At 37.9% G+C, this 72,089-nt stretch overlaps 3 protein-coding genes across 4 annotated transcripts; 1 reads left to right on the forward strand and 2 right to left on the reverse strand.

The window, feature by feature from the left end:
- Positions 1-11,065: 11,065 nt before the first annotated feature.
- Positions 11,066-12,624, reverse strand: LOC113349600 (divinyl chlorophyllide a 8-vinyl-reductase, chloroplastic-like). The gene has a single exon (XM_026593586.1). It carries the CDS (start codon positions 12,537-12,539, stop codon positions 11,301-11,303), a length of 1,239 nt encoding a protein of 412 aa, XP_026449371.1. The 5' UTR covers positions 12,540-12,624; the 3' UTR covers positions 11,066-11,300.
- Positions 12,625-44,667: 32,043 nt separating this feature from the next.
- LOC113354217 (stress response protein nst1-like) lies at positions 44,668-46,274 on the forward strand. Its single transcript, XM_026597616.1, has 3 exons — positions 44,668-44,939; positions 45,366-45,484; positions 45,685-46,274. The coding sequence occupies exons 1-3, from the start codon at positions 44,804-44,806 to the stop codon at positions 45,964-45,966; spliced, it is 537 nt and encodes a 178-aa protein (XP_026453401.1). The 5' UTR covers positions 44,668-44,803; the 3' UTR covers positions 45,967-46,274.
- Positions 46,275-50,984: 4,710 nt separating this feature from the next.
- On the reverse strand, positions 50,985-54,436 carry LOC113349601 (serine/threonine-protein phosphatase 4 regulatory subunit 2-like). Of its 2 annotated transcripts, none has more exons than XM_026593588.1 (8): positions 54,299-54,436; positions 54,006-54,109; positions 53,318-53,401; positions 53,174-53,222; positions 52,934-53,030; positions 52,574-52,626; positions 52,248-52,310; positions 50,985-51,631 (listed from the first exon to the last, which is right to left on the reverse strand). In XM_026593588.1, exons 2-8 carry the CDS (start codon positions 54,089-54,091, stop codon positions 51,224-51,226), a joined length of 840 nt encoding a protein of 279 aa, XP_026449373.1. In that variant the 5' UTR covers positions 54,092-54,109; positions 54,299-54,436; the 3' UTR covers positions 50,985-51,223. The 2 variants fall into 2 exon arrangements, with proteins under 2 accessions (XP_026449373.1, XP_026449372.1); XM_026593587.1 differs by having other exon boundaries at positions 54,006-54,121.
- Positions 54,437-72,089: the final 17,653 nt, after the last annotated feature.

Here is a 72,089-nt window from a genome sequence, read left to right on the forward strand (position 1 = left end):
CAACAGACCCTGTGCACTTGCATGTATCATTTCTGTGACTCTTTTAGAGAGCCACCACAGAAGGTTAACGAAAAACCACGGGACTCGCTTTTTTGCTTGACATAAACCTATTATGTATGTGGAGTTACTTTCAATAATGACATGTTGTTTGTTGAGGCTGTGAGCGAGGTGAAGTCCTTCCTTGATGGCTCGAAGTTCAGTCATATTGTTCCCTTTGGGTTAGATATGATGGAAATATGCCATAATAAATTTAACATATTCATCTTGAAGAACCCCTCCAATGCTTGCAAATCCAAATTGGTTAGAAGATCCATGAGTATTAACTTTAATATAGTTATCAGGTGGGCACTCCCAGCGAACATGAATCAACTCCTTGTTATGGTCATTGTTAGATGGACTGGAGTGGGCAGTCTGATATTCAAAAATTCTGGCCATAACATTGTTGGTAACCTATTTAGGGGTCAGATGTTTATGCTGGAAGAGTAGCATATTCTGAAAATGCGGGGTCTAACAACCACACCCAACAATTCGTTAGGCAATCTGAGAGGACTTGCTCCAATACACTTTCTAGAGAATCAACTAGACAGTCAGACTCAATCTAGAATAAAGTATATCAAAGAGTTTAATATCTCTAGCTCTTAATTCAATCCGCAATCAGCAAATAGAAATCTGCGAGCCCGATTGAATATAAGAGGAATTACTTGAACGGTACCAAATACCAATGTTCAAGTGTCAATCAATGTAAATCAACAACCAAAGGTTGGATATTCTAATTGATTGATATTAACGCACAACCTGTGATATTTCAATTATATAAAAAAATATAATGCGGAAAAGAAATAACACAGACACCAGAATTTTGTTGACGAGGAAACCGCAAATGCAGAAAAACCCCGGGACCTAGTCAAGTTTGAACATCACACTGTATTAAGCCGCTACAGACACTAGACTACTACCAATTAACTTCGGACTAGACTGTAGTTGAACCCTAATCAATCTCACACTAATTAAAGGTATAGTTGTGCTCCTTACGTATCTGATCCCAGCAGGATACTACTCACTTGATTCTCTTAGTTGATCTCACCCACAACCAAGAGTTGCTACGACCCAAAGTTGAAGACTTGATAGACAAATCTGTCTCACACAGAGAAGTTTATAGGATTGAATAAGTTTGTCTCCCACAGAAATACCCAAGAGTTTTTGTTTCGTCTTTTGATAAATCAAGGTGAACATGAACCAATTGATAACCGCACTTATATTCCTGAAGAACGGCCTAGAATTATCAATCACCTCACAATAAATTTAATCGACTAGCGAAACAAGTTATTGCGGAATCACAAACGATGAGACGAAGGTGTTTGTGATTACTTTACTATCTTTCCTAGGAGATAATAAATCTCGAGCCAATTATTTCAATTTTACTCAACACGATAGAAACGACAAGATCAGATCACGCAACTACGAAGATAATAGTTGGGTCTGGCTTCACAATCCCAATGAAGTCTTCAAGTCGTTAACCTACAGGGTCTCGAGAAGAAACCTAAGGTTAAAGGAGAATCGGCTCTAGTTATGCAACTAGTAACACACAGGAGGTGTGGGGATTAGGTTTCCCTGTTGCTAGAGTTCTCCTTTATATAGTTTTCAAATCAGGGTTTGCAATCCAAGTTACCTTGGTAACAAAGCATTAAATATTCACTGTTAGATGAAAAACCTGATTTAACCAAGCTAATATCTTTCAACCGTTAGATCGAACTTAGCTTGTTACACACAAATGAAATGTATCCACATTTAGGTTTATGTAACCGTACCTAAACGTGTACACCATGTTGGTTCACAAATAGTTAACCGAGGTTAACCATATGATTACTCTCATATCAACCTTATTCATCTCAACTATAACTAGTTCAAATGTCTCAAATGAAACTAGTTAAAGAGTTGTTCAATTTTTATAGAAAACACAATTGAAACCAAATCGGTTTGATTCAGTTGAATCAATCATGAACATTATATCCACGGTTGCAAAGATTGCATTCCTTATGATTTAAATGTTTAAGTCCATGAACTGATCGATTTGAAAAAGTAACCAGCTTAAGTATGCGTACGGGTATGTACTTAAGCAAGCGAATTTGAGTTCGTTAAGTTTCCAAACTCAGCAGAAATTTTCGGTTCGAAAACTTCCGCCAGTATGCATACGGGTACGCATACTTAAGGTGACTAGTTTAGGAGTTTGTAATTCCCAAACTCAGCAGATATTTTCGGTTCGGAAACTTCCGACAGTATGCGTACGGGTACGCATACTTATATTGTCTCCTTCACCAATTTGGTATACACACATATGCATACACTTGGTTCCCGGTTTGTGGATATGTGCACTAATGTGCGAACACACTATATATGCTTATATCCAAACATGGTTACATTCTCAACTCTTTATTTCAATCATTGAAACATTCTTCTATAATGACAATAGCCGTTTTCACACACTATTAGAATCAAAACAATTTTCAAGATATTGAAATAATCATTATCGAAACATTCCAAGCTTACATCAAATGATTGTATCACATAAACCATGTAAGATGTTACTCAGAAATTTTCTCATGATATAAGATGAACTTGGTCGAAGCGAAATCTTACCAACACATATTTCAAGAAATATGTAAGTGAGATATACTCAGCTCGAAATCTCAAATGTGTATAGAGAAAACTATATCTTAACACGAGTTATGTCTCAATATAGGAGATAGTATACATAAACTTTCCAAGTGATAGATGAGTTCAAGTCTCCACATACCTTTTTTCGAAGAAGTTCCACAAGCTCCCCTTAGTAGTTCTTCGTCTTCAAATGATGAAATCTGTGAAATCTAATCTCAACTACACTATCTATGTCCTAGTCCGAGACATCTATAAATAGGCTAGAAATCAAGGCTTATAGTTTTGATCACTAACATTGACAAACATGCTTGAGATATCAACGCGTGCGAGTTCGACCGAGTGATCTAACATATTTCTTGCAAACCAAATTTCCCAAACAAAAAAAAGAAGGAAAAACCAGTTATTGTAACTACCGGAAGGAGGGTGGATATTTATATTGTTGATCACCCAGTTAACATGAATCTCCTTCGTATAAATGTTGAACCCATGATCTCCTTCTTAGAACATTTGTTGAACCCAATTCTGAATTTGCGTCGTCCAAGTACATTATTGGAATAGATGTTTCAAGTATTTCTCTAGCAGTAAGACTGGCATGGCAAGTATAAATAATGTCAAGTCCCTTATTCCATAAATTTTCTCTAACCAATGTTTTATATGACATAAGAGCCATAAAAAATGTTTGAGATGCGAAGGCATTTGTAATTTCCAAAGTTTTTTCTAAATTGGGTTGGCAGCTAGATGACAAAAATTCTGCAAGCAAAAGTAATTGTAAGTGCTTTTAAGTAGGCTCCCCATTCCTAATCTTGTTCCAAACCAATTTATCCTGATTTGGGAAAAAGTTGTTAATAGGGATAGATTTTATATGACATTGTACATGATAGCAATGGTAGAAAGGTCCCATTGAGAGGAGGTATCATCTATAAGTTGAGATACCTTTAACCCCATTAAATCATCTAGAATACCGTCCAAAACTGTAGAAATAGGAATGGTTACAACCCAATTATCATCCCAAAAGTTAATGTTAGCTATGTTCCCTATAGACCTTTTTATACTTGTTTTTAAGATATAAGGGCCTTTGAGAATGCTCTTCTAACACCATGAAGCATGCTTCGGATTTGAACAAGACCAAATGGAGTCAGACATACTTGGATAATGGATAAAAATAACTGGGAGACAACAATATTAGAATTCATAAGTACTCTCCAAGCAGTTTTAGTTAAGAATGCTAAATTATGCAACTCAAGATCTTTCGTACCAGGCCTCTCCATCCAAGTTGGCTTGCACACCGTATCTCAATTAATGGAACGCAGCCTACGATGGCCTTATTGATTTTTCCAAATAAATGGCCTTATTGGCTTGCACACCGTATCTCTTCAAAGTGTGTCCACAACTTTTATAACCCATTTAGGGACTCCAAGGGTAGTCATCAGATGATTCAGAGCAGGGTCAAGAACTTCTTTGATCAACACATCTCTAACAACAAAGTTCAAGGATTTATTTTTCCTACCTTATATATTGTTGGTCATGGAGACTAACAAGTCAGCAAAATTCTCATTTCTAATTCTACCCCGTTGCAGGTAACATCCCAAATATTTCCTAAGATTTTTACTAAGTCTCACTCTCAAACCTCTAGCTAAATTCTTAGCCAATCTTTATGCAGCTTAGGAGAGAAATAACCGATGAAGACCAGCCCAACCACAATAAGTGTCAAGAATATTGTGAATACCCTTAACATTAGATAATATGGCCTTCAGAAAACTTACACTATCATCAACTTAGAAAACATGGTTAACATCTGGAGCATTAGGTACAATTTTGAAGTCAATAACTATCCTTTGAGTAATATCTCTATTGATTATCCTTTATAAAACTTTTGGTCCAGTAATGAAAAGATAGGGAGACAACGGATCTCCCTATTTCAACCCTTTCATAGATGTGAACACTTGACCAGGAGCACCATTTACTAAGACTTGGAAGGAGACGGTGGATATGCATTAGTATATCCACTCCCTCCAACTATCACAAAAACCCAAATCATGTAACACCTTAAGAATGAAACGCAAGTTCCTCTGATCATATGGCATCTCAAAATCAATCTTAATTGACATCCATCCCTTTTTACCTGATTTATTTCTAATAGAATGACAAACCTCACTAATGGTCATAATGGCATCAAAAATAGACCTTCCTTGAACATAAACATGTTGATTTGGGCTAATAAATCTCTCAAGGAAAGGTCTCGTTTTATTTGCTAAATTTTTTGAGACTATCTTGTAACAAAAGTTATATAAGATGATTTTGATCTGAAGCAATTAGATCCGATAAATAATTTTGGTTTGGTTTTATTTTTCTATTTTTTTAATGCCCTAATAATGTTGAGATTCAAGTAGGTTTGATCTGTTATCTGTTTTGAGAATTGGTTTTGACGATGTGGTTGGTTCACACGTTTAGGGGGATACGCATGTAAGTCATTTTCACTTTTTAAAAGGTTTTTAAACATTCGGTTAACTTGTTTCTTCTGATGAACCCTATATTAAGTTATAAGTGAGGATGTGGACTAACCAGCAAATATCCTTTATAGATTACGGTCTAAGAAAAAAAAACATCATAAATAAATACCTACACAATAAAAGTTGTTAGAGCACTGCTCGATCGAACTCACAAGTTTTTCCATATCACACTTGTTGTCAATGTTAGATGAACAAAACTATATCTTGATTTCTAGTCTACTTAATGTAAGTGTCGGACTGGGTATAGAAGTTGGTAGTTGAGTATCAGACATCATTGAATAACCTTCGAAGACTAAAGATCGACGAAGAAATTTGGAGAACTTCATTAACAAAGGTATGTAAAGACTGAACATTCTATTTTCTCACAAGTTTTACCATTAAATTTACTCATAAGCTTTAACATTCTATTATATGAGACTATATCTTACGACTTCTATTATATTTATCGCAAAGAAAAAAAATCAAGTCAAGCTTGTCTTGATAAACATCTCAAAATATGATTTAAGCAATGGATGTTCACTGGTCCTAAGAAATCTTAGTTCTAAACAATTTATTATTCAAGAACTATTTTTGTACATATGTATCATTTGAAAACTTCCCAAGAAATGATATTTATGTCTATGGAAAATGGGAAGGTTTCAAACATCAAAAGAGAGTTTATCATAACTACTATAATGTGGACTCAGTGTAGGTTTGCGAACCACTTCGCAAACCATAGGTATTCGATGTTCGAAATATAAGAAGGTTGGCGAAACCCGTTCGCAAACCGTAAGGTTTTGATTGAGACTTTCACCACCCCAGTTCGCGAACTGTGGTGATATGAAATTGGTGAAAGGTGTTAGAGCATTGCTCGGTCGAACTCAAAAGTGTTTCTATATCAAGCTTGTTATCAAATTTAGTTGTCAAAACTATATCTTGATTTCTAATTTACAATTAGTTAAGTTTCAGATTAGGATAAAAGTGTAGTTGAGAAACGGACATCACGGCTGTCATCATTGCGTTCTACCGTTTGAAGGCGAAAATCAAGCTTTTGGAGAACTTGCTTCAACAAAAGGTAAGTGAAGACTGAACCACCTATTTTTCAAGTTATATCCATCTTTCTATCTATGAGACGTTGTCGCATAACTAATTAAAATATCATAAGCATATCAAGAATTTCGAGTCAAGTTTATCGTGTAATTAGTCCTCAAAATATATATGACTAAGCTTAATGAACATTTGTTCATACTTGATTAGTTTTGGTTAAGAACAATTTATTGTTCATAATCTAAATTATGATTCAAAATTATCATTCGAAAATATCCTGGAACCGTGATATGTGTCATTGATGTTATTTGAGAATGTTTCGAATTGATCTAGAGAGAAATCTAAAACTATTGTAAATCTGGATACAGGACAGTATGCATATCAGTTTCACAAACTGGGAAAATAGTTATAGGTATGGAGTCGTAGTACATGTACCTAGTACACGTACCGGCGTAGCTATAGTTCGACAGTGACTTAGTGGTACGCATACCCGGTATCCATATCACAAAAAATATATAAACTCATGAACCAGGAATGGTACGCATACCGAAAAAGAACTGAAACCGGTGTGGTATCCATACCCGGTACGCAAATCTTAAAAGCTATGTATGTTCCGGAACTTATGTTTGTCTTAAGGGTACACATACCCGTTACATGTACCATGACAAATATAGTCACGAACAAGGCCGAAGTACACGTACCTGGTACACGTACTTGCCCTGTCGAATATTTTCAGATGCACATAAAAATTATTTTTGTGAGTTAACTAGCATTTCAATAAATCTCTAAGAATACTATATAGACATGATTGATCACATTATAAATTATGATTGTAATTCAAGCTTAAAGTCTTAAGTGTTTATGAAAATGATTAAGCTTATAGCTCCATCGACTAGTTTCGGCTAATCATTTATGAACGTTGTCCTTGTACACAGTTCGGTTACGGTTCATCCTAACCAGAATGTATATCTTGATATGTCAATTACATTTCAAAGATTCATCTAACCGTGGATATTGTTTTCTTGGTTCCAAAGTTATTTTAGCTTAAACCTAAAGCAACCTACGCTTTGAAAGTCTATAAAATTGGTAACCTCAAACAATTGGGATCTTTGAATCCCCACACTACTTTTTTGGTGTGTCCTAGTTGTAAACTAGAGTCGTTCTCTTTCTAAAACTCTTTTAAGGTTTAGCGACTATAAAGAATTCACATGGATTCGTCAAGCCAGGTCCACCAATCTTTTATCTTGATAGCTCGAGTATCCTGATCTTGATCGATTTTTGAGCTTGCTCCATCAACCAAGATAGATAGAAATCATCAAAGTTCTCTTCGTCTCAAATTTTGTCGATTCCACAAGTTTAATACTTGTGAGGTGAATAATAATCTAGGATGGTCTTCGGGAAGCATAAGTCCGGATTTTGAGATTAGATAGACTTTGTCTATTGCTATAGATTTCCAGTCTCACCTTGATCTACGATCAAAAAGGAAATCATACATATAGGCTCATCCGTGGGAGGAAGATTGGTTTAAAGTCTTCAACTGAGTTGAAGCAAATCTTAGGTTGTAAAGGACATCAGCTAAGGGAATCAATTGCGCGGATTCCTACTGGGATTCAAGAGGCGTAAGGAGCGCGACTGTAACTGAATTCATGTGAGAGTCTAATCAGGTATAAACTACATTCCAGTACGATGTTAATTGGTAATAGGGTAGTGTCTATAGCGACTTAATACAGTTTGGTGTTCAATTAGGACTAGGTCCCGGGGTTTTTCTGCATTGCGTTTTCCTCGCTAACAAAAGTTTTGGTGTCTGTGTTATTTATTTTCCGCATTATATTGTTTATCTTTATAATTGAAATATCACAGCTCGTATGTTAATTAATCAAAGTAGATACATCCATCCTTGTTTGTTGGATACGACTTGATTGATACTTGAAAATTGATCTTTGGAATCGCCCAAGTACTCTCACATGCAAATAATGTTCACGGACTTGTCTCTGTAAACTTTCTGATTGTGGAAGAAAGAGATATAACTCTGAATATTATTCCTTGATTGAGATTCATTAAATTGAACTCTCGGAATTCTATTTAAGTTTGTCCATACAGGTTGCCTAAGAAAAAGTTGGTGGTATATTTTGGTCCCCACGTTTTCAAAAGGCCAACGGTAGGAGAACCTTCACGAACCGTTGACATATGAGTTCACGAACCATAGCGTCCTAGATTCATGAACTTCCTAACGGTTCACAAACCCTTTCACCAACGGTCCCAGTAAATATTAACAGGTGCTCAAAGACTTTTTTTTTTTAAATATGTTTAATATTGTTAAAGGACAAAAAAAAATAAAGATAAAAAAAAAGTCCATGTCCAATCCTCAAGGTTTTACTTCATAAACATTATTTAAATTTAGAGAAAATAATGATGTGTACTTAAGACCCAAGGCTATGAACAAAGGATTCTAGATTTTCTCCTTTGCCCTCACTTAGCCATGTCATTTTCCTCCGTAACTTTATCCTTGTATTGAAGATGAAAAAGGACTTAAATCATAGATGTCATACTATTTTAAGATCTTTAGCCCTTGTACCAGGGATGCTCTAAATGAACCACAATAAAGAAACCCTTGGCTAGTCTTGGGTTTGGGGAGGCCACTAACTAAATCTGTAAATTCGGGGTATTTTGGTGTTTACTTTTCTCGGTATGTCCAGAATCGCTGGTATTTTTTCTGGCCTGAGCATAATTTGCTTTTTACAGGAAGATACAGTAATCAGAACTCTTTGGGTCTCAAACTTGAAGTCTTGAAGTGTATCCATATTCTGCAGTAAAGTTGATAGAAATCTTTGAATTTGCAAGGGGTTTGAAATTAGATGCTTCAAGGGCGGATCCAGAAACTTATTAGGGGGTGCAAGAAAGTAAAATTGGGCTTGGGAAGCCCGAAACTTTTGAAATTTTCTAGTTGGGACTCTTGCTTTAAACTAGCTCGCACACCCTTGCTTTAAACTACCTCCTCCCCGAGATGCTTGCATATATCTGTCAAGAACCGGCGACCTCATGCCATCTTCGATGATTTTTTCCGTTAATAAAATCATAAGCTTTCTGCCATTCTTGTCTTGGCAGGTAAACTAATTGCAACATACAGTAAAGTGTTCGAATTTACATAGTTCTACTCTGTTTGTTTTCTTTTCATTTCTAGTGATCTAGTCCATCCTACCCAGGTGTATCGGCTGCGAATCTCATTTGGTACTCGTCTAGAAATACATAGAGTTCTCCATGACCCATGAAAAGGAATTTCCAGTCCATGCATACAGTAAAAAGCCAAAGGAATTATATCTTCTAACTGTTCTTTTTATTCTACTACCATTAGTTAGGCTAAAAGAAGTTCTGCTAATCAACGATCAATTAGAATCTGATTCATGTAAAAGTGCCAAACTAATTAAGCAATGCATAACACGTATGATCCTTATCAAAGAAGGTAGGATCATACGGTGAATACTCTTATCAAAGAAGGTAGGAACCCATCATTAAGCAGAATATGATCCTTTCTGAAGTAAATCATCAGAGCTGAGTTGCATTTGGAAAAAAATATCTAGAGAGAATAACTGGTACTATTACTACTTTCCTAAAGCAGAATCTGTTCCTCCCCCACCACTTCTTGTTGGGGGAACTCTGCAGGAATACCTCTACTATAAAATGAGAAGCATTAGCTTACTATATTGTTCAAAAAGAAAGTGAGCTCATAACAGAAAGATTTCTTAGAAGTAACTGAACTAATGGCACAAGAGTATAGGTACGTTAGAAGGGAAGAGTACATGCCACAAGATTTGGTCGAAACACACGTCGATGAATGGACCACAACGGGATTTCCAGACGGCCATGAAGATCATGTTGTTAAACGGTCAGTGGTTGTGCGTGATCCAAATGATGGTCATGTGATGCAAACCCAGACCACGGTTGAAAAAGTAAGCAAACCTCTGATGAATATGTATGGAACTAGCCCACCTGCACTAGGGGTACCTGTGCAAGTTTATAAAGATCACAAATATGGAGGAAGCTATCCTGCGAGTGGGGAGCATATGATGGTTCACAGGGATCATGATTATGGAGGAAGCTATCCTGCAAATGATCAAATGAAAGTTCACAGAGATCACAACTGGGAAGGGCATAGTCCTGTAAGCCCACTTCATCAGCGACATCCAAGAAGTGATGGCCTTGTCAGTGACATCTGGAGCCAAAGACCTCACTCTAACGGACATGGTGGGAACACTGACAACTGGAAGCATGGATCTGATACTAATACCTATAGTGGGCATGGATCCCATCAAAATTTTGAGGGTTATCATGGAAGAAATGAGATGGAAAGACACCCAGTTCGATATGTCACTGAATCAACACAGAGCCGACATGTAGTACAACCTTCGGTCATACAACACGAGACAGTCCCTTCATCTATTAACAGCCAAGAGGCTGCAAAGAGGTATGGAGGGATTTCAGTACCACTTCAGGCAATCAAAGAAGCAAAGGCGTACGCCCCAATTATCAATAGCAATGAGGCTGCCACTAGGTACCATGGTCAGATATTCTGAAAGCTTATGCTCAGTACACTTATATATGATACAATAGATAAATAACTGAAGCTATGTAATCTTAGTTTCAGATGTCAAAGTAAATGTCTTGTATCAGTTTCTTAATTTCCGGCAGATTTTCTGTTTCTGTTCCTTTTCTTAATATGTAATGTGTGGTTATGTTCTCGATTACCAATGATGCAAATATGCAATATGTTTACCTATTAACTTAACCTTAACAGGAGAAGACTTATGCCACTTCAGTATCACTTCTAATCATTAGATACTATTGTACAGATGTATACATAAACACAAGATCATTCATGAAATGAACATAATTAGTAGGAAGACTTCAGATAGTTTACAAGATCAATATGTCATATTATACTTTTACGATAAACAATGATTACTGTAGGGTTTTAATAACAATAACATGTGAAACATAGGGAAAGAGAACCACATACCACGAATCCAGATGTATTCAGAAAATTGGCCTGAAACTTCAATGGAAGTGCAAGTATAACTCTTGAATCACAAATTCTTACAAATCCGGGTAAATTTAGAAAATTGTCTGTTCTCCCAATTCTTGACCAGCCATTCCATCTCTAAGAACCTTAGCAAAAAATTCCTCCAGTGTATCATTTCCATAACTAGGTGTTTTGTCAGCGCTATATTCCCCAGTTTCAGGATCCAATACCAACATACTCTCAGCAGCATAATATCTTCCAATTTTCCCAAACTCTGCAGTATCTTCCAATGAAGGAAATACTTTAACAAGTGCATCAAGAACCCCAATTGCAAAATCCATAATCCCAATTGGAACCTTCAAGAACTTAGGTTCTTTACCGGCAAGTCTATGCAACATTTCTCCTTGTTCTAATGGAGTTAACGCTTTTCCAGGTCCACCAATCGGCAAAACTTGATTAACCTTATCTTCACTCAATACACAATCCGCAATAAATGAAGCTAAATCTTGTTCACTAATAGGTTTACAAGCACACAATTTCCCATCACCAAACATTACATAAGGTTTACCTTGCTTAACTAACTCAACTTGCCCACCTAAACTCTTGAAAAATGCAGTTGGTCTAACAATACTATAAGTTACACCATTCTCATTTTGGGCTTCTTCCATCAATTCAGCTTCGAATTTCAACTTAGCACGTTGAAATTCCAGTAATGGTTTCTGTACACAAATTGCTGAAAGCAAAACAAAATGAGAAGCACCGAATTTCTTACCTGCAAGTAGACTGTTCTTTGTCGCTTCATAATCAATTTTCCATGAATCTTTAATCCCACCGGAACGACTAGCTAGGCATGAAACAACAACATCAATGGATGAACCATAATTCTGTAATGAAGTTTCAAGAACACCCAAGTCAGTAACATCTGAAAAGCATATCTTGGCACCTTGTAATTGTTCTAAGGTTTCTTCTTTACTTGTTTTACCTCTAATTCCACTGTTTTCTCTAGCAACAGAGATAACATTAAATCCTCTATTTATCAACTCTTTGACAACATATTTACCGATGTAACCAGTTGAACCAACAACTAGTACATTAATGTCTTTTGGGTTTTTGTTTCTGAATGAACTTTTGGTTGTTTCAAGAGAAGGAGAAGCTGAAGCTTTAATTGAAAAACAAGAATTTTTCTTGTATATTTTTGTGGGTTCTGATAGATTTAATGGAAGGTTTAATTGGTTTTGAGAAATGGGTTGTTGAAGAACATATGTGCTTTTCAAGTTATGGACTTTTGGTGAATGAATTGTCAAGCCATTGGAGAAGAAACAGAGAGCCATTGTTGAATTGGGAAGAGATAGTACACTAGAGAGTGAGAGGTGGAGGAGAAAGAGACTTCAAAATCAATTCATGGGAATGTGGAGGGCCAATATGGTATTTCGTTTTGTTAGTGGTTATTAGGTTCCTATGGTGTGGGTAACAGGCAAAATTCACTATTAGTCATGTCAGGTGTCCTGGCAAACTTGCCCGGCCACTATGGAAAATAAACTGAGTGACAAAGTCCTGTTGAACAATAGAAGACTCCGCCGTTAGTGACAAAGTCTATCCCGCTGGCAGTGGAGTGTCCATCACCCGGTGGAGACTCTATTTCCAACTGCTCTTTCTCTTCTTCTTGTTCTTTTTTAAGCCTATAGTCTCAAACAAGTTAGGATAGGCTAGAAAGAAAAAACAAGAACTTCCCAAGCAGTCACCTGTCTCGGTACTGGTTTTGCCATTTCCAAGGGAATGGCCGGTTTTCAACCAAATAAAGGTATATGAGGACTTACTAAGCGGTCACCTATACTGGCAATTCTTCTATTGGTCGCTGGCTCACCACACCTATCACGATCCTATTTTTATAGGGAAATGGTTGTGGTTTTACCGTTTGCTCGACACTCCAATTACGAACACTCCTCTTTTATCCTGGCTTGCGACATTTTGTGCAAAAAAAACTACACATGTGGAGTTCCAACAACTTTTTCCCTATTGCCTATAAATTTTTGAATTTCGAATTAAACTTTTACTCCCAAATTTTACAACCCAAGTATCAAATTTTTCCAATGGTAGAAATTACGACCTAATTTAGTTTTTTCGGAGTAATACTTGAAGCTATTAGTAACAAGATATGTCATAGTTATAAAGAAATAGGTAAAAACCAAAGAAGTTGTCAGGTTTGGATATTAATCAAGTCAAATATGTAGTTAAAAGACATATAGAATTCAAGGCAAAGAAAAATTGAAAGTTAACCATAATACAAGTCACAAAAACAAAGGAAAATCTTCTCAAAAGCGCATTAATTGGAAGTTATGTCAAATGAAAAAGATACACAAAATGCCAAAGATTGTCTGGTATTTCATTGAAGACTTTATATTAAGTTTTTGTTATCTAATTTAGATCTTGTAAGAAAAGGTGCAGTAAATTATTCAAAAATTGGAACTATTTAAAACACAAAATATCAGTACTTAAACTTACATCTAATTAAATTGAGAATTAATAAACTAAAAGTTAATTTAATTTAAAACATTTAACAAGTGTAGATCATATTTAGGCGACTCTTTTAAGATATTGTAACAACTTTCGTATTGGAAAAATTTTCCTTTGCTCTGGAGTCAATCAACCTGACACAATTTTTCTTGTAAGGATCACGACTGAAGCGGAGTTGTTCGGAGAATTGATATGGTATCAGCTATATTCCAGTCCGAAGTTTGGTAGTATGCTAGTATTTATAGCGTCTTAATACAATGCATTGTTCAAACTAGACTAGGCCTCGGGGTTATTCTACAAGAATGTAGTTTCTTCATTAACAAAATTTACATTGTCTTGTGTTCTTATTTTTTTGTATTATATTGTTTATCTCTATAATAGAAATATCACAAGTTGTGCGCTAATCAACCGAGACGGTTTTTAACTCAACTATATAAAATCTACAAGAAATGCATCTTCAAATACAGATTATAAGACTTTTTCTTGTTGGAATTCTGTTCGTCTACAGTTTGGATACATACTAGGTTTTTCTTGGATATTGATTTTTGAGATCGTCCAAGGAACCGGTTTTACAATCAGGTACAAGGATCTTTTTGGATCTATTTTTATTGATTGTAACAAGGAATTTTATATACAGGTTCACGCATGAAATATTTGGTAGTGTACTAAGTACCATCTCCTTTTCACACCCTAGTATCTCTGTTCAAATAACTGTTGCAAGTATGGGTCGATAATGGCGTTTGTTTTTATCAATTGCTTAACTGAGTTTTTATGTTAACAAATAAGTGTCCACCCAAGTGACAGGAATTTTGAAAACAAATGGCGACTTATCTTAGTTTCAAGGCTATACTTTTATATTTATATTTCCAATTTGGAGAAGTTGTTTTCAAATTTGAAAAACGGGTTCCTTTCGTATAAGCCAATACCCATATTTTCCTATTATCTATATACCCATTCTATGAGACCCATTGAAATATACCCTTACCAACTTAAATTATATCCCTGGGATTTTACAAGCCCAATATTCGGATTGTCAGATTACTAAAAAGTTCCTACATAGATTTTCATAATAGTTACGACACCTGATTAATACATCAGATTTTTTTCATTTCGGTAGCATTTCTTTCTCTCTCCCTTTATCTCACTCCTAGAAGAAAACCGTAAAAAAAACAGATTTTTTTTTGAAAAACATCGATCAAATCTTCGAAAATCAAACACGGAATCGATCGAAATCAATAGATCTACACTGTTCTTTGATTTAGAAGATCAAATCTAACTGAAAAACAAACGAGAAAAATGAAGTTTCAGAGATATTGTGAATCAACAACAACAACATCGAAGGTAAAACATCGATTTTCTGTTTCGATTGAATTTAAACTCCATCTGAGTTTCTTTTTTAAGGTTTCAAAAACAATTTTACTCAAAAATTTGTTGAATTCATCGATTTATATTTCAGTCGTTATTCATTCATACTAATTTTCTTCGATTTAATATTGCATGTAATTAAAATCAAGAAAATCGACTGATTTTGTTGCTATAAAGAAATCGAAGACTTCCGTTGGTGTTAAGAAAGTTAAGAAAAAAACTTTTCACAGTAATTTTCTTAAACTTATTTTTGATTCATTTAGGGTGTTGAATTAGTAGTATAGTTTGTTTATGATTCATTTAGTGTATGGATTTAGGGTGTTGAATTAGTAGTTATGGATTCAGCTATTGAAGCATAACTGTTTCATATATGATTTTCAAATTTACTACCTCTTCTGTGAGTGTTTGAGGGTTTATGTGTGTTGTAATTCTGCTAGTATGTTACCTGTTTTTTTGGTGGTCTTTCTTCATTGAATTGTTCATTGTTCACTTAATTGTTCATGGTTTTTGGGTAGTTTTTGTTTCATTGTTCAACCATTAAATAATCAATGAATTTCTCAAATTGTACTGGTTCTATTGGAGTGTATGTCAAATATTTCTGCAAACTTAGTGATTATGTTAGTATGAATTTCTCAAATTGCAAACATTCTATAGGAAAAGGTATTTGACTACAGATTTGGAAAACAACATGCACTAGTTGCCTTCATATTTCGAGGCAACTTATGCTAGTTGTTCCCAGTTTTGGAAACAATTGGTACTAGTTGCCTTCATATTTAGAGGAAAAAACTTGTGCTAGTTGTTCCAAGTTTTGGAGGCAACTTGTGCTACTTGACTCTATATCTGTATAAACCTGGGCTAGTTGGCTCCATTTGTTTTAGATACTTGTTTATGTACGATTTTTGATTTACAACTTGTGTTAGTTAGCTATATTTCTGAATAAAAATTGTGATTTGGACAAAAGTGATTCGATACTAACTTTTTTTATTCTTTGAAATGAAATAGGAAAAGATGAAAAGATCATCAACAAGAGCAAAATGCAAGGCACCCCAGTATGTCGATAATGTTCCCGTTGACGAAGTTGAAGCAGTAAAAGGTACGAGTAAAACATAAGGATGGTACCATCCATATAAGTCTTTATATTCTTTCAATACAGCAATTCTGGTAAAATAGTAAAGACAGATATTTCATTCAATGTTAAATATATTGTAAACAGTAAATACTTAATTAAACATAATGTATGTTTGCAGGTAAAAAGAAAAGGCCAGAACAAGCATATAAATCTGTATTATTACCTTTTTTAGACATGGGTTATTATTTGTGTACAGTGTTGAAAGACAAACCAGAATATGTGAAAGCATTAAAAGAGTCTCCGTCTGGGGTTTTTTTTTCAACCATTCTTTAAACAAAAACCATAAAATATGACTGCAAAATACGTAAAGATTGAGATAGATGTATATACGAAGATTTCTCAAGCTATAGAGATACTTCTCAATTGCCATGCATTTTTTTGATAAAGGTTTTATGTGCTAAAAAAGCAAGAGTTTAGCGGAACGACCTAAGGAAACAAAAATGCTACAATCTCCATCAAAATGAGTAACAATGGATGGGCTGGAATTAGTTGGGATATCAGTTACCATGCATGGAAGCAGAAATATTCAAAAATATTTTTTGTAACAGATCAAAGGAATGGGATATTAGTTACCATCTTACTTATCCTAAGAAATATGTTGCTAAAAAAATCACGGTAAATGTCAAAATTAAATTGAAAATAGCTCAAGTCACTAAAACAGTGACAAAAGACTAGCAGATACACGGAACAGTGGAGAACTGCATCCCAGTTACATATCAAAGTAGAAAGAGAAAAATCATTAAAAAAATATCTAAATTTAAAACCCGATTGAACATCAAGAATTTTACAGAAGTTATAAGTTTCTTAAAAGTTCAAGTTCTGGTGTTATAAAGCATGTTATTGCGTTCCTTCCAAATAGTCCACCAAATGACTATGGAAAAAGGCAGCAAGCTCCATACTTTTCTTACCTGGTTTTTGCTTTTCTTCACACCCTATTCCCATAGAGTTCTCTTAACATCACCACTTAAGACCCAATTAACTCCAAAGCTTTCTAGAAAACATGACCATATAGCAAAATGTAATTTGCATAACATAAAAATATGATCATTTGTTTCTTCGTATTGATCACAGAGAATGCATTTAGAATCCTGAATCAAACCAAACCCTAATAAGTAATCAAGAGTTGGAGCACCCTTACAGCAAAGAGTCCAAACTAAAAAGGATACTTTCGGTAGAACTTCAGAGTTCCATAATTTCTTATCAGGAAAACTCCAAAAGCCATAATTTTTAAAAGATGAATAAGCATTCGCCACTATAATTCATAACTAATTGTCCTCATATCTCTGTTTTGTGATATCATGGTTCACCAATAACTTGCAAGATATTAACAACATACAAAATCTCATGGTCATTAATATTTCTTGAGAATCTCAAGCTCGTTCAGCTGGTATCATGTTATTCACCATAGCAGCTTCCTTTTTGTAATCCTGAATTGATTAGGGAACACACTTTTTAAAGGAAACATCACTCATCCAAACATCATCCCAGAAGTGAATAGTTTTACCATTTGTTACTGTTAAGATTGTCCCAGTTCTTACAATATCCCTTGTCTTCAGTATTCCAGTCCATAAGTTATGATAAACATCTTTGTTAGTGTGATTTGGAAATAAAGCCTCAATATACCCTCCAAATTTCTGGTTTGATAATACTTCTCCATAAAGCTTGCTTTTCATACTCAAATCTCCAAATCCACTTGGCATGTAATGCCTTATTAATTAACTAGTTGTAAAAAAAATTATTAGCACACCTCCTCAGCCTTATTAAGAAGCTGGAAAAATTAGTTACTCACCGCAATGACTGGTCCGTCAGGAAAAATACTGATACTGTACTGGTACATAAATACGTAGAGAAAGGTTCTAAGGTTTTGTAAGATCCAAAGCACAACTCTTGGGAGCTACAGTTCAACATATTAGGCTTAAGCTCATTATTAAAATCGAGGGACGGGAAGTCCAAACAAGGTTCAAGTCTTAAGAGGTATAATATGATTCTCATTTTTAAGCCAAGACTTGCGGGTCCCAACATAAATGATATGAAAATAAGGATCTCATATCTTACCATGAACAGTTCGACTCAAATCTCCATTTTTTTAGGACAAGAATTCTAAGAGGGGTGGGTATTATCATGTACCTAGCTAATAATAACGTACCCCATATAGTGTTGGTTGTCTTTCATTATTATTAATTACAATTAGTAGTAGTAAATATTTAATTAGCTTAATTAGTAATTACTATCGGGTTATAATGGGTGGTATGGATGGAGTCGCTGGTAGTTGTAGTAGTCATTGGATATTGGGGATAGAAAATCTAACTATATAAACTAACTGCTTGTAAAAGAAGGTTATATAAATATTACCAATTAAATTGATTTTAGAATGATTTCCTTGTGAACTAGAAGGCTTGATTCTCTGAATCAAGAGTTACTCTCAAGTCCTGATCCAATCGTATCATATTATACATCAAAGTACATGATAGAGGCTTCTTAAATATGTCGAATATTTAGTTGTTATGTATATTTTATAGAGATTAACAACATTAGATATAAAATATGTGGACCTGAGGACTAAGTTGTCAAAATTCTTACCTAGCATATCTGCTATTTTATCACAAATCGTCTAATATGATAACAAATCCAACTAAAAAAAATAGTGAAGTAAACTTTTGATATCATCTTTGAACGGTAAATTATCCCACGAAAGACAACTACCATCTTTGCTGATTTAAGAGACCTATGTTAAAGAAACTATTTCTAATTTGAGGTAAACAATGAAACCACTTACCCAAATTTGAAGTAAATATTGAAAACATATCAAAATGGAACATTCATCGTGGGTGATTTATTTTCCTTTTTCTTATTGCCATGGATGAAATGTATGAAATCTACTTTTGGCGAATACTTCGTACGTGTTTATTAAGTTTAACGCATACATCAATTATGTAAAGAATAGCTTAGACACAGTGGTGCAACAATAATACGGTTATATAAAATATTTTATACATACGTAATATAAGACCGTTGAACTTCATAATAATCAAAAGATAAAATATGCAAGAGTTTTCAATAGGAAATACCTGGTATAACTATTTCGTAGTTAGTCACTGATCAACTTATGGAGGTCTTAGTTTCTCTCCCTTGACCTTTAGCCGTATTGAGTTGTTAATTCCACAGATGCAATATTGATGATTATTAAGTAGAGATAAGACAAAGTTACTAAAGTTTTTAGTATTAGACATTAGATCTCGACCATACATCAAGGAAAAGCATAAATATGAAATAACCCCTTAAAAAGAAACTAGTTAAATTTAGGGATAATCTGGATTATCCTAGATTGTTACATGGGCCTGGGAGAATATTTTTAACGGTGTACAAATATTCTTACAGGTTAAAGATATAATAGAGCTTAAGGTTTTCGGAATAAAATTGAAAAGGTTTACAGCAAAAGGTTTTTTTGATTAAAGGAAGTACATAGATTAAAACTAGTTATATTTCAAGGTTTCGTGTAAATGCATACAAAAATTATATAACAAAATATAATTGTTACCACATCCTTACAGAAAAACATCGATTATAGCGGAATCTTAAGCGCCATACCGAAGGAATGACTTAACACAAAAATATAAATAAGAGACTCGGAAAAGAACACAAATTTTAGGATCTGATAAAAATTTCATTAACGTCCTACTTTCATCTCTTATATGATTTTTTGACTACTATTACTCAACTCGGAGTTGGTAAAATGAAGCTTCACTACTGAAAAGATGAGGGTACCCAAATACACTATAATCTTTTACAGTCAAAACATCGATAAACGAATGTTCGATAAATTAATAACCTCGCCAAATGAATAACTTTCTCCGGTCCCGAATTGGTCCAAGGTATTGATGTCTCGAGTATTTTCATGGAAAATATGTAGCATGTTGTTGTTTTCTGGCAAGTTGAGCTTGGGAGACTTGTCGGCTCGGTGGTGACCTTCAACGGTCGAGATTTTGCATCTTAAGAGGAAGGTATCCGTTGATTATTGCAACCTTTTGTTTGGTAGCCAGTGGCATGAAAGTATGATCAATATGGCTTTAATGTGGCCCAGTTTAGGCGCGGCCAAAAATTAGGATTTTGGCTTTGTTTAGGCGCGACCAAACTAGGGCCAAAGGTTGTCATGTGTTAGCTGGTAACCTTGGACAGCTAAGATCTGTATCTTAGATGAAAAAGTGGTCGTTGATTGTTGCAGGCCTTCGTTTTGGTAGCGGCGTAAGGAAGGCCGGCATGGTATGGCGCGGCAAGGTGATTGGCATGTCATTGACACATGTGGCATGGCATGCCTTGGCGCGGTTTGGCGTGGCCAAAACTAGAGTTTTGGACCAAAGGTTACCATGCGTTGTTTGGCGACCTTGGACGGCTAGGATTTGCATCTAAGATGGAAGGTTGGCCTTTGATCGTCGCACCTCTTCGTTTTGGTAGCCGCATGGGGAAGGCCGGCATGATATGACGTGGCAAGGTGGTTGGCATGCCATTGGCACGTGTGGCATGGCATGCCTTGGCGCGGTTTGGCGTGGCCAAAACTATGGTTTTGGGCCAAAGGTTACCATGCGTTGTTTGGCGACCTTGGACGGATAGGATTTGCATCCAAGATGAAAGGGTGGTCGTTGATCGTCGCACGCCTTCGTTTTCGTAGCCGCATAGGGAAGGCCGGCATGGTATAGTGTGGCAAGGTGGTTGGAATCCCATTGGCACATGTGGCATGGCGCGGTTTGGCGTGGCCAAAACTAGGGTTTTGGGCCAAAGGTTACCATGCGTTGTTTGGCGACCTTGGACGACTAGGATTTGCATCTAGGATGGAAAGGTGACCGTTGATCGTCGCACGCCTTCGTTTTGGTAGCCGCATAGGGAAGGCCGTCATGGTGTGGCGCGACAAGGTGGTTGGCATGCCATTGGCACATGTGGCATGGCATTCCTTGAAGCGGTTTGGCGTGGCCAAAACTAGGGTTTTGGGCCAAAGGTTACCATGCGTTGTTTGGCGACCTTGGACGGCTAGGATTTGCATCCAGGATGGAAGGGTGGCCTTTGATCGTCTCATGCCTTTGTTTTGGTAGCCGCATACGGAAGGCAGACATGGTATGGTGCGGCAAGGTGGTTGGCATGCCATTGGCACATGTGTCATAGCATGCCTTGGCGCGGTTTGGCGTGGCCAAAACTAGGGTTTTGGGACAAAGGTTACCATGCGTTGTTTGGCGACCTTGGATGGCTAGGATTTGAATCTAGGATGGAAGGGTGGCCGTTGATCGTCGCACGCCTTCGTTTTGGTAGCTTCATAGGTAAGGTCGGCATGGTGTGGCGCGGCAAGGTGGTTGGCATGCCATTGGCACATGTGGCATGGCATGCCTTGGCGCGATTTGTCGTGGGTAAAACTAGGGTTTTGGGACAAAGGTTACCATGCGTCGTTTGGCGACCTTGGACGGCTAGGATTTACATCCAGGATGGAAGGGTGGTCGTTGATCGTCGTATGCCTTCGTTTTGGTAGCCGCATGGGGAAGGTCGGCATGGCGGGGACAAGTCCAATGGCGCAGATGGCTTGGCACAGTGGGGCCAAGGGTTTGGTACGAACGGCTTGGCATGGTGGGGCCAAGACAAGGTGCGGTTGGCTTGGAATGGCGTGGCCAAGGGTTTGGAATGCCATTGGCGCATGGTGCGGATAGCATGGTTGGGGCCAAGGCAAGGCGCGGCTGGCTTGGCATGTCATTGGCGCATGGTGCGGCTAGCATGGTTGGCATGCCTTGGCGCGGAGATGTGGCTAGCATGGTTTGTCATTGGCACAGTGGTGCGGATGGCATGGTTGGCATGCCTTGGCGTGGAGATGTGGCTGGCATGGTTTGCCATTGGCACAGTTGTGCGGCTGGCATGGTTGGCATGCCTTGGCGTGGAGATGTGGATGGCATGGTTTTCCATTGGAACAGTGGTGCGGCTGGCATAGTTGGAATGCCTTGGCGCGGAAATGTGGCTGGCATGGTTTGCCATTGGCACAGTGGTGCGGCTGGTATGGTTGGCATGCCTCGGCACGGAGATGTGGCTGGCATGGTTGGCATGCCTTGGCGCGGAGATGTGGCCGGCATGGTTTTCATTGGCACCGTGGTGAGGCTGGCATGGTTGGCATGCCTTGGCGCGGTTGCATAAGAATTAGGGTTTGGCATAGATGATGTCGGTCAATGTTAAGGGTTATGCCGTGGAACATGACACATAAAAAAAAAGGTGCCCTGGTAATTCTTATGTAGGCATGATGATCGATTCAATAAATGTGTTAATGGTCATAGTGACATCGTGTCAGTTGTACGGTTTTACGATTTTAATCCTAAGCTAAAAACCACCATCAACATTAAGTCCCCTGCTTAGCTCGTAACAGGAGCACTGTTGCGACGTAAGCATAAGATGGTGACGGGCAAAGACAAAAATCGAAACGACAAGTCATGGAAAGATGGTCAGGAAGGTCCGACTAACCTTTTTCGAGAGGTAAGGAGAGTCAATGATCCACGTGTTTGGCGGCCTTGCGTAGATTCTATTTGTGGTGTATACCGTGAAGTGGTGAGATGAAGATCGTCGGTTTAGTCTGGATATGCATCACCTTGGATGGGTTAAGGAACATCATGACGCTGGGTTGGTGAGTTGTCGGTGTTGGTGCGGCAAGTCATGGCGCAGATGGCTTGGCATGGTGGGGTCAAGGTGATGGCGCAGTTTGGTGAGGCAAAGCATGCGGTCGGCTTGGAATGTAGGGAAAGGCATGGCGCGGTTAGAGAGGCAAGTATGGCGGACGGCTTGGCATGGTGGGGCCAAGGAAATTGCGTAGTTTGGTGAGACAAAGCATGCGCGGACGGCTTGGCATGTGGGGCCAAGGCATGGCGCAGTCCTGGTGAGGTAAGCATGGCGGACGGCTTGGCGTGGTAGGGCCAAGACAATGGCGCGGACGGTCTTGGCATGGTGATTGGTCTTCGCGGACCCGGTTGCCTCTTTTCCTTACTTGACTCAAATAGGAAGTCACTTCCTTATTCAAACCCCCAAGTATCACGCCTATAAAAGGAATGCCGGCCTCTCCTTTTACTTTACACCTTTTTTTTTTTATTCTGGCCGTGTGGTAACAGTAAAGCGGGCGAGCGAATCCCAGGTATGTCTTCCAACACTTCCTCTTTAACTTCCTTTTCTTTTATTTTTTTATTTTTTTTTGTGTTAGTGCAAACCCTAGCTGTAGGCGTACCTTTTCGTGAACTTGTACAAAAGTTGTCTTTCTGCGTTGTATGAATCCTAGAAGTAGGTATGCTTTGCATGAACTTGTAGTATCATTTAGGAGTGAATACCGTAGTGATGTTGGCCGCCTCAATTACCGTGCAAAGTAGGCATGCATGGGCTGGTAATTGTCATTCCCTTCCCGCGAATACCTAGCTTCTAGGGTTTACTCTTTTTTCCTGGTGTGATCGTGTGTATGGTAACGTGATGGGGTGCGCCTCCTCGGCCAGGCGCAAATTTTCCGCTGCAGGGTACGGTCTTGGCATGAGGAGGTAATGCAAGGTCTGTCAGTCCCCATTTCTTTGCCTATGCGCATTATGACTTTGAAACAAATTGGCTTGCATCCAGGATGGATCCCCTGTGTCTGATAAAATAATTTCCATGCATTTTCCGTAATAATTTCTCTTCTTATTGTTCCATTGTAGTTATTTCGAAGGTGGAAGTAGCGTGAGAGAATTTTCGTTAAGATGTCATTTTAGAAAAGTTTTTCCGTACCGAAAGATGTTGAAAATTCCAAGCCAAACATAGATGATGAGTTCTTTACAACATCCGCCACAATTAAGAGAAATCATCCCAAGTTTGTGTCAATTCTTTTGACTGGTCCGGAAAGTGAAGGAGAGGCCCGGTCGGTTCGGCCAGGAGGTGTAATAAGGTTTTTTCTTCAGAGGAAAGAGTATCATGCTTCTCCTATTGACTTTAAAATATCTGTGAGTCCGTTCCGTCCCTTTGAGAAATGGATGAGATTCATGATGAGCCAGGAATGTGTAAAAGCCAGTTTGACCAAGGCGCAGATCATTGATGTTGTCGCGGCTTCAGCAGTGCTTCAAATTAGGAAAGATATTCCAGGCTTGGTTTCTTTTATTTCCAGATGGTGTCCAGACACTCATACGGCCATATGCAGGTGGGGTAAAATGACTATCTACTTAGAGAGGGTGGTCGTGTTGCTGAACCTTCCTGTAATAGGAAACCTCGATGTCAAATTGTCTGTAGATGAAGAAGAAATGCGCACCGCTCTGGTTGCGAAATCAAAAGGATTCGTTCGGAAAGAAAACGAGACGAGGAGCTTCTATGGCTAGTGGGTGTCTCAGTGGTTTCTCGATGGGTTGGAGCCGAATCAGAAGAATAGTACGGTTCATGTTGCGGCGTTCTTGGCTCTTTGGTTGTCCAGAGATATTTTCGATGACGGAGCGGGTAACAAGGATATAAGACAGGAACTTATCAAGTTTTCCATAAAATTGGCAAAAGGTGTCGTTCTCTCTATTGGCGGCTTGTTTCTTGGTTCTCTGTACACACACTTGGATCAGCTGGTCACAGACATGTGCGCTTCAAATGGTTACATGAAAGTGGATTCGTATATTCATGCCGCCTTTCTCCAAGCGTGGTTGTGGGAGCACTTCTAAAGGTATGCTCCAAAACCGTTGGTCGTACATCCCGAGTCTTGGGGTGGCTCTAGGATACTGCGTTGGTCAAATAGGCGCCCAAAGATTGGTTCGAACCTGGTTGGATTCCTTGACAACTCGCACACGGTCAATTTTCGTCCATGGGCTCCGGTGCATGCATCCATAAATCAGATCAGTACCTTTTCTCCTGCTCCGAGCATGTCTTTGTCTTATGATAAAGAGGATATGAGTGTTTGAGAGATGGCGTTCATGCGAAGCTGCACGCCCGGTTATGTGCCGTCTTTCTTTCGAGGATCTTGCAAAGCAGTCTCTTACAATATCGATAGGGCGGCTCGGCATATGGGTTTTGACCAAGGGGTCCCACTTGTTCGTCAGCCGGTTGTTCCAGAAGTCTCGTTGCCAACTGTTCTCGATGTTATCGTTCTTGTGTCGGGTAAAAGTCTCCCTTTCCTGCTTGCGGAACGAAATCCATCAACAACCTCCAAATATAACATATTTTGGCAGGATGAGTTTCTCTTTTTCCATGGATTCGTGAATGATGTGGTAGAAAACCTTCGCGGTAAGCCTTCTCCTACGGTTTTAGCGGAGCATCCACTGCTGAGGGATCCTTCTTTGTCCAAGCGAAAATCCGTTAGCCCGAATGCAGATAGTCCCCAAGTGAAGGAGCGAAGATTTAAAAGCCGTGCAGATGGTTCCCAGTAAGTTTCGACAGCCCTACAGACTTTCAGTTCGTCCAATACGCGGGTACGTGTGATTTTCCTCTTGACTTTAGTTGGATCGTGTATATCCTTGTTTCTTTCCTGAGTATCCGTCTTTGTATCTTGCCTAGGGTCTCAGCAGCGTGAACGCCTTTACCAAACTTGCAAGTAGTCAGAAAACATCGCTTCTCGAGACTGAGGGTTGCGGTGCTGAGCCTATCCGTGGCGATGGGGGACCCGAGAAGTATGAAAGCTCAGAGTTCAGTGATCGCGAGAGTAGTTCTTCCGACAGAAGTGTTGAATCTTCCTCTAGCCAGTCTGAAAGCGAATCACTGAGTCTCCCGCATGTTTTTTTTTCTTTCTCTTTGGAAAATATCTAATCTGTGATGTCATAGGGGGAAACCGTTTCTGAAGATGTCCCTGAGACGGAGACTGGTGGTGATACATCTTTGTCTCTAATTGTGGAAGCCGCACCGCGCGACCTTGAAATGGATGTTGATCGAGATGAAAACATCGTTGTGACTCAGAAAATGGAGAGTACTCCAGTGGCCGCAGGTGCAATTGTTGTTATGAATACCTTGTCGGTTGCTGATGTAGACGCGGGCGCCACTTTCAACCATCCATACCTGGTTCCTTATCCGGATCATGTGTTGATCGGGGGATTTAGCGTGCCATCCAAACATCCGGCGCTATACACCAAGATATGGGAAAGCTATGGACATATCGCCACGACCAAGAAGGTTACTAGTCAATTTGCGTTGGTTAAGCGTGTGGATGAAGCTTTGTCTTCGATTGACGACATGTGCAACGTGACCGGTAATACTGTTTCTGAGGATGTAATCTCGAGCTGGAGGTTCCATCGTTACATGTGTGTAAACTTCGAGTTCAATGTTCCTTGGATCGTTGACGGTTTCTCTGAGGTCGAAAAGTTTCTGGTCGAAACAGTCGAAGGTCCTTCTGCGGATATGGTGAAGAAACAGGAAGCGGAAGTCGAAATTTTTCCAGGAAGCTGAAGTTGAAGAGTGCGGCTCTCCAAAGCACGAAGGAGGCTCTTGCTAAGAAGAGCAAGCCATTGTTGAGAAACTTTCCTTGAATATATTTTTGTCTTCTGAACTTCTTATTTTTAGGTTTTTTTTTTTGAAAGGCAAATGAAATGCCTAGTTTATGGTTTTGATTTCCTGGATTTTTGGGTTGATAGACAAATGTTACCTTGAGGATTTTGGATTATTCTTTTGGAATGAATTGTTTTGGAATGGATTGTTTTGGGAATGATGTTGTCTTCGTTACGATTGCAAGTGACGCAAACATCCCAAGAAAACCATGGAACTGTGAGCGTTGCGTGTCGGTAGATGACATGGGGTGAAACATAACATGGCTATCGGTTTTATCATTCCCGTGAAAACTTGAAATAACAAACCATGTATTTTTTCTAGGTAAGACTTACTCGGTTTTTCAGGTCTCCTCATGAAAAGGGAATCTTCCAGGTGTAAGACCGAGTTTTAGGGAGGCGCCGCCGTGATTGTGGAAAGTTCCTAGGATCGTTCACTTTTAACTTCTAGGCAGTCCCCAGTCATCCCTTGTCGTGTCAAGACTGATAATCGGGTCGTCGATCCCTGAGCGGATCGCCTGCTTCTACCTCCTTGATGTTTGGGTCAAAGCATGAGATCGATGGTCAAAAATTGACATTGTAACCGAAAGATCAATATCCCATTATGGTCGCCAATTGTTTGAGGGTGAAAACAGTTTCTGCTGATTTCGGTAATTTCGGGCGTGTGGGTGAGAAACGAGTCTAAATCCTAAACAATATACTGCAAGGGATTACTTTAGATTCGAGAGATCAATCTGTACAAATCCGGCCTAAACCAAGAAATGGTCGTTCCAGACTTGCTACGGTCACAAAGAGGAGGAGAAGGGTTGGTTTTGGGGAGGGAAGCGAAGAGATTGTTGAGACCAGAATAGTTGATTCTGGAAGAGTAATTGTTTTGTGACTTGTATCAGAAAGTGGTAAGCTAACAGATGGGAAAGATAGCAAACGTTTTCTGAGTGTTGTATGATCCTGACCAGAATTTGTTGTTCGGTGGAAATAGGTAATGCCTATTTATACAAGTCGAAGTGAAACGTACTCTGGTCTCATTAAGAAATGGAAACGGGTGAGTAAATGGGAGGAGGTGGTAATCGGTAACGCTTGTAATTGATGTTCCATAAAAGAAAGTGTTTCACCATTACTCCCTTTATTTACTAACTGCCTCATCCTTATGACACTTTCTTATAACGAGCGCAGTGTACGCCGCACGCTGTAAACCACCAAACCAATACCCAATGAGCATCCCCCAGTTTGTGACATGTGTTGATGTATCGAGTGTTTTCGTGGAAAACATATAGCATGTTGTTGTTGTTTGGCAAGTTGAGCTTGGGAGACTTGCCGGCTCGGTGGTGACCTTCAACGGTCGAGATTTTGAATCTTAAGAGGAAGTTAGCCGTTGATTATTGCAACCTTTCGTTTAGTAGAAAGTGGCATGAAAGTATGATCAGTATGGATTTAATGTGGCCCAGTTTAGGCGCGGCCAAAATTTAGGGTTTACGCTTTGTTTAGGCGCGACCAAACTAGGGCCAAAGGTTGCCATGCGTTAGCTGGTAACCTTGGACGGCTAAGATCTGCATCTTAGATGAAAAAGTGGTCGTTGATTGTTGCAGACCTTCGTTTTGGTAGCCGCATAGGGAAGGCCGGCATGGTATGGCGCGGCAAGGTGATTGGCATGCCATTGGCATGCCTTGGCGCGGTTTTGCGTGCCCAAAACTAGAGTTTTGGGCCAAAGGTTACCATGCGTTGTTTGGAGACGTTTGACGGCTAGGATTTATATCTAGGATGGAAGGGTGGTCGTTGATCGTCGCACGCCTTCGTTTTGGTAGTCACATGGGGAAGGGCGGCATGGTGTAGCGCGGCAAGGTGGTTGGCATGCTATTAGCACATGTGGCATGGCATGCCTTGGCGCGGTTTGGCGTGGCCAAAACTAGGGTTTTGGGACAAAAGTTACCATGCGTTGTTTGGCGACCTTGGACGGCTGGGATTTGCATCCAGGATGGAAGGGTGGTCGTTGATCGTCGCACGCCTTCGTTTTGGTAGCCGCATGATGTATTTTCAAATGTTGTTGTAGATAATGGTTTTAAACTGGGTTCTTTTCGAACTTGTGAAGGTAACTTTTTTCTAGATTTAAATAAATAAAATTATATGCACAATATTAACAAAATATGGGAGAGAATTTTTACTGAGGATCAGGATTCCACCATCCACCAAAATTTATGTGATTCAATAACAATTCTTATCATGCAATTCTAGACAATATAACTCCAATCAAAGGAAATTGTGATTCTAATCATTGCCTAAATTAGATTTTGAAAACATCCATTGTTAATCGCGAGCATGAAGTATCAAAAGCAATTTACTAAGCATACTCCATCAAGAGAAAACACAACTAATTAATAAAAATCATTTACTCCATATTTATTCGGTGCAATTAATCATAAAAGAGTTGCATAAATAAATTTAAATAAATTTTACCACATAACTTTTGGAAGAACGGCTTTCTCCGTCACCCCTGGGATTGGGTTTAGCTACTCATGATGAAAAACCTCTCAAAATGATTCATTGATGCTCAAAAGTTGTTTACAATCAAGAGAAAATGTAAATATAATCGGGTTTGGAATGCATATAAACGTTACACACTGCCGTTACAAGAGCGACAGAAATGAAAAGTTGTTCCCTGGTTGAATGCGACCCACAACTGAGTGTCGCAGACGCTTGCGAAGAACGACTGCTGTTGCAAGTCTGTTCTTCGCGTTCTTCCTCTCTCGCACCAGCAGAAACTTTCTCTCTGTATGTTTTTTTTTTCTTTGATTCTCTCGACTCCAAACTCTCCCCCAAAACTCTCCAACTCTTCTAAACTCTTTTGCCTTGTATTTATAGTGTTTTAGGACCAAAATATCCGACCATTACTTGCGTATATTCTCCATTTAATCCGTCATTGCTCGCTGCCCATATTTAACAATAATTTCCATATTTGGCTTCTACACACGTAAAATTTGATCCTGCACGCTCTAGTTAACCTTCCTCACGCCTCCGAAGTCATCGAAATCCTCCAAAACACTTCATGCATGGCAAACACACAATAAAACTCGTGTTACAGGACACGTTGCTCTGTTTTGAGCTCGTGACTCAAACCAGGATTTTCAGCCAATTCCGATCGAATCTGATGCCCACAATGTGTTCCCCATCCCATATCACAACTTCCCACCAAATTTCAGCTATTGAATCGCACTAAAACACCTTCATTTTCTCGATCACAAATCTGCCAGTTTTGAATATATTTTTCCCGCCAAAAAGTTGTTTTTGAATTTAAAGAGAAGATGGATGCCCCTTAACCAGAGCTTGGGTGCGAATAGCAATTGGGTGGAAATAGTAATTTTTGGGTGGAAATAGTAATTTTTATGGATTCCTCCGGGACATTTCTGGGATGCTTCCGGTGCATTTCTGGGGTGCCTACGATACATTTCTCCGGGGTGTAAAACACTGCTTTTTGAGCCCATTTCTCCGCAAGGGCTTATTTCTCTGAAAATTCCTACAAAGACATAAAAGAACACAATAAATACAAAATTGAGCACTAACAATACATACAATAGAGACATATTAGACACATAAATGCGTCTATCAACACCCCCAAACTTATTATTTGCTAGTCCTCGAGCAAATTTATTCTAGAAAGGAAAATCATTTGAACCCCTAGGTGGCCCTAGTGGCGGAGTGTTGTCTCCGGAGGGTTTACCAGAGGTGTACCCACAAAACCAATACTCCAGACCCTAGCTATCTACGCAGAACCTTGGAAGGCACTAAAGAATCTCCTTGGTTGGCATACAATCATTGACTATAGGAGGAAGTACCCTGATGCGAAATTCCAATTGATGTACACGAGTTTGCACTCAAGCATACTAAAATTCATATATAAGTGACAGAGCTCTACTCAGATAGTTGCACTATGGACATCATATTCGGAGTCAAACTAATCACATGGAAAGATTAAGAGATGGATATAGAAAAACATAGATGGTTTTGATGTTTACTAAGTGAACGGCGTTTCCCATATCTGTCTGAAGGCCTCCGCCAAAATGAACCTATCCTAATGGATTGAGATACTAGTCTGACTAATATCAACATACTGGCATATACAAGGGTACCAGTGGTCGATAACCTAACTCTAGGTCAACACAACAGGCATATACAAGGGTACCAGTGGTCGACTTTATTGAATTTATTCCTTTTGGTCAAATGGCCTGGTCTCAATATTTTCTCTTTTTTTTTCAACTTTTTGGTAACTACCATTTTTTTTTCATCTCTTTTACGTTTTCAACTTTTTTTTTTATGGTATCTCAATCACTCTAATTCACCCTAGCATTGGTAACAACTTGAATCGTGGGCCCCACCTATCACTTAGAGAAACATAGTTTAAAAACAAAATAAAATAAAAATAGAAGTGAAAAGGACTCAACGAGATATGGTGAAACTATCATGTTATTTTTAACACCTGAGCTCTGTGCTTTTATGAATAGACTCTTCTAGATGTTGCCATCTAATCAGATTGGTTCCTCAACTCCTACAATCAAAATGCTTCCATCCACTTAGATTAGTTAGTGCAATCCTAAATAGGCATAAATTTCTAAGCTCTGGAGTTTATTTATTCATACTAAAAAGTTTCTCCCATACCCCCAAACTTAAATCTAACATTGTCCTCAATGTTCTAAAGATAAAATTAAAACCATATGAACAAGGAGAAACTGTTACCATTTGAAGCAAAAGAGTTAAGGAAAGATATTACCATGTTGCATGAGATTGGGTTACCTCCCAAGAAGTGCTAAGTTTAAAGTTTTCAGCCAGACTTAGAAAAGGATTGGTCAACTCGAACCATAAAGTAACAGTCGAAATAACTGTGGGTCTTCAAAACCAAAAAGAGCTGACCATAGGAAACTGCAGTGAACCAAGAAAATGGACAAGAAAAGCATGCCCTTACCTAGTTTCCTGAAAAATATCGCTAATTGCGGTTCAGGTTCAGGTTCTATGAAAGGGTCTAAATAGAATATTTTCATTGGCTGCGTTTCTTCATAGGTTGGATCCAAATTATTAGGTCCTAGAGTCTGGAAAAACTCAAATAAGAACTTGGAATCACAAAGTAATAACCTAAATAATTGCGGATCCTCTAAGTCAATCAGATATGACTTACAAAATTGACCACAATGAGAATAGTGGTCATTCTTAAGCAAATGTGTCGATTCTAATTTCCTAAGGCATTTAGGTTTAGTCTCACAACTTAATATTCGACACATTTGGAATATAAACGTTCCCACAGTTGGAAGAAAACTATTTGGTGGGAAAACAAAGTCAATCTGGGGATCATAGCCTGGGAAAACCACATCAACCAGAGGATGGGTTTCTAACGACTGAACTTCTTTCTGGATATCATTAGGTTCGGGAAAACGAGTATGAAGGTAATCTTGTAAAATTGTCGAGGCAGAGATATCAAGTCCTAAGTGAAGGGACTTTCTGAGAGTTAAAGGTAAGGCACTATGAAGGTGATAATCACCCCCAAACTTAGAGTTTTTAGTGTCTCTAGATAGACTAGTAACAATCTCCCTAATTTCTGGATCATTAGATTCTTGAAAATGGTCAATTGATTCTTCTAATTTATTATCAGGTAGTTCATCTTTACTCATCTCTACAGGTCTATCTTCTTCTTCCAAGACTATTGTTTCTAAGTCGCTAGACTCTAAAACAGTATTTTCGAAATGAACCCGTTCCTCTAAACCACTATCGGCTTCGTAATCAAAAGGAAAAACTACATCGTCTAAAACGGTGGTATCCCTAATCAAATCCTCGTCCTTTTGAATAGGTGAATAATCATAAAAATTATTTGGATTTGAACTAGAAATAATATAATCACTATACAGCTCAATTGGATTACTAGACTCCTGATCACTATGCCTACATATTTCAGATTCTTCATTAATGCTATCCTCATCATCATAATAGTACAAAGATGATTGAACCTTATCTAAACAAGTAGTACTACCAATTCTAACCTTGTTATCTTTATTATGTAAATAACTATCTTCATTCTCAAGGGTATTATTGGATACACTATATTGGCAATTCAAGTAATTTCGAGCAATTCTTTCGTTCGTCTCAGATATCCGCTTGAGGTGGTCTTCTAAAGAAGGTTCACTCATTATTTTAGTTCTTTCGTCTATAATTATACTATTCATCTCAGCTAACTTACGCGTCGACTCAGCTAACTTACGTGTTGACTCTAGTAAATAGGAATTATCAGAAGGATCATAAAAAGGATTACTTTTCAATAGTTTGATTGTATCCTCTAGAGACGAAGAACTAGTACTATAATCTTCTTGCTCGTAAGACTGATGCATGTGTGGATAGTAATTGGGCTCACTATGATATGAACCATAACCTTGAAAAGGTTGGCGTTCCCAATTACTATTCCCACCATGGTCATAAAACTGATGATGTCCATATTCAAATTCAGATCGATACTCATTGTATTGTCTTCTATCATACCAGTTCGACATTCTTAATTGCAAGTTAATTCTACACAAACACAAACAAGGCCGACTCGACTCCACCAAAACAAACCTAAAGATTTCTAGTAAACAAAAAGTATTATGGCTCCACTTAGATTGTTTCTAGACCAGCTTCTATCTTTCGAAAGGGAATTCGTTGCAATTTGAGCAAACCCCTCTGGAATCAATCCGAGTCAAAGTAAGTTGAATTGAGGCGAGGGAAGCTCAGTGGAGCTTTGATACCCAAGGCCTCACCGCTATCACAAGGCGGCGCAGTCACGCATTCAACTCATAGAAACCATCATGAACTTTGGAGTGTGCTTAAAGGGAAACCAATATTTTTCGAACGAGTTTCCTATTAAGCTCGTTACCCTATCGGTCTCGTTCTATTCCAAATTTTAAGCTTGGGTTCGCGTTAGGTTTCGTTTTCCTAAGGCGGGCAAGAAGGGAACGGTGATGAAATCTGAAGCCTTATCTTGTTTAGGCCAGGCCTTGCCCTTTATTAGGAAAATAAAGACAGTCTGGTTCGTCCTCAAACAATTATCACCTTAAGGCAGACAGTAACCCGCTTGCAGGAGATTCGCGGGTGTTTCGATTGGACTTACCTCTCGTACCAGACGGGCGATGAACCGTTGTCGTCGACTCGGGCCACGACTCCTATGCCGTGTGCGAACCCGAGGGGCCGAGACGATATAGTAATCTTCGTCCTTCCCAGCAAACAGTTTGTATTTAAGGGTACCCTTCCGTAGGGTTTAAAAAAAATAATAATAAAGTCCAAGAGTCCACTCCAAAGTCCAAATAAAGTAAAGTGAAAAAGAAAAAGAAAAATAACCTAAAAAAAATATAAAAAATCTCTCTTTTTTTTTCTCTCTTTTCTATATATAAAACAAAACAAAAAAAAAAAATCCTCTTTCGCTCCTTTTCCTTTAAGCTTTTCCTTCCAAGGTCCTTAGTACTCCACTTCGAACCTGCAAATCAAAGACAAAAAGAAACGTAAAAAGGAAAAAAAAAATAATAAACCTAAAAAAAAATTCTACCTAAGCACAGGTCCGCGTCGGCGGCGCCAAAAATTTGATGTATTTTCAAATGTTGTTGTAGATAGTGGTTTTAAACTGGGTTCTTTTCGAACTTGTGAAGGTAACTTTTTTCTAGATTTAAATAAATAAAATTATATGCACAATATTAACAAAATATGGGAGAGAATTTTTACTGAGGATCAGGATTCCACCATCCACCAAAATTTATATGATTCAATAACAATTTTTATCATGCAATTCTAGACAATATAACTCCAATCAAAGGAAATTGTGATTCTAATCATTGCCTAAATTAGATTTTGAAAACATCCATTGTTAATCGCGAGCATGAAGTATCAAAAGCAATTTACTAAGCATATTCCATCAAGAGAAAACACAATTAATTAATAAAAATCATTTACTCCATATTTATTCGGTGCAATTAATCATAAAAGAGTTGCATAAATAAATTTAAATAAATTTTACCACATAACTTTTGGAAGAACGGCTTCCTCCGTCACCCCTGGGATTGGGTTTAGCTACTCATGATGAAAAACCTCTCAAAATGATTCATTGATGCTCAAAAGTTGTTTACAATCAAGAGAAAATGTAAATATAATCGGGTTTGGAACGCATATAAACGTTACACACTGCCGTTACAAGAGCGACAGAAATGAAAATCTGTTCCCTGGTTGAATGCGACCCACAACTGAGTGTCGCAGACGCTTGCGAAGAACGACTGTTGTTGCAAGTCTGTTCTTCGCGTTCTTCCTCTCTCGCACCAGCAGAAACTTTCTCTCTGTATGTTTTTTTTTTCTTTGATTCTCTCGACTCCAAACTCTCTCCCGAAACTCTCCAACTCTTCTAAACTCTTTTGCCTTGTATTTATAGTGTTTTAGGACCAAAATATCCGACCATTACTTGCGTATATTCTCCATTTAATCCGTCATTGCTCGCTGCCCATATTTAACAATAATTTCCATTTTTGGCTTCTACACACGTAAACTTTGATCCTGCACGCTCTAGTTAACCTTCCCCACGCCTCCGAAGTCATCGAAATCCTCCAAAACACTTCATGCATGGCAAACACACAATCAAACTCGTGTTACAGGACACGTTGCTCTGTTTTGAGCTCGTGACTCAAACCAGGATTTTCAGCCAATTCCGATCGAATCTGATGCCCACAATGTGTTCCCCATCCCATATCACAACTTCCCACCAAATTTCAGCTATTGAATCGCACTAAAACACCTTCATTTTCTCGATCACAAATCTGCCAGTTTTGAATATATTTTTCCCGCCAAAAAGCTGTTTTTGAATTTAAAGAGAAGATGGATGCCCCTTAACCAGAGCTTGGGTGTGAATAGCAATTGGGTGGAAATAGTAATTTTTGGGTGGAAATAGTAATTTTTATGGATTCCTCCGGGACATTTCTGGGATGCTTCCGGTGCATTTCTGGGGTGCCTACGATACATTTCTCCGGGGTGTAAAACACTGCTTTTTGAGCCCATTTCGCCGCAAGGACTTATTTCTCTAAAAATTCCTACAAAGACATAAAAGAACACAATAAATACAAAATTGAGCACTAACAATACATACAATAGAGACATATTAGACACATAAATGCGTCTATCACCGCATAGGGAAGGCCGGCATGGTATGGTGCGGCAAGGTGGTTGGCATGCCATAGGCACATGTGGCATGGCATGCCTTGGCCCGGTTTGGCGTGGCCAAAACTAGTATTTTGGGCCAAAGGTTACCATGCGTTGTTTGGCGACCTTGGACGGCTAGGATTTGCATCTAGGATGGAAGGGTGGCCGTTAATCGTCGCACACCTTCGTTTTGTTAGCCGCATAGGGAAGGCCGGCATGGTGTGGCGCGGCAAGGTGGTTGGCATGCCATTGGCACATGTGGCATGGCATGCCTTGGCGCGGTTTGGCGTGGCCAAAACTAGGGTTTTCGGTCAAAGGTTACCATGCGCTGTTTGGCGACCTTGGACGGCTAGGATTTGCATCCAAATGGAAGGGTGGCCGTTGATCTTCGCACGCCTTCGTTTTGGTAGCCGCATAGGGAAGGCCAACATGGTATGGTGCGGCAAGGTAGTTGGCATGCCATTGGCACATGTGGCATGGAATGCCTTGGCGCGGTTTGGCGTGGCCAAAACTAGGGTTTTGGGCCAAAGGTTACCATGCGTTGTTTGGCGACCTTGGACGGCTAGGATTTGCATCTAGGATGGAATGGTGGTCGTTGATCGTCGCACGCCTTCGTTTTGTTAGCCGCATAAGGAAGGCCGGCATGGTGTGGCGCGGCAAGGTGGTTGGCATGCCATTGGCGCATGTGGCATGGCATGCCTTGGCGCGGTTTGGCGTGGCCAAAACTAGGGTTTTGGGCCAAAGGTTACCATGCGTTGTTTGGCGACCTTGGGCGGCTAGGATTTGCATCCAGGATGGAAGGGTGGTCATTGATCGTCGCACGCCTTCGTTTTGGTAGCCGCATGGGGAAGGTCGGCATGGTGGGGCCAAGGCCAATGGCGCGGATGGCTTGGCATAGTGTGGCTAAGGGTTTGGTACAGACGACTTTGCATGGTGGGGCCAAGGCAAGGTGCGGTTGGCTTGGCATGGCGGGGCCAACGGTTTGGCATGCCATTGGCGCATGGCACGGCTAGCATGGTTGGGGCCAAGGCAAGGTGCGGTTGGCTTGGCATGATGGGGCCAAGGGTTTGGCATGCCATTGGCGCATGGTGCGGCTAGCATGGTTTGGGCCAAGGCAAGGTGTGGTTGGCTTGGCATGGTGGGTCCAAGGGTTTGGCATGCCATTGGCGCATGGTGCGGCAAGCATTGTTGGCATGCCTTGGCGCGGAGATGTGGCTTACATGGTTTGCCATTGGCACAGTGGTGCAGCTGGCATGGTTGGCATGCCTTGGCGTGGAGATGTGGCTGGCATGATTTGCCATTGGCACAGTGGTGCGGCTGGCATGGTTGGCATGCCTTGGCGCGGAGATGTGGCTGGCATGGTTTGCCATTGGCACAGTGGTGCGGCTGGCATGGTTAGCATGCCTTGGTGCGGAGATGTGGCTGGCATGGTTTGCCATTGGCACAGTGGTGCGGCTGGCATGGTTGGCATGCCTTGGCGCGGAGATGTGGCTGGCATGGTTTACCATTGGAACAGTGGTTCGGTTGGCATGGTTGGCATGCCTTGGCGCGGTAACATGAGAATTAGGGTTTGGCATATATGATGTCGGTCAATGTTAAGGATTCTGCCATGGAACATGACACATAAAAAAAAGGTACCCTGGTAATTCTTACGTAGGCATGCTTATCGATTCAATAAATGTGCTAATGGTCATAGTGACGTCATGTCAGTTGTACGTATTTACGATTTTAACCCTAAGCTAAAAACCACCATCAACAGTAGGAATAAACTCAAAAAAAAATCATTTATGATTGATGGTCTTTTTCTTCCACCCAAACCAAAATGCACCGCATCCTTAATTTTATGCAATGCTTGCACAATTTCTGAAATATTTTGCTCGTGTTGTAGCAAGTAATTTTTTTAAATGACCATCCCTTGAAAGGCATTTTTAGATGACACATTTGGTACGATGCTACTATCATCTGGTTCGGGATCATTCTCATAATTCATTACTGACTCAATCCATTACCCCTTACATATATTTGTACATCTTCTCCTATACAATTTAACTTTTTAATAAAGTAAACTAGGTATCACTCGGCCTACGGCCGGGCTCAACCTTTTCTTGGTAGTTGGTAGTCGGCTTCCAGGATTGCCCGGGCTACCGTAAGTTAACTTTGGTTGGGTGACATAATCTCTGATTAGGTTAAGGTTAATTTTGGTCGAGTCCAAGCATGGTTAAAGTTAGCTTTGGTCGGGCATGACATAATCTCTTGCACACCAATCTGAAAACAAACCATTTTTTCTTTTTTTCTTTTAACTTGGATAACAATTGCGCATTTGATAGTTATACCTGTTATACCTCTTGTTCAAATAGTTTATACTAACCAATTGCCAGAGTTGAATGGTATTACCACTACTCTTGGTAAAATCATCTAAACGGGAGTTACTATCTACTCTCAGAGTATCTTCCAAATTTGTTCTGTTTTTCGTGAAAAACCCTCTGATCTATCAAGGAAAAGACAGTTCTTGTAGGTAGGTGACCTAATCCGAGCATAGGATGGTACTGCGACTGTCCCACTGATGCAATTAGCTGTACAGGAGTTATTCTCAGCGTTTTTGAATATATTTTCATAACTTCTACATCCCTTAATATGCAACACAGAGACATATCGTCGATTTCTATAAAAAAAAACATGTTTGTATAAAATAAGAAGAATTGATACATGCAAAGATCATACATTGACTGTTTTGTTGAAGGTGGGGATGAAGGCGAAACCACCTAGAACAACAACAATAATGTAAACCAAAACCAATAACCCAGGCAGCTGGTGGTAGTGGGATGGACAGTTGAGGAACACGCTGATTCAGGTGCTTACTTGTGTTAGTTGCAGCGAGCCGGTGGAGATGGACTGAACTGCAACTGATGGACTGAACTGTTGCAGGTGAATATAGACGGATGTAGCGCTGATGGTGTTGAACTGGTTGTGGTATGGTGGTGGATCGAGTGGTGATGGTTGTATGCAGGTAAAAAACATGATGACTGCGAACTGAATACAACTGCTAATGATGGGTTTTGGAGAGGAGCAAAGCTCGTCTCTTGAGAATTAGTATGTGCGGTCAATTGTGTCTTCTTGCTGGAGCTTATAGATACAATAAAAACTTGCTGCCTTGGTGGAAACTCAAATCTTCAAAATAAGATAGCAACCCAAGTCTTCTAACATATATAATTCAAACTCTAAATCACTCCAAAATCAAATCTTCTTTCCTCCAACTTCTAATTCATCACAGAATTCCTATAAAAAAAATCATCACAGAATTGAAAATATCTTCCTTAACAGTTTAACCCACTCCGTTCATCATAATCTTCAACGACAACAGTTCATTTTTCCCCCCGTATTTCTCGTTTCTTGTTTCCGTCCAATACCTACAAATTTTTTGAAAATAACCATTCTCTTCTAATCCCATTGAAACTCTAGAACACTGCTCAATCTATACTCTAAAACACTGCTCAATCTATACCATTGATCATATGCGACCAACGCCATCAAGTTCTTCTTCACTCCTAACTTTTCGGAAAAATTCTTCACGGTTAGCTAGTGTCCGGCAAAGTCTTATTTTTCGGGCCGAGGCAAGATCTCTGTCGTCCAAGTCCCGATTGATCTCGTCCGTCCTTTGTCTATCATAGACACCCCTTTTCCTTAGAACATTAATATTATCTAAATGATTAAATATTCGTTTGTCGAAAATGAATAAAATATTCATTTATCGATAAATAAATAACCCCGCTAAACGAATATTTTTTCTTGGTCCCGAAGGAATTCATTTATCGAGGTTTGACTGTATTTTGATCACAACTTATACAAGACCCACTTTGTATAAACCTCTTGGAGATACAATCACTCAAGGATTATTTCAACACAGTGTCCACTTGATATAGGGTTGGTCCGAACTGGCCTAACTCGTGAATTAAATATCAAAGGCAATTGGAGAAAACCAATACACTTTGTGTGATTGTCTATGGATATGGAATCGAGACAATACAACAACAAAGTGATCACTTGATAAAAGGTACGGAAATAACCGAAACCAATGGGATCAATATCAAGTGTCTTTTAACGTACAAAGTGCAATTTACTTTAATTATAATAAAACAATTATAATGCAGAAATTAAAAGTAACTGGCATAACAAGATTTTGTTAACGAGGAAACCGCAATGCAGAAAAACCCCGGGACCTTATCAGAATTGAATACTCTCATGATTAAGCCGCTATAAAAAATCTAAACTAACTTCGTATAGTTGAGACCAAGCAACTAAACCTATAGTTCACCTATTTCCGTCAGTATCCTTGCGCCTCCAACTTGTAATAAGTCACGCACTTGGAACGATTCCTTTGGTTCTTATCCCAAACAGTAAAGGAATAACAAATCTGTTTGGTAACAACTCTTTTCAACCAAGTGATATGAGTTTCACAAAAAGCTCTTCCGTTTATCCCAATAAACTCCTTTGTCGGGTCCTTAGATCTATCCAATAACAATTACCAAAATAATTGTCAAGATTTTGCAATCAATACTTTGAATCACAAAGAATTATATTGATGTCGATCCACTCAACTAATTAATCAAATCTATCACAAAGATAAACCGATTATAGTTGGATCCTTTTCCAGCCAAAACAAGTATTGTGCACACCAAAGATTATGAACCCAAATATCTTCTTTGTCTTCAAATCTTCTTTGTTCTTCAATAAACACCTGCACACAATCAACTGAATCACTTGTGATTAATCACACACAGAACAAAGTCTGTTAACGATTGATTATCACAAGACGTCTTTAGAACTACAAACAGTCTAAAGATCTCCATCGAACTTCGATCTAGTTTGACTGAATCTTATATCAGAAGAGAAGATTCTCAAGAATAAACAAACTAGGTGCAATCAAAGTTCAATAACCGTTAGTCAATCAAATCAATCGAAAACTAATAAACTGCAATTATCTAGTTTCACACCAACGGTACTAATAGAGCTTCTCAATCCCAAAGAAGTCTTTAAACCGAGCAGCCGTAAGAGATTTCGCCTAATTAGGTTACTTTCCTCTCCGAATAGGCGGCTCCACCAGTAAAAACACAACTAGGTAGTTTTGCTGGCTCTGAAGATTAGTTTTCTTGAAATGCAAGCTTCAATATTTATAGACCAAGGAAGTTTGGACACCAAGAAATTTCCAAAACCGAATATTCTCAAATATATGCAATAAACACAAAATCGGTTTTCATAATTCCTGGAAATGCTCTGTCCAATTAATGACCGAAATCTCAGTAGAAAATCTCCAACTAGTAAATGCACATTACTAATTTTTATTTTATAAAGATATGTATTTTAATTGCTGGAAATTAAAAGCATATAAAACTAAAAATCTTAATTAAAAGATTCTCAATTTATTTGGATTCGGAATTCTCCTTTAGCTATTAAGGAATATCTTTGAACAATATGATAAGAGTTACCGCACATGTTCAAAGTATGTCGACATCTTTACTTTGTAAATCCTTTTTCATATTTACAATCTTGGAATCGATTTGCCACACTTCCAAACAAGTTTAGAATTGGTTCATCTGACTTCCAAGAACTATGTGATTGATTATCCTATCAAATCACAAATCATGGGTTTCACGGTTCAACCAAAACAAGTTTCGGTTCTACCTCCATGTGGGTACTAGAATTAGTCACGCTAGTTACCAAAACTTGGTTGACTAGGTACTAGGATCGGTTCCCACATATATATGGTATCTAACTTTTATTTATTGCACATGTTCATAGGATCGGTTCCCAATAACTAAAAAACGTGTTGCACATGTTCATAGGATCGGTTCCCGATAATTAAAAACTTGTTGCACCTCTTACAAGGATCTCCCGTTTTGTGATCGGTTGCACCTCTTACTAGGGTCGGTCCCCCAATATCTAGAGTTGGTCATACCAATTACAACAAATTGATCATACCATCTCAGGTGATTACTTAAGATCGGTTTCACTAATAAAAGTCATACCAATACATAAGTCAGGCCTTGTGAATAGTTTTACCAAGAACATAAGCAAGTCATGAGTTATACTAAACACACATATTGGTAATCCAAAGGTTTGAAATGAATAAAAATACCAATAAGCTTAGCAATTTCCCTTTCGATTCATAAAACAAGTTTATGAATTGTACTTCCTTCAAACTGATGTAAAACATTGTTTCCTAGGAAAAAATCTTCACCCATACCCATACATAATCACAATAGCATTCATACGATTATGTCGATGTCTTATATACAAAGTTCAGAAGATAAGCTTTATACTTCGTATTGTATTCCTTAATATTATGTCTAACTAGAGTATAATCGTTCACAGCTTCGCAGTTATGTTTTCAATATGCACGATTTGAAAGATACGTTAGGGAATGAAACAGTTCAAGTCAAATATTACTAACTGCAAGTGGAAGGATGATGTCGTCGTTGTAGCTCCTTACTTCTTCACATTCTTCAAGTCTTCACGTAATTACTTGTAATGTCTCATATCCTAATACTTTCAAGCTAACCTATACGAAGTTGACTCTAGTAAATAATCAATCGACTCTTTAAATGAGTTTTGGTTCACTAAAATATGACAACCAAACTTGACATATCAACGCTTGGTGGGTTCAACTGAGCTATGCTCTAACAACTACAATTGATGTTTCATGTATAATAAAATACCTAGAAAAAAAGATAATTTAATGATTAGAAAGTAATTAAATTATCATAATTAATTGTGAGGAAAAAAAAATCATTTTTCGGCTACTAAGGCCGGTTTTTATGCATAGAGATTTTACGCAAGTTTGCCACTTTGCACCTATTATGGGAAGGACAAAGTGGCAAACATAACTTGCTAAATGGCATATTTAAAGTTAGCCAGCTGTAATAGAGAATCTATCGAGCTATGGAGACTCTATCGCTCTATGGTCTCTATATTGCTCGATGGCCATTATAACTCCAGCGATATGGGGACTATCGCTCGGCGCTAAGATCGTCGCTCTATGGTTCATCATCCAAAGGTCACAATTTCATCCATTTATAAATACTCAATTTCAAACTCATTTCAACTCACACCTCTTCCATACTTCTCATAATTTTTCACCTATTCCATACCTTTAAAAAATCTTTTATTTTTTCATAGTATGAATTCTACCACGGCTGGGTCCATAGAAAAATAAAATGCCGCCGAAAATCAAAGATTTGTTGATTGAGCCAGTGTGCAATATCGAATAAAAAACCGGGCTGCAAAATTTATTGTCGCTGAAGTTGAATGTTTTATTTGACCCAAGATTGTATCAATAGTACACAGCAATAGGGTAATAGTTTGTGGAAAAACATATTTCAGTCAAGAAGAAACAATGAACTCCAATAACCATGATGCAATTATGTTGAGCGGTCACTTCCTACAAATCAATTGCCAAGTAACATCACATGTTGTTGCGTTAATGCGAGCACGTCGAAACATAAGAAGTGGTGAAAGTCTGATAGACCTTGAAAAAAGATGTCGGATGAAGTGGTTCCACATGAACAGAAAAAAACTTTCAATATGGAAGTTGTTGTGAGATCTTAAAAGTGTAGCCCAAATATAATCCAGTCTTGTTATTTTTAGTAAAGTTTTAGTTAATTTCTTAATTCTCAACTTTAGGATGGATGAAAGTTTTAAATTTTCTTATTTTTTTAATTAAATGTAAGTTTTAATTAAGTAGATGGATTAAAAATGTAAGGCCAATGTTCAACAATAATTCTTGTTTTAAGTCAAATTTTCGAATTCATTAATAATATTACGCCTTTTTACATAATACTACGCCATTTTACAAGATATAAATTTGGATAACAAAAACTTAAATAAAGACTTCAATAAAAATCTTTGGCAATCTTTGACGTCCTGGTTTTCTTCATTTGAATTAACTTCCATTCAATACGTTCTTGAGGGGATTTTCCTTTCTTCGTACTAGTATGGTTAACTTTCAAATTTCCTTTGTCTTTCCCTTGATTTTCCTTGGCTTGAGCTCTTCTTTGCCTTGTAGCTGCAGGATTGGCTTGGTTAATCTCCAAAACTTGAAGACTTCTTTGCTCTTTTTACCTATTTCTTTATAACTATCACATATTTTTTAACAGTAGCTTGAAGTACTACTCTAGAAAAATCTAGTTAAGTTGGCAAATCAAGTTGGTTATAAAATTCTGCCATTTAAATTTTTTTGAAAAAAATGTTTAAAATTGAGAAAAGTGAAAGAGAGAAACTTTTGTGTAAGAATTTGGGTATAATAATTAAGTTTGAAAATCACCTATACAGAGAAGTAATCGATGGCGATAGACTTTCCATCGGGCGAAATAGATAAAATCCCAGCGATAAAAACTCTATCATTGACACTTTAAACATGCCGATAAAAATTATAATGATGAACCATTTTCATAACATGGACCACATGGTGCATACTGCATAAGAACCGGCCAAAGACATCACCTATCTCATTGACCCAATTGAAACATCCCTAAAAGACCAGAGCAGGCTCACAAAAAGGGGACACTGAGGGGTGAGCGCGAAAATGCTATGTATACACCAAAAATCTTACACCGCTATGTGTCAAGTTATTATTTGCTCATTTTTAAAATGTATCCCCTGTTTTTTCTGGTTGGTTAGGGTAAAGATGAAATCTACGGTGGATATGAATGACACGTAATGGTGTAAAAAGTTGGGTATAATTTTGATGTATACCTAGCAGCTTCGGGGTGCGGGCCACTTGCAGAAACGTATATCACAGGTGTAAAGACTTTGTTCCTCATTCATCTTCAAATTAGGTTTTTTTTTATCCGTAACATCTTCAAATTTGAGCTACTTTTTCTTCTTCTCGTACTCGACTTTAAAAGATCCTTTTTCCTTATTCCTTTAGCTTTGAGTTTCGCAAATGAAGAACCAACAATCAAAAGATGGAAAGAGAAAGAATTTCAACCAAAAAAAGAGATTAGGAGGTAAAGGTTTATCTCTTGAAGCTTTTGCCAATGCAAAATCCAAGATCGATGGATATAATCCTTCCCTTATAAGTAAGTTTCTCTTTGAAAAACCCTCGTTTTCGTTTCGCATTATATTTTCCATCTGTATGTTGTTTCTAGGGATTTGTTTGGTTTTTATAACTCTGAATCGATGAGAAAATATCAAATTAAACTAGATTTGAGTTAAAAGTATATTCTCAGGATACATGCAAAATTAGGTTGACGATGAGAGCTTTGATTAAATTATGTCTGGAGATGGGGTTTTGAATTTACGGATTTGAGTATAAATGTTAATAAGGACACCAATAACTGAATTCAATTGAGTAAGGCATTGAATCTGTTTGAGCTCTAACAGGTTCTTGAAAATTAGTGCACATAGATCAAAAGCTCTAACAGGTTCTTGAAAATGAACACGAGCCATGCAGATGTGCTAATTCTTGTGTATTTCTTGACCAATAACTTTGTCATTCTGTGCAGAGAAGCAAAGGGAGTTTTATAAGAATGCCAAATGTGTGAACAAATACAAGAAATCTCTGAAGCAACAAAATGTACAACACGATCACATTTCTAAAGAGACTACTACGAAACTCCAGCAGGTTTGATTGCTTGAATTAGTTATATATTTTAAGCCTTGTTGCCACTTGCCGCTTTACAGTCTATACATTACTGCTTCCTCAGTTGATGCTCTTAGTTAAAAATATATTGCGGATAGATCTAGGGTTTCTTAAAACAGTTATTTTCTCGGTTGAGTTAGTGGTCTGGAGTGACTAATTGTTCTGCAATGGTGCTACTACAGGACGATGAAGAAGCTGGAACAAGTAGGAAGATGAATTATAAGCAAAACAAGGGACACTATCAGAGCTTGAAAGAGGTTTATGAGAAGAAGCATGAGGAGGAAGAGAAGGCAAAGGCAGAAAAGGAGGCAATGTTACTAGCGAGGAACAAAGAGAGAGAAGTAGTTGAATCTAAGAGGAAAGAGCGGAGGGAGAATATGTTCAAGAGGACACGATCTGGTCAGCCAATCATGAAGTACAGAATAGAGCATATTCTTCAAACCCTTCAAGATTCTGCAAAATAGCCAGTGCTCATGGAGTCCGTCTTCTTTTCTTTACTCATCAATGGGGGGTTGTTTGAAAAAGATCAGCATCCCTCGAAGGAAGTTCCTTGGTGCATTGTCAAAATGTTTTTTAAGTGGCAGTTTTTGCTGATTCCTGAACTATGTCAGTGCTGTAACATTACCATCAAAATATGGAAGAATGTGAACCATTTCTCTTAGAGAAAGTCTATAGGAACGAGCACAGAAAATGCGTTTTTGTTCAGATTTTTGATACCGTGTAATGAAATTCAGTTCAGATTAATATGTTGTTAGGTGACAGTCTTAACTTACTTTGGATGAATGCAATTTCAAGTTACAATCTTGCTGGCTAAGACTGGCCCACAGAAACAGTATTAAGGCACGGGGAAAAAATAATCTCGGCAACAGTAATACGCCAGCGCTTAGCTGCTCGAATGTGGCCGCATTTGGGTCTGTGCTGCCCATTCATTTAGGACGGTTGGTAGTTGAACTTACCAACTTCCCTTTGCCCGACTGACAATCTTCAAGATAATTGGGTCTTCAAGATAATTCGGTCTGTGCATAACAATTTTTTTGATTCAAAATAGCATTTTATTAATTAGATGTTCATGTTACAGATAACTCGGTCACCCTGAACCCAGCCATCAATATCAGGCGGGAGAACATTTGAAAACTCAAAACTAGTGGCATCTCTTCTAGCTTTTTTAGCTATTAAATCTGCCACACCATTCTTAGATCTATTAACTGATTGACAAGAATAGTTCATTCGACTGTGAAGTAAAAAACTTGACAGCCAGTACTGTATTCTGGTTTAACCCGTGAACATTGGAGGTTTCATGGTTTATTGATTTAATTAAGGTTTCACTGTTTGATTCAAAGATGACCTTCCCAAAATTCTTCAAGATTGCCCACTCCACAGCTTCATGTAAGGCAAGACATTCCAGCTGCTCCACTTCCTGATCTTGTATCATTCCTCCATTGAAGAACCTTCCTTTGAATCCAAGGCAGTTACCCAAAGTCTCTAGCTATTAGTCCTATAGCTCCAGTTAAGTTTTCTTACAGAAAAAATGCATCAATATTAATTTTGATGGTATCAATATCTGGAGGATCCTATTGGTGTTGCACCCGTAAACTAACATGATCTGTAGAAGGAATAGTAACTGTCCTTTTACAATTATTCAACAGAGTAAGAATGTTATTCTTAGTGGTAAATTACCAAAAGGAATTTACATGTTAAGGTCCACAATTTTTATATTGTAGTTTACTAAACGTATTGTTCTCCTTCGGACATTCTTTCAGAGAGATAAATTTCTCAACAGCTAAATTGGCTAAGAAAGTACCCTACTTGGGAGAGGAATTGTGAATTATGAGGAAAAACGGAGTTTTCTTTGGGGGCTTTGGAAAGTGAACATTCCTCTTATTTTTATTTTTGTTCCTAATTCTTTGCTTATTACCTGTTGTTTGCAGGTAAAAAATCGACATGCTTGTTTTCTGGTAAAAATACGGTGGAGAAGGAAAGTGCTCGTTGAAGCAAGTGCTCGAAGATGCAAATCGCCTGAACCTTTAAAAAAATGTACTGCACGTTCAAGAGACAAATCTGTAGGACCCTGGCCTAAACCAAAATAATGGTCGTTCCAGGTTCAATTCGGTCACAAGAGGAGGAGAAGGATCGGTCTGTAGGGAGGGAAGATGATATTGTGTGGAGATCAATCGAGATTGATCCGTTGGTGATGTGATGTGTTGAACTTCTTTGAAGATGATTCTCTGTGTAAACGAGAGAAATCTTCTGAAAGCGTTTGATAATTTTTGACTGTCGTAAGTTTGCTTACGTTGAGTCTCGTTAATCTTATCAAATCATAGGTTCAGAAACCTATTTATTGTAACACATCAATGTCATGTAAGTGGTTACAGTTGAAGGAAGTGGAAGAATGGGAAAGTGAGAGATCATACAAAAACCATTTCCACTTTGCACGGAAGACTTGGTTGATCGACAATCCACTATTCCATTTTCTCCTTTAACTGCCAGCACACTTACCACAATTCTCATTGTGGGTGTGCCTCACATTGCACGTGTTGTAGGCCGCCAGATCAAAACCCTAGTGATATCCCCCATGTGACATGAATTGATGTCTCATGTGAAAGTTTGCTTTGCAGACGTATGGTCAATCTTTGACCCAAGACTATGAGTCTTAACACCTCGTTTGGTTGGAAGAATTCGATTCCTAGGAATTCAATTATGGGGTAATCCAATTCTCGGAATTGAATTCCATGGAATTGGATTCAATTCCAAAAAATTAGCGTTTGGTTGAGGTAATCCAATTTCTTTTGTTTTTACCTTGGAATCCAATTCCATTGCACTACTAGACCACTGCAATGGAAATCAATTATTTTGGGGGGAATTGGATTCCTAAGAATCAAAATTCTCAATTACATGGAGTTGGTTTGGACCGTTTGGTTCAAGGAATTGGTCACATTCCCTCGGAATTAAATTACCAGGAATCCAATTCCTTGAACCAAACGCGCTGTAACTATGAACTGAACAGTCAGAGTTCAAGATTATAATGGATGAAGCATGGAATGTTGAAACAGCGACATGCTCTGCAGACTATGAACTGAATTAGGTCATTGATGACCGTGACACATCATTATGCTAGTTGAAGTAGTAATGATAGTTGAATGACTTGGATATGGTTTGATGAGATTGTTGGATCGATCATAAACCATTATGTTGATGCGCTGAGCACTTATGAAAATAATCATTACTGAATGATCACGGAAGATATTTCTCGATCCATGTGTCATGAGTCAGTCGAATGACGAGGAGAGGTTATAATATTAAAACAATGGTCGACTAAAGAACCAAATGTTGGTCGATGGACCAATGAAATACTGATAGCTAGATTAGTATGAAATTCTCGAATGTTGATAGCTGAATCAACATGAGAAATACTGCTACTCAAACATCGATAACTGAATCAATATGAGGAGTATTGCTGTGTTGAACAATTAAATATTGATAGTTGAATCAATATTGCCAGATATGACGGTTCTGAACCTTGTTGGCCGTGACACATATTTCCATCTAGAGCAACTCGGGTTGTTGATGGTCAGAGCAAGTACTGTTATATCAACTTTCTAAACTACCGCAAACCGTTTTTCTAAAATATTTTGAAAATTATATGAACACAAAGTAGGAGAGTTGATTTAATAAGTATATGAACGCAAGCGTGAATAATGAAAATTGATAGCAAAGTAGAAGAGTTGTAAAGAAAATCAAAGTAGATTTAATAATAATGTGTGAAACTACATTGGACTTTATCTTCTGTTTACATGGAAAACATTAAAACTCATATTCATAATATCATTTTAATTATCCCAACTTGGAAAATAAGGAATTCTGAAGAAAAAAAAATCTTGAATTAGATAAATTCTAAAAATAAATAATTGTAATCGTAAAACACTCCCGAAAATAATAAACTCTTAAGCACGAGATGTTTTACATCATGCGTGCTTCAACTTTGTCAACTTTTGTTTGCTGATTTGTATATGCTCTTAACAGCCTAAACAACAATGAATAATGAGGTTGCCTGATTTTTTGACGTCCGAAAAAGATATAATAAGATGGTAAAAAGATATATAATTATTACATGGTATCAGAGCATAGGTTTCATCTTAAAAAAACAAATTTGAAATCACACACACTTTAAGGAAGGCGAATCAGGCGACGGGTGAATTGGCTAATAGAGCGGTCACGGATCAACTTTACTCAACAGCTGCGGCAACAACTAGTTAGGAATAAATTTGCCCATCTTTTATCCAACAAATTGTACTTAATGATATAATTGGTTACCATTAAGAAAAAATGCTAATATACTAGCCATACTTTCCTAAATTAATTTTCACCTTATTAATAAATTAACTGTAATATTCTAGCGAATCTAGATGTGGGATAATTGAACTTATCATACCGCTAGGAAACAAACCGGATCTCACTAGGAAATAATTAATGAACAGTACAACATTTCTTTTAACTGGTAATCCGGCCCGGCACCCCCTAACGCCAAAACCTCAAGACCTGCATAAGTTACATCGACCGAATAGCGTTTAATTAAAATGGCTTTACACCGATAATGTTGCCATGGGGTTCGTAATTACAGGTTATGAAAGTATCGCCGTTATCACACCCGATCCTAGCACAACCGACATTCAATGTATACTTCCAAACAAGTTGCGTATAATGTGTACACACTTTGTCAGCCAAACAAGAGTTGTTTTTGTAGTTGAAGAAGGATTTCTCGGCAAACCATTGGTTTATTGCATCTTGGAACGACCAGTTCTTTCCTTGTCCCCAGAAGATGTTCTCTCCGTAATCCGTATCCGAATGAACTAGTTCACAATCTCGTCTTCTTTGGTGAGCATACCCTCTAGCATACCTTGCTATATCTGGATTCCATGTAAGAAAAGGTAAGCCATATTGAGCTCGAATCTTGTTATGTGGATTAAGAAACATAGAAATTGAGGGTGGAGGTGGTAATTGATCTGTGGGTATTGATGTTGCTGTTGTTGAGCTCACTGGTCTAAAGTGAAAAGTAGAAACTAGAGTAAGTAGAAAAGTAGTAGTGAATATTAAGAACATATATGAGACCAATAACTTACTGGAAATGGCCATGGCTGAAGAACAAGAATCAGTGTGAAAAACTAGCTCGGGATGGTTGTTTTGACTTTGAGGTACTGATGCTTTTGAGTTGTATTTATGTATTTTTATTTACTACATTTACTAAATAATGATAGAGATATACTAGTATTATATGGCCTATGTGAGGCCTGAGTTAATGCAAAACGCAGGGAAACATGATAGTTTAAAGAAATTTTGGTCTACTGGAATACGGAGAGAGTGGGATTAAGACATGAACGTGAGTATAAATTGTATGTCAGAGTAGGCTTTTTTCTGATGATCTCATGTGTGAGTGGCGTGATAGCGGCTGAAACTAGGCAATCCAATACGAGAAATTTATGGGCTCAAAGAATCGTAAAACAGTCATAAACAAATTCAGCCAATTTTAGTGAACATCGACCACTTAGATACATTGACTATTGAATCACAAGATCTTTCACAGTCGAAGTGGTGCATAAGAATCTCTCTGACTTGGAATATTATGAATATACCGACCTGCATATAGTGAAAACTCAATTAATCTGAATAACACTTGCTAAACAAACAGTTCCGACTATAAGTAACATCTAAAGAACTCAAATACAATCAGCTTGCAGTATTGATCTGCTCTTGCTGCTGCGGCGGCGGCGGCGGCGACTGTTGTGATAGAGGTGGTGGCTGCTGCGTCGGCTGCTGGTCGTCAATCAAAGGACATGAGTCATTAGATGGTTCGGAAGGGGTGATCGGGTCAGAACTTGCTTCAGGAGTTGCAGTGCTTATTTCCTCTGCCATCTCCATGAGGTTACCATTCTTACTAGCTTCATCACTAACCTCCTCTGCATCTGCCATTTCCTCATCCTCGTCACCTCCAACCCCATTCTGGATGGCCTCTGTTTGACCCTTTGGTACCGCATCCTGTGCTACTACTGCAATAGGCCCATCCCCTTCTCTGCTTAGTATAGGGTCGGGATCAGTACTAGTAGAAACAGACAGAGTAGAAGTCACCAACAGATTCTGCAAGACAAGACAAAAATTGTAAGTAAATCATACATAGTTCAAGAAAGTTTTTTTGTCCTTGGCAGGAGATTCTTCAACTGAGATTTATTTGAAAATGTGCTCTACCAATAAATAGCATCGCTGCTATAGATTAAACTCTCTTTATATCTATGGCCTACTGCAGTCATACTGCTCGAGTTTGTACACAGTCCTACAGAAGTATCTTCGTGGACTAGCAATCACCAGGGTTTTGATTTTTTTAAATTCCACTTACTCCCATATCAAAAGCTTCTACATGAATCAGAAAAAAAATGCAACTTTTAAATCCTACCGAGGGCAAGAAATTGTGTTTCATCAGGTCAAAACATCATAACATTCGGGTTGGCGAAGGAGTGTGTGGAATTATACGTAGAACCAACAGTTGCTGTTGCAGAAATATTAAATAAAACTCCAGTAACCCTATCACCTTCTCAAGCAGAATCGAGATTCGAGAGTGAGCGAGAAAGACTTGTCATAAGAAATTTGGAAATACTTTCAACCAAATGGATAGTGCAAAATCTAAAAATGTATTGCCAGTCTCCTTTTGAACAAAATAAAAAAGTATACATTTGCAGAGAAAAGTTTGTCAACAAACCTTTTCCAATGCTAGAGCAAGCTTTGAGAGATTAGGGTAAATATTTCGTGCAGCCAATAAGATCTGTTCAATTGCAATGACAATCAGGTATAATAAACAGAACACTAGAAGAGGACAAAGCATTGTAAACCAACCAACAAATACCAAATCATCACTGGCAATCGCGAAACTACATGAAATTGCTTACTTTTACTGAAAGTAATGGATATTCAAACTCGGGAACGGATAATACAGACACAGATCCACAATATAAAGGGCTTTTATCAGCCATACAGGATTTCCATATTACAAGAAACTCAGCATGGGACTATGGGTATGATGATTACCTCACAAATCCTCTGTAGGGTAAACGGAGGACCTTCTATGAAGCTATGAAGTGCTGTTAAACAATAAACGTAGATAATGATTTAGTTCTTTAAAATACTGAAAAAATAAATTCTTGTTAAACCAATATCACGATCAGCGAGGGCATGGAGCCATGAAGCATCGCATATATGACTTGCACAGTTGATTGCCTACATTATGCAAGAAACCCCTTTCCAACATGTAGTGATCGCCTAACTATGTTTTTGTTCTTTATACGTTGCATTACAACAAGAATAGAATATGCGATAAATTACAGACAATTAAACAAAGTAACTAACGTAACTAACAAGAATATATATATAAGGAAATCTTAGAAATACCTTGATCCAGCCTTTTGACCAAGTCTGGGTATGTTTCTCCTAATTTAGAAGTTTGCTGATCGCTGGTTAGTTGGGCTTCGGGATACTCGGACAGGACCTTCATGAGGCCAATATGAAACAAAGAATTAGCGTATCTATGAAACCAATGACTTGAAAGATACATTAATTATAAAAACTACCAACAGTCATTACTAGACGCTTAGTAGTGGAGACTAACATGCTGCGCATACCTCACCATACCTGCTTCAGCTTAAATGATAGTAACATCTGCAACATCTCCCAGGGATGCCTGAAAGGCAACATAGACATACTAAGTACTTCCTCCAAGTATATACTCTATATGAACTTAATAGACAGCTGAAGATGCCGTGATATTCTACATACCAGAACTTCCCGGTGGCTGCAATGACTGACAGTATTTCTGTAAGCTCACCACCAGTAGATATCTTAAACCTCGGTTCCGAATCTCTACAAATTCAAAAATATAGCACACTTGATGATTGTGGATACACATCTGAGACAAACACCAAGACCACCGACAAGCATGGATAGTGGATACAGTAATCATTACAACAGAAGAAGATTGGGTTCCCCGGTATAAGTAAAAACCATGTCTTCTGAAATTTCAAAGAAGGGTACAAAAGTTCAGCTTGCAACCAGCAGTTAAGAAATGATACCAAGTCTTTCAACACTACATAACCTAAGGAACCTGCAAGATATGCAGTTTGCTAGCCTTGTATGTATCAGGTGCTACATTCAGAAGCACTCCATTTCAACAACAAAAAAAAAGGTACACTAAATAAATCATTTGGCAGTAGACAATAGACACCCACCTATGATACTCTAACAATTAGTTGAGACACTGCACTATTGTGTCTCTAAGACATCAGAACCTCAAACCCTATCAAGCACCGAATCCCAACTCCTCACCATCAAGCAATATCATTTGCTTAAAAGTAAACATAAAGGGAACACATAGCAATATAAGGTTCTCAATCACAGGAATTTCGTAATTCATAAAATATGCATAGACACTTAAATCGGTACGAAAAAAAGAAGCAGTAATGTGTACCCAAAGTATATGTACTGATGATCATCATCATTGGCAACATATTCTGCTGCAGGTTGCTCCGGATTTTCTTCAGAAGTCATCTCCATTATCTGTGCCTTGTCCACCTGCATGACAGCCTTTGCAGTTCACAAATTACTTACTCGGATAAGTAATAATCTACACTAAAACGACTACGAAATATACTGGTTCTTAGAAAACCCTAGAAATCCTAAGACCCAAATTGAAAACCAAGGAAAGAGAAACTCTGACTTAACTGGATGATAATCTGCAGAGAAAGAGAAACCCTGACGTACCTGTTATTTGATGAACCCTAATTCGTAGAAAGAGAGAGAGCCGAAGATGATGAAGTGAGACTGAGAGAGAGCGGTGGAGTTGAACCAAAGGGGTGAGTAACATACAGAAGAAAATCAAATTGCGATACAGTCCCCTCAATTTTCGTGTAATTACAATATTTCCCTTTGAACTGAGAAGAGGGCCTTTGAAGTCTACTTCTTTTTTGGAGCAAAATTTTTGCTTCCGAGTTCGGACTTTTGTTTAGAAGCCTATTACTGGGGCGTCACATTCTGGGCTTCACTTGGTATCCAAAAAATTGGTTATGGGGTATTCTTGATTCAATACCAAATACCTAAAATAATCTTTAACTAAAATCAAAACCTAAAAACTAAAACTAAAATCAAAACTTAATTCTCATTTAAAGATCTGTTCCTCCTCTTCTTCTTTTTCTTCTTCTTAACTTCCTCTCCTTCATCAATCATAAATCATTCCCTTCTTTTTTTCCAATCAAAATCATTTCACCATCTTCGATCAATCGACGGTTCGAAAAATTTATAATCGTCTGAATTCTCTTTCAAAGGTGCGGAAGAAGCATATTGATAGAAGTGATGGTAATCAACAAACCAATTGCATCTGAAATGGTTTGATTAATTGAAACCGTAGAAAAAATTAGGTTTCGGAACCAGCTACCGTTGGGTTTTCCTCAAAAAAAACCAATTGTAATTGTTTTACATTTGGGTTCGACCAAAAAAACCTAGTCGTAACTGAATTACAGTTAGGTTCGATCACAAAAAACCCAGCCGTAACTGTTTTACAGTTGGGTTCGACAAAAAAAAAAAACTGCGGTAACTGATTTACAATTTGGTTTCGACCAAAAAAAACCAGTCGTAACTGGTTTAAAATTGGGTTTTCCTAATTTTACCTAGTTACGGTTAGGAGTTCATCATCACCTAACCGTAAATTTGTCTTACGGTTGGCTACGAAGGAAAAACTCAACCGTAAACCGCTCTGAAAACCTTAAAAAAATCAAAAAGATTTTTACTTACTTTCATCAATTTCGAGAAATAAAAAGAACATTGGTTGGATGATTTCAAATCTAGGGTTTTAGTTAGAAAAAAATCTCCAAAGTTTCTCATTTTTTTCAACTTTTTCTTCCCACCAAAATCACTTAATATGATTTTTTATCACTAATTATATAAAAAATCTTATCAATCTAATTATTAGTTAATTAGATTATTAGCACTAACAACATAAGTGTTGTTTAGTTATTATAAAATTATTTTAGATAAGGGGTTTTTCAAATTTCTTATGGGTGACCCGTTTTTGTCCTATTAAGTGAAGCCCCTCTATTGGAATGTGACGCCCCAATAACAAGCTTCTTTATTTATGGAGACTTATGGTATCCAAACGGGTGTTTGGCCCTCTTCTCCTGGGCTATTACTCGGTGCTGAATTTTCTTTAGGCCTAGACAATTTTGGGATAATAGAGAAATGCTATAAAAAAAACGGATAAATTTTTGATGAGGCGCAAAATTCGATGGGGTATGAGGGACGGATAACAATTCGCCATTTGTCATTTTCATTAACAGTCTCCAACCACTTAAACATGTACTCCCTCCATACCACATATATAGGCGGAGGGACCAATTCTCTTGGATTAAGAAACCTTTTTTGATTTCACAAATATCCATGTATTTTCCTGTTTTGCCCTTAATTGTATTTCTAATGTTAGAGACATGTACCCAATTATGATGATTCCCAAGTAAATAAATAGGGATAGTAGCAGTAAAATATGGTTTTGAAATTTGCACTCCACCTATATAGTGGTACAAGGAAAAATGAAAATTCCGTCTATATAATAAATACGCAGCGAGTAATTATTTTTAGGAAGGTTATTTTCGGATTTCGAAAAAATGGCATATAAATCAATTATAGCCTTAACTCTTGTTCTTCTTCTTGGAAGATAAGAGAAAGCTATATTTAACTCGTAATCACAATCATAATTTCAAATCTGGGATTCGGATGTATGATTAAATGATGAACTTACATCATGATTAATATAAAGGATTAGGAATTGTGAAATTTGTTGGTTGAGAAGGAGATGAATTGAACGATTGAGATATAGGGTTCCGGAGGAGCAAGAAATTGACTGATGGATCATGATTTTGTGGATATGGTGACGAACACCTTGTAGGTGATGATTGTACGGGTCGTATAAAAAACAAACTAATCCATTTTACGGGGTTTTGTTAGTACCATTTTGATTTAAGAAATTAAATCACTGTGATAGTGCAAGGAAAGATTTTTGGTGCCTTTAATGGAACGGTCGGATTTGTTTAGGGTTATTTTCTTTTTGTTATTTTTTTTTTGAAGCATGCATTTTATTGATAGGAGATTAGGTTACAATTTGTCGTGTGTATGTGGTACCCACTGAATCAAGAAATAAAATTTGACTAATAAAATACGGGATTGCCTGGTCCCATATTTTGGTTGATAAGTTTCTTATTTGGCTTCCATCTGTTACATGATTGGTCAAACCGTCCGCGGTTTGGTTTCCTTCTTTGTAGCTGTGTTGAATGGCCACCTCTGGGATCTGTCTGAATCTCTTCTTTATTTCCTCAATCATCCCTGAGATGTGCCAAGGAGGGGGGTAGAGGATGTGATGAAGCGCAAAAGATTTTCTGAGTCAGTTTCAAAGAGAACTTTTGGCCATTGTCTTTCTGTTACTGTTCTTGAAGCCAAAAGAAGAGCCCAAGTTTCTGCGGTTAAGGAAGTCGTAATTCCTAAAGGTTGAGATAGAGCCATTAAAGTTTGTGCATCGGAATCTCTGCAGATGAATCCTGCTCCCGCAAAACCTGGGTGCCCTCTAGCTGCTCCATCTGTTTTAATCTTAATCCAGTTGATGTTTGGAATTAACCATCTTACCGATATTGTAGATATTCTTTTGTCTCCTCTTGGATGGTTATATATTGGTGCATCTCCTGGTAGGACCGGTGGTAGGGAATCTTGTGCCGCGGTGAATTATTGTTGTAGCTTTTGAGCCCAGATTAAGATTTCGGCTGAAGTTGTTTATTTCTGGCGGTATATTAGGTCATTCCTAGCTAACCATAGGGTCCAAAAAATGAAGCAAAAAGAGTAGATTAAGGTTGTTGGTGCAGATTGTTGTAGGATTTGGGAGATGGTTGTCTGATGGGTTAAGGTGAGAGTGAGGGGGTAGTTGCAGTTTGGCGTATTTGTAAGTTGATTGATCAGGGTGTTCCAGGAAGTAATCGTCGTTGGACAATGAATTAGAAGATGACTCGCTAATTCTGGACCAGCATTGCATCTGGGGCATTTGTCAGAGTTGGTCAAATGGATATGATGTAGGAGAGAGAATGTTGGTAATCCTTCATTGTTTGCTTTCCACAAGAAAAGCCGAATTTTTGGTGGACATGGTAAAGTCCATAGGAATTTAGTGGGTGGAAGAGGGGTATGAGTTGGTTGACCATGGGTTAGACATTTGTATCCCGAAGATGTAGTGTAATTTACAGATTTTGAATGTGGCCAGATAATTTTATCTTGTGCGTTGTTTTGGGGAAGGTGGATGTTTATGATTTTTTGGGCTATAGGATTTGGAAGGGTGTTTAATTTTTCTTGATTTCAGGTATGAGAGAATGGGTCGATGAAATCTGCTACCATTCGGATTGGGTAGAGTTGAGTTGGGTCTAGAGGTGGTGAGTGTGGGATCCAACTATCTTCTACTGGAGTTGATAACCCATTTCCAATTTGATGGAAAATCAGTTTTTGCATGCCAGGGACAATTGATGCTAGTTGTCTCCATTGGGGACTGGAAGAGGAAGGTATGGTATGAATGCCTTGTAGAATAGGTTGTTGATCAAGATATTTTGCACTGAAGAGACTTCCGCAAATGGAGTTAGGTTGTTCATGTAAATTCCAAATTCTTTTCATGAGAAGAGCCTTATTATGATCAATGCTTTTCCTTATGCCTAACCCCCCCTTTGGATAATGGTTTTGTTACTTTATCTCAGCCTATAGGGTGAAGCTTTTTGATTGTTGAATCATGTCCCCAGAAAAAATTCCTGGTGATACGATCTATTTGTTTGTGAACAGTATTGGGTAGGTTTTGTGTTTGCATAATGTGGTTTGAGGTGGGGGTAAGTGAAGTTTTGATGAGAGTGAGCCTTCCAGCTGAAGTTAGGCATTTTGTCATCCATCCTTTAGATTTTCGGTTTAATCTTTGTAGAAGGGGTGTGAAGGTTTGATTGGATGTTCTTCCTTGTTTGAATTGGATGCCTAGATAGTGGGAGGTTTTGATGTTGTTGACATATCGAAAAATTGTTGTAGTTCAGTTACCTTGATCGGGTCTAGTCTTAGATGGTGAATTATTACTGATTTGGAAGTATTAATTACCTACCCTGCAGAATTTCCATAGGCTTGGAGAAGGGTTTTAAGTTGATGGTTGCTCTGATTTGAGGCTTTATATGTAATTAGTAAATCATCTGCATACATTAGATGAGAAATGGATGGTGTTTTTTTTTAAATGTTTAGTCCTTGAATTAACTTTTGGTTTTCAAGGTTTCCTAGATTTGTAGATAGGATTTCAGCACATATGATGAAAATATAGGAAGATAATGGGTCACCTTGTCTGATACCTCTAGTTGGGTTAATGTAGCCATGGGGAGTACCATTTATGTTGATCGAATATGTAACTGATGTGACACATAACATAATAAAATCTATAAAGGATGAAGGAAATCCAAGTTTTGTAAAGGAAGTTTTGGTTAAACCCCAATCTAAACTATCATAGGCTTTTTCGATATCTAGTTTGAGAGCTATTTTTGGATCCTTGGTGAGGTTTAAGGTTCTGATATGGTGGAAGAGTTCTCCGGAAATTGCTATGTTATCGTGGATTGATCTTTGTGGCACAAAGGCACTTTGGTATGGGCTTATTAAGAAATGAAGAAGGGGTCTAATTCGGTTGACTAGGATTTTTGAAATGATTTTATATGTGACGTTACAGAGTGCTATGGGTCTAAACTGTGAAGGTTTTGAAGGATGGTTTATTTTAGGTATTAGTATTATGTTTGTGTGATTCATGAGAGGATGCATGTTTAGATTATTAAAGAAACTTCAAACCATTTATATCAATTGAGAATGAGTTATTTCCCAGAAAACTTTGAAAAACTTACTTGTGTAGCCATCTGGACCAGGAGCACTTTCAGAGTTTATGGAGAAAACAGCTTGTTTGATTTCTGTTGTAGTTAGTTCTTTCGTAAGCAGGTCTGATTGCCTGGGAGTTAATCTTGGCCTGATATTTGTGAAAAGATATTCATTTATCACCGTAGGTGGGGCTGTATATTGTTGAGAATAATGATCCAGAATGAGTTGAACAATGTCTTCTTTCTTGTCAACCCAGTTGTTTTGTGGGTCTTGTAGTTGTTGTATATTGTTGCAGGCTCTGTGAATGGTGGCTTTAGTATGGAAAAAATTGTATTGAGATCTCCTGATTGCAACCATTGTATTCTAGATCTTTGCTGCCAGTACGTCGCATGACATTGTAGTAGCTCATCATGATCAGTTCTTAGTTGTTTTTCTTGGATCAACCAAAATTTCAGATCGCCGCCTGATTGTGCAGCACATTGATGTTGAGCATGTTTTATCTTGGTTGTTGATTTCTTGATCATGGTTTGTAGGTGGCCAAAAGTTTCTTTGTTCCATTCCAATAGAGTTTGTCTGGTTGATATGAGTTTTAGTTGAAGATCAAGGGTAGGTTCAGTATCTTGTTGTTGTTCCCAATTTGTTTCCACCACTTGTTTGAGATGTGGATGAGAGAGCCATGAGTGTTCAAATTTGTAGTTTTTTGTTCCCTGCCAGTCCGTTGCTTTCTCTTGTAGAAGTATTGGGTCGTGATCAGATGCTATTCTTGGGAGATGAGTAATTGCTGCATGCGGATTTGCAGTCCGCCAATGTTGGGTCGCCGTTACTCTATCTAGTCTTTCTAGAATGTTATCCTGGCCCATTTGATTGTTTGTTCAGGTGTAGGGGTCTCCTCGGAACCCCAAATCAATGAATCCCATCTGATCCATTAGAGAGAGGAGAGGTTGAGATTGAGCATTGGTTACTTGTCTTCCTCCTTTTTTTTTCTGATTGATCTAAGACGTCGTTAAAGTCTCCTAATAAAAGCCATGGTATAGATGGGTTGATGTTGTTGAAGATTGTTGGAAATTCTTGCCATAGATTTTTCCTGATATCTGGGTGTGTGGGGCCATAAATACCCATGCAGAGCCAAGGTTGTCCAGGGGATGGTGGTGTAACTATTGTATGAATGAAGTTTTATGAGTGAAATAAAATCTGGATATTTAGGGAATCTTTCCACATTAAACAGAGACCGCTTCGCCTTCCAATGTTTGGGACTGAGAAGTAATTATAGAACTGAAGGGATTGTGATAAGTTTCTCATATGCTGATTGTTAGATAAAGTTTCAGACAGAAACAAAATGTTGGGGTTGTGAAGAGAGACCAATTATTTTAAGTGTTGCATTGAGGATGGAAGGTTTATGCCTTGGCAATTCCAAGCTAGGATAGTCATTGTGATGATAATAAGTAAAAGTGAAGTAGGGTTTGCTGAAGAATGAGATACTGGATGATATGAGTTTTGTGACAACAAGGATGGGAATAATTACAACTAAAATTGCAAATATGCAAAAATAAAATTCGGTTGTGCTTTATAATATAACACTTACAAGTAGTAATATAATTCAATCCAAGTTATACTACATACCGGACTAGCCGATGTGCTTTAAAATATATATCGCTTACAAGTAATAAATCAAAACCTGGTTACAGTACAACCAAGGTTAGACGCTGAGAATATGAAACTTAGGTGGATGTGCAAACAAAAAGAAATTTAAACACTACTGATTAAAGCCAAATCAGCGTGGAAACAGGTTGCCAGAGATTGAGACAAGTAAAATTGATGATCCAATACAAATAAAACTGTAAAATAAATGAGACTGATTTAATAATACCAAATTAGTATAAGAGGAATCACCTGGGGTTAGTCAGATCATAGGAGCATGAGTTTTGGATTGAGGGGAACATTTCTTCAAAACCGGCACGTATAACAGAGGCGCTAAGTAGGTTTAAAGCTAACCGAAAATTAACAGGAAAATAAAAGCAAATGACAGGTTGGAAAACAAATAAATTGAATAGATAATCGCACAAAGATACAGATATCCTAGAAAATTGGTCACTAAACACAAGTCTCTAAAAGAGCCACTAGAGAATTATGAAGAGATTTAAAAGAATCCTACGGATAAAACACGCATAACTATCTTTTTAGTATGATTTGTTTAGGATTATTTTTAAGATTATTATTTTGAGTATTGACAAAATAAAAAAGGAAAAAGAAAAAAATAATTTGAAACCCGAAAATGCCCTTTTTTGAAATAATTAAAATTTCAATCAGTTAAAAACAGTTATTAGAGATGATAGGTGGCAACACCTTATTCGTACCTCACGCACCCATCAAATTGTGCCACATCAAAAATTTATCCAAAAAAACTCTAGTTACTGACATCGTTTACAAATAAAATATAATATCCAAAAATAATATTCTTTCGTGATATAGTGATATAGTGATTTTTATTCGGGAAAAGAGAAAAAAAGAGAGAAAATGATAATGGTTGGATTCTTAGATATTTTTTTATCGATCGATATATGAACATATTTGATTCAATTTAGTTTTTTTTTTCATTTTGAGTTATTTGATCTCTATCGAGAAATATTTTGTCATTTCTTCAATTCATGTTTAGATTTTAGAATCTTTGTATTTCAGTTGATTTTGCAACATGATTTTGATCATGGTTGGGTATTTCTTCATTGATTAATTGAGTTAGATCTAGTTTTTATATGGTTTAGAGATTCCTCACTTCTTTGTTCTTAATCTTATTCATTTTCCTTCATTCGAGTCTAAATTTTCATGATATTTTTTCAGTTGTTTATATATTTCTTTTGTTCGATTTTGGTCTTGGTCTATAATGTTTAATTAAACTCAAAAAATAACATTCTATTTTTTCAAATAATAAAATTCAACACTTTAAAACCATGGCTTTTCAACTTTAATAATACTGGCACTTTAAACAACCATATTAGGTGAACATCTTGGTAACGACTGCATAACGGCAATCACTGACATGACATCGATGAGATGGAGAAATAATTTATGGTGTGCCTCGTCATTTTGATAAAATAACCCATAAATAGTATCTACTGAGGATTAGTGTCAACGGAAAATATTTGTTCCCTTAAGAATCTAAAGTTTATTTTCTTTGTATCATCATCACGAAGCATCTTTTCAAAGAAGAAAAAAATCATCACGAAGTGTTTTTTTATAAAACCAGTAAGTAATTCCTTAATGCTCATGAATAAACTAGGATCTCTCACATAAAATTATCATTAACATTTAACGGCAACATCACATATACTTTCGTTTATCGATCCACTTTTTTTTTCCCCCGAAGGTGTAGTAAGACCTTATTTTATTTTCCCTACCGAGCTTTCTCTGATGCATTACCAGTCTCAGATATAAATTCTTTAATTTTCTTAATAATTACTTTTATTTTTGGTCATGAAAACTTATGATCCTAGTCAAGTTGTTCCTTATCAATATGAATTATGCTCCTAAATATCAAGGACAATTTGGAAGTTCAATTGAACATAATCCAAATGTCTATCAAATATATCACGATAAATTATTCATCAATCAAATGATCCCTAATAAAAGTTCCCTTCATTAATGTTCTATTGTTCACCGCCAACAGTTTTTTCATCTTTAGAGAGATACTTCCATTTTAAAAAACCAATATCAAATCTACTTTGATAGCTTTGATCAAAAAAACAACCTTAATCAGAACGTTAATTTCTTTTGAGTTTTGAATGAATGTGGAATAAAGATTAGAAAATATGAAAGAGATATATTTTTTTAAAGAACTGTGAGAGAGATATTGAATCGTGAAAGAGATCAAATTTTCATTACTATGAATAAATTAATGTGAAAGATGTTTGAAAGAAATTTTTTTCAAAGAATTTATAAAAAAAATCTAATATCATTTGCAGGACTAGAGTGTTTTTCATATTTAAAATGACGTGGAAAAATAACAAACTATTTATCTCTTCCACACCATTAGACACGTCGAAAATGTTGTTATTCAGCTGTTACGAAGTTGTTCATATAGCATTTTTGCAATTTAAAATATATGACTAAATTTACCTTTAATAACTAATTATCTGAGTTACTTTTTGTCTAGTCTAAATTGTATACATTTTAATGTTACAATAAATAACTAAAAATATAGAAGTCACCTAATATAACACAAATATTTTTCCATTCGCGAACATGTATGGACAGTTCCTTGCACAATCAATAAGTATAGATCAACAGAAAAGACAGTTGTACTTGATTGTATATTAATTTCAACCTAGTATGTTCCCGAACTGTACAAGATCCACATTCCAACAAGAACAACTCTTGCAATGTAGATGGTGAAATTTGGATAAGAGGCAAAAGTGTAATTTAAGACCATAGACAAAACGCAAATCTCACGGGAGAGATTAATCCCTTGGTCCTCAAGGAACCCATAGCCACGACTTCTATTATATGTCCCCGCGAGACACTGTTGGTCGGGATGCCGTGATTCCTAGTGCACATCCTCTACGAGATACTGCTGGTCACGTAGGTTCTGTAGTGCATAAAATGTCCCCCGCAGACTTATGAAACAGAACAACCACAATTCCAGCATGTCTTCGCGAGACACAACTGATTTTGATGCCATGATTTCTAGTATACATTCCCGCGAGATACTGCTGGTCATGTAGGCTCTATAGATGCGTAAAAACGTTTCGTGCAGACTTATGACCCAGAGCATAGACATATGTGTCTTCTGTGAGCAAAACTCACCGTATTTGAGATCAAGGACTAATTCCTAATACATCATTGCGAGATACACTGGTCATATCTGCTCTAGGCTCTGAATCGACTTACCGAGGTTTTCGAATAATTCATAGGACATCCCCGCGAGGTACACTGGTTATTCTGCCTCCGCGCCTTTTCGACAGACTCCCAGAACATCCTTTCGAGATACACTAGTCTTGTTGGCCTCATCATATGGACGCATAGTTGATTACTAGCACATCTCAGCAAGATACGCTGGTCAAATACAAGTGAGCCAAAGTCTCGCAGAGACATTAATCGGGAGTACAAAGTCTTTTCTCTCTTCAGGACGAGTCCCAGCTGACCACATAGAGATCCAATTCCGTTAAGAAAATCTTCATAGAGATTTTGATCCGTCCTTAAAATCTCGGAGAGATCCACATCTCTCTGCAAAATCTCGGAGAGATTCACATCTCTCTGTAAAATCTCGAGATTCACATCTCTCTGCAGAATCTCGGAGAGATCCAAATCTCTCGGGAAATCTCAGACAAGGCTGAATATTCCCCATGATAGGCACGAGCCTCATGTAGGAATCGAGTCTCCTTTTCAGACTCTCCACATGAATTTTGAGGCATCTCATGTTTTTTTCACGTAACTCATCCAGTCATTCTTACAGATCGGAGAATATCTCTCTATCTTGGCCAACTCGGCTAAAGAGAATAGTTCTCTCTCTCAACATATCATTACAAAGGTTGACTCAACTTCACTCAAATGGGGGATAACAATTAGGGTTTTGGTCTGGTGGTCTACGTCACGTGTGAGAAATACCCGGCTTATTTCTCACCGCATAAGAGAGTAAAGATGGTGGAATAATGAGATAAATTCAACCTACTTTGTCTCTATCTATTCATGGAGAGGCGAGAGAATTACTCTGCACGGCACGGGAAGCAATCCTTATCTTCACCAACCTGAGATTATAGAATTCAGCTATAAATAGGTCCTTTATCTTTCCAATCTATCACACTCTTTCTCATAACCTCTCAGAGCAATTCTTCTTCAAACCCTAGAATTCTCTGATCTATCTATTTGTATGATTCCCTCCCTAAGACCAACGCTAAACCTCTTCTTTGTGACTGAAGCATCCTTTGAACAGACACTATGCGTGGTTTTGGCAGAGATTGTTCGTGCTCTACCTTCCGTAACTCACTTTCAGAAACCCTAGTTACCCACTTCTAAACTTTCTCATATTTAGGTAACTACATTTTGGCGACCACAATCGGAGATTGTTCACTCAGTTACAGATATCAATCATGGTCTCTTAGGAAGAAAGACGATTCCACCAATCTAAACATAAAAACACTCCATTAATTCAGTCTCTGTAAATCAATTACAAACTTAGCCGAGAGAGTTATCCCTACCAACACTTTCTTTATCTTTCGAGTTTGACCTTAATGAATAGGTTAGTGCGTCCCAGATCATATGGATCTCTTCCTGCAAAACAAAACACCCTAGTAGCCTATTTTTATAAAAATCTACTGCTAATCCTTGAAAATGTTGGATAAGAACCAAGGAGAACTCCCAGGGACTCAACAAAATATTGCAAAATCTCAGATCGACATCCAGATTTATATGAAAACGCCTTTAGGGTTACTAGTAGGGATAGATCCAACAAATATAGATCGAGTACACGTTTCCTAAAGAATGAGTACTAAAACTGCAGAGAATAGCACTGACGTGATCTTGCCTGCAATCGACCTCACCGGAGAAGATAAAGTTCATTACGAACGCGACAGAGCAAAGGAGCAACCATCCAACCGACCTTATCACTCTCAATGACCTCAAGGACCAGATGACACTCTAAACTTGGAGATTCTGACGAATATTGACTCCAAAATTCTTTTAGGTCAAGGGCCTCAACCTGATCTCAAGGGACTCGGGAATTTTACTTCACTTTACTATTTTACTTATAACTCTTTCATTATGTATCCGATTGACCTAGTTCTTTTTCCGTTGGATTCGTCTTTTCGTCCTCTACAGGATAAACTTAGCGGAAACTTGGAAAGGATCCAAAATATTCGTGACATGGTCAAAAGAGTTGCAAAGCCACGTAGGGTCATAAAACGCCAACAAAGATACATTTTTTCGCCCTTCCTGCTTCAGAGAATCATGACAAGAACATGACAAAGTATGAAGCAAAACTAGATCCCAAGATGAGGCTCATCTGAAACTCAGCCTTATCTGAAGACACAAAGATGCTAGTTGATATGCTACCTCAATACTCGTTATGTCATAAAGAAGGGGAACTAGACCTAGGAGTTACGTCAAAGCCCCGATGAGCCTCCAGTTTAGCTTTACCAAAACTATCACATTTAATTTTCTGATGAACCTCAGTTCACCTAAGACAGATAAGGATAATATATTTTCAGCCGAATCCATCAAGGGAAAAGAAATCCAAAGCAATACTCATGAGGCAACAGTCCAGAAAGAACTTAATTACTCGACATACAGCCGCAACCAACTATTATCACTGAAGTAAACATGGGAAGGATCCGAGACCGTAGCTCCAAGCCACACACTGCTTGCAGTTCTGACTGTAAAAGCCTCCTCTCTCAAAAAGATATGCTCGGCAGGCTATCTCATAAGTCAGAGTCATACATGATGAGCAAAGGACAAGTTATGACGATCAATTACAACTTTCTCAGGTCAAAACACGATTCTACCGCGTGAAGAAATGCCTAGAAGATTTCCAGAGAACTATCCCATCAACAAAGTTACCACAGATCGATTGTTTATCCACATCCATAGTTCTTCTAGAAGGCATACGTTTTTCTTAATTTTGGTTTACCATCTCATAGAATAAAGACATATCTTGATAAATGATTCGGCTACATAAGTTCGCATGAATCCTTATCAAGACAGCTAGTAGATTCCAAACAACAACTTCAGCTTATGTAGGAGGACACATGCAGCCAGTACCTCGATATGATTCTCCACGGACGTCTCCAACTCATAGAGTATCACTTGCCCACCTTGAAGACTCAATCTCATACGCTACAAGAGTCTTATTTCATTTTCCAAACATCCCGAGTCAATGAAAATCCCTATTCATACAAAAAATTGGGGACTGACGAAGATTTGTACATCACACGTCTTCAAGTTAGAGACTTCTCACTAGAGGTGTATGAACGAGAATCAGATATCATGTCCGAGCCTCAGCTCCCACGGCCAATCCCCAAGCACAAGCACTTCAAACCTTGATATCAAGTAAGGAATTGCGGGATGCTATCCCACGGGAATGAACTCAATCCCATGACAGAGATGCTGAAATACTTCTACAAGTCAAAATAAGGTTTTTTCGCATCCAGATAAGGACTCACCCATCTAGGGTTTCCATCACGATCAAGCAATCTAGGTTTTACAAAACCCCGTATAATAATTTCAGAAAGGAAGCACATACCGAGATTACCCAAGCGCATTAGAGTCGTTTCTCTGCTCAAGATTCACGGCTGAGACAAACTAGGGTTTGTTGTGGGTCAAAAAGAGTATGTGGCTTATTTTCGCTCAAACCGCCTCATACTTCATCCAGCCAACTTGAAAAACTGGGGAAAATGTGTTCAGAATTCGGCAACGCGCCCATGATAAAAAATATTTGTCTACGTCTCTCCTACCATGTGTTAAAAGGGCATGATGTTTCAATACACGATCCAAGAGATATCGTCAAAACACTTGAAGGAATTGTTGCTACATATATTTGGATTCCGAGTTCAACTTCATATGGACATATCACCAGAAAAAAAATCTCCAAATCCTAATTTATCTCAAATAGATAAAGGTTGGGTCTTTTCTATTCGATAGTTGGGGTCAACTACTGAAATCGGGCGTCAAATGAAGTTTTTACAGCCTCTGGAGTCAAGATCGCGCAAGGAAGGACTTTCTATTACGAATTTAACTTCGGGTTTTCACCTACTGGCATACACAATGGATCAAGCTAGGTTTTGTACAAACTAAAACTCATGATGATCCCCTTCCTTTACCAAATACATACATAAAAGGTCTAGAGGGGAATTACCAACATTTAAGGAAATCATCTGGCAGCAGTGGCCTTTACCTCCCTGGAAGATAACTGTCTCTTCTTCTTTAAAGCCTTCATATTATTTCCTCCACGTATCCTCAACTACCGGTATCTTTTTCATAAGGGTCCCTCTAAAAAACGATGAACGAATTTTAGCTTGTTCAAGACAGTTCCAACAGAATCTAGAGACTCTCGGGACTATCTCACATTGAAAGCAAAGATTTTCACGGGTTATCATCGAGTTTCTCATATTTACAAGATCCTTAGAAGCAAGGAAGGTTAGAGTTATCGTTTTCATTACACTAAATCCTCTAACAAGTATATCTTCCAAAGTCAAAGAAGACATAAGGCTCGTGAAATTATCCTCAGGTCGGTCGGTTGTCTCTCTACACCCTGAACCTGTTTTTGAAGGCTCTCTGAAATTGTTGAATCCTGCTTCATCCTCAAAGTCAAACCCTTTCTCTCCATGAGGAATACTTATCTCCATAAAAGTCTCATTTTCCATACAACTCTACAAACGAGAGAGAAATTAGAAGCAGTACAGTAAGAGAGTGAAGACACATGGCATATACATAGGGTCTGTAATTAAGGTTTGTCTGTGTTGTGAAGTTTCAAGCCTCATGAGAGAATGCCGAAACTTTCTCTCATGCCTATATAAATATCCTCATTTAAATATCAAGAAACCAATTCTATATCTCCAAGGATACTCACGGATTCATTCGGGTCCATACTTTCACAAAGGATCAAGCAAAATATGTTTTCTGGAAACTAAAGAGTAAAAACAAATAATCATACCACGGACGTGTCTTTGGCCTATGGATATAAAATCCATGACTTAAACCAATCTAAGGAAGGGTAGTAAAATCATAATACTCCAATGGGTTGTGCTTGAAGCAAGAGAACGCTTTAAGAGTCCAACTGAAACAAGGATTCCTATGGTAATTCGGATTTATGAACATTACAGCACGTAGACTTGAAAACTGATGACAAACCATAAGGAATTTCGAGGTACTTTCTGAAGCAAATATGTTTCTCTATGTCTTATCATAAGCGTACCAAAAAGGTGCCTAGAACGGACAAACGACCTAGGAGATGTGGCCCCGACACGAAAGTAAGTGCAATCTGAAAAACTTCTGAAATTTTATACGGGATTTCTGAAGTCAAAAGTATACACGGATTTGATTGGCCAAACGAACTCGGAAACAAGTCGTTCTTTTTGCATTAGAAATATTATTCTCTTTTATTTCAAATTTGGCGTCGGGGACTCAAATTGGAATCCGTATGAAGATTTTACATTCATTCTCCCTAAGTGTCTCAAATTTGAAGTTTTATGACAAACCCCTAAACAAAGAGAATCCTTGACAAATACGACTACTTTAATTCATTCGATGGCCGAAGAAGTATGCATCAGAGATGATCAAAGATAAATAAATTTCAATACTTACCGAGGATGCCTCAATGAAGAACGAACGATGGGTATCTACATCATCAAATCCAAGATCATAGCACTTCTGCTATTTTCTACATCATCAGATTGAGTACCGATCATTTTGAAAGATGAACGGCGCTATCACCTAAACAAAGGAAGATGTTATCACAACATTCATGCCACGATTATAATTCAAGGGTAACTAATTAAATTCAAGCATTAAGAATAATAAATGGGTTTCCAAGGTGTTTTCTACTTCCAAAACTCCTCCAAGACGTGACCAATGCATGAGAAAGCTCTCCTAGGCAAGTGGGACGTCACTTATTCTCTCGGAATTTTTCAGAGGGACCAAAGCCAAAGAGAATCAGGGTTTTGACTAAAAATAGCCTTAATTTCAAGAATTTGGCGAAAAAGGGATTTACTCTAAAAGAGAAGGGGTCGAGCCTATCCCCATTCTCTTGGACGGTTATCCAAATCTCTCTCATCACTCTTCAACCAAAACGAGCTCATAAGGGATGTTGACCGAAATACCCCTATTTTACAATTTTGAGTATTTTCAAAGAAAAAGGCCCTAATACATCCAGAGACCGACCAAGCATTCATATGATCATTCCAAAGGTCTCATACACGTGATTATTAAGTTCTCTAAGTGTTCAAGAACTATGTGATTGATCAAATAACATTCAATCACAAATCATGGGTTTAACGGTTCTACCAAAACAAGTTTCGGTTCTACCTCCATGTGAGTACTGTGCATAGTCACACTAGCTTTCGAAAATTCGGTTGACTAGGTACTAGGATCGGTTCCCCACATATATATGATATCTAACTTGAATATGTTGCACATGTCCATAGGATCGGTTCCTATTTGCCTAAAAACGTGTTGCACATGTCCATAGGATGGGTTCCCCTTTCTGCTATAAACCTGCTGCACCTCATACAAGGATTGGTTCCCCTTTGTGATGTACTGCACCTCTTACTAGGATTGGTTCCCCTTTTCCCAGTTTTGGTCAGACATAAAATCACAAACCCGATTATACCATCTCAGGTGATTACTTAAGATCGGTTTCACTAATAAAAGTCATACCAATACATAAGTCAGTCCTTTGTGAATAGTTATACCAAGAACACAAACCAGTTGTGAGCGGTTATACTCAATCACGCATATTGGTTGTTCATAAGATAATCAATGAATAACAAAACCAATAACACCTGGCAATTTCCTTTTCGGTTCACAAACAAGTTTATGAACTTACTTCCTTAGAACACATGTAAAACATTGTTCCCTAGGATTAAATCCTCACCATACCCATACATAATCACAATAGCATTGAAATGTTTATGGCGATGTCTTATCTACAAATTTTAATGGTTAAGCAATAAACCTCGTATTGTATTCCTTAATACTCTGTCTATCTAGAATTGAAATATGCTTCGCAGTTTTGTTTTCAATATGCACGACTTGAAAGATACGTTAGGGAATGAAAAAGTTCAAGTCAAATATCACTAACCTCAAGTGGAAAAAGAATTGTTGTCGTTGTAGCTCCTTGCTTCTTCACACCTTCAAGTCTTCTCAATACTTGAAATGTCTCATATCCTAATACTTTCAAGCTAACCTATACGAAGTTGACTCTAGTACATAATCAAACGAATCTTAACATGAGTTTTGATTCACTAAAATATGACAACTAAACTTGACATACCAACGCTTGGTGGGTTCAACCGAGATATGCTCTAACAAATAATTTTACCAAGAACATAAAAAAGTCATGAGAGGTTATACTAATCACACATATTGGTAATTCAAAAGATATGCAATGAATAACAATACCAATAAGCCTAGCAATTTCCCTTTCGATTCACAAAATGAGTTTATGAATTTACTTCCTTTAAACGAATATAAACATTGTTTCATAGGATGAAATCTTCACCTCATACCCATACTGTTGATGGTGGTTTTTAGCTTAGGGTTAAAATCGTAAAACCTTGTATCAGATGTGACGTCACTCTGCAAGGAAGCGGTGCTGCGAGTACTAACCTCTCTGCCGACATATTTATTGAGCCGCTCAATACACTTTTATCCAAAACACTCTGTAAATTTCGGCACCTTGCCAAAACGAGACTCACTGAATACTTTCCTGTGTTATGTTCCCCAACAGAACCATTAATTGGTATGGCATGACGGATTTATGTTCACTCGCAGCGGAGTAGCATGAATCCCCAAGTACCAAAGTTAAGGCCATTGCACGAAATGCTCAGACAAAAAGCACACTGCATTTTGTAGATAAAGATTTCTTTATGGAAGCATACAAAACTCAGCTAATTATTGTGATAACTCGCAAAGAACTCATAAACCCAATTTGCAAATTAGGGTTTCGCTC

This window comes from Papaver somniferum, chromosome 2 (genome assembly GCF_003573695.1).
Source record: "Papaver somniferum cultivar HN1 chromosome 2, ASM357369v1, whole genome shotgun sequence".
NCBI classification, from domain to species: Eukaryota; Viridiplantae; Streptophyta; class Magnoliopsida; order Ranunculales; family Papaveraceae; genus Papaver; species Papaver somniferum.

Coding starts and splice junctions, on each gene's coding strand:
- LOC113349601 (XM_026593587.1), bottom strand. CDS start 54,115: ATGCAGGTGGACAAGGCACAGATAATGGAGATGACTTCTGAAGAAAAT. Junction 53,223..53,317: donor GCAGCCACCGGGAAGTTCTG/GTATGTAGAATA, acceptor GTTGCCTTTCAG/GCATCCCTGGGAGATGTTGC. Junction 51,632..52,247: donor TTGCTCTAGCATTGGAAAAG/GTTTGTTGACAA, acceptor CTTGTCTTGCAG/AATCTGTTGGTGACTTCTAC.
- LOC113354217 (XM_026597616.1), top strand. CDS start 44,804: ATGAAGAACCAACAATCAAAAGATGGAAAGAGAAAGAATTTCAACCAA. Junction 44,940..45,365: donor ATATAATCCTTCCCTTATAA/GTAAGTTTCTCT, acceptor CATTCTGTGCAG/AGAAGCAAAGGGAGTTTTAT. Junction 45,485..45,684: donor CTACTACGAAACTCCAGCAG/GTTTGATTGCTT, acceptor GTGCTACTACAG/GACGATGAAGAAGCTGGAAC.
- LOC113349600 (XM_026593586.1), bottom strand. CDS start 12,539: ATGGCTCTCTGTTTCTTCTCCAATGGCTTGACAATTCATTCACCAAAA.